Here is a 72,089-nt window from a genome sequence, read left to right as displayed (position 1 = left end):
AAATAGTGTGATACTATAAAATCTAAAAATTTAAGCTTATTTTATGAGTAAAACAACTCCGCCACAGCAAACCTGCACACTCAGCAAATTTCCATTTGATTGGATGTTTTATTAAAAAATGTATATAAATAAAATTAGGTTCAACAGGTACCTAGGTTTGCTGCTACAGGTAGGTTATTATAGTATGTTTTTTAAGTAAAATATCAATACCTTACTATAAAATTACTAATTTTCAATGTTTGATCAAAATATATCTATAAACAAACAAACTGCAACAGTTAACTAATTCATAAGAGTAGCATGGGAGTTTTAAATTTACAATAAACAAATTTTAATATACAAATTTTGGTTGTGTTTACTAAAAAGATGGCGATTATTCGTCACGATTAGAATATTAACCAAATGGGTTTTCAAAAGGAGATGGAGCCTGTTATTTAAGTAATATTAATTCGTACCAAGCACCGAAAATATTTTATGCAGTAAGGTAATCTACCATATTTTGTAAAGTACGCAATCGTCATATTAATGTTTTATCTTCATTTTTTACCCATTTAATAGTTAACATTTTAGCATTTTGATAGCACCACCACACTAACTAACTATACTTGACATCCCATTGTAAAGCTGGAAGGGCGTTTTTCGTGTCTAGTTCATGTTGGAGACTAATTAAGTATGGTATAGTATAGTTAGTTTTATTTATCAAAAATCGGTGAAACCCATCGCAATCGGCGGTTACTTTCAAGGTTTACGACAATTATTCATCCCACTTAGTTGATATCAGAGTGATAGTGGTAGTGTCATCAAAATATTAAAATTTTAATTTATTAAATGGGTAAAAATGAGTATAAAATATTAATATGACGATTGCGTAGTTTACAAAATATGGTTGATTTCCTCACTGCATACAATATTTCCGATACTTGGTACGAGTTAATATTACAGTACTTAAATTACTTGCTTCATCTCCTTTTGAAAACCCCTTCGGTTAGTATTCGAAAAGTGACGAATAATCGCCATATTTTTAGTAAACAAAACCAAAATTTGTATATTTAAATTTGTAAATTGTAAATCTTAAGCTACCATGCTATTATTATGAATTAGTTAACTGTTGCAGTTTGTTTGTTTATAGATTTATTATGATCAAACTTGGAAAATTAATTAGTTTATACTAAGTTATTGATATTTTACTAAAAAAACACACTATAATAACCTACCTGTAGCAAGCAGCAAACCTAGGTACCTGTTGAATCTAATTTTATTTAAATACAATTAATAAAACATTTAATCAAATGGAAATTTGCTGAGTGTGCAGGTTTGCTGTGGCGGAGTTGTTTTACTCATAAAATAAGCTTAAATTTTTAGATTTTATAGTATCACACTATTTACTTAATAGGATAAATTATCATAATCCTTGAAAGTAACGGTCAATTTCCATGTGTTTCACCTATTTTTTATAAATAGAAAAAACTAAATATACTTAATAACAAATAACTCAAAAACCGTTGGGTTTAGAGAAAGATGGTAAATACAAAAAATGTGTATTTTTAGATGACCTACATTTTGTATATTTAGCTTTTTCCTGTATCTCTAATAATAAAGTCACTATAGCAAAAAATACAGAAATATGCCGCCATTTTCCAATATGGCGGCCGTAGCACAGCTTCAATTTTAGGGGACTTTTAGTATGTTCAAAAGGAAGGTACACCCAACATCTGTACCAAATTCCCCGGTTGTGCTAATTTTTTTTAGGTTTATGGAATTTTTCTATTATTTTTACTGCACTATTATTATATGTAATGCTGATATATGGAAAAAAGTATTTCACTATCGATCGTTACAGTGTATACATCTTGCAGTTGGTTAAAAAAACATAAAAAAAGAAACTTATGCCTACTTGTACGGTATTTTTCTACAATACGTAGGCCTACTATTGGAAATTGTGAAAACACTATGTTGAGTCTTAATCACAGTAGCTTCTCAGTACATACTGAACCTTGTATAACAATACTAAAATGTACATAATCTGATCGGCAATAATTTATTAAGAAAGAAGGGCTTCCAACCTATGATCTTGTTTTGTCCCTAAACATTGAACCTCTGTAATTTTAATTTGGGTTACGTTAAAAAAACACCCTGTACCTGTACGTTTGCTATATAAATTGATTGCGGTAGAGAAGAATAAATTACTATTATACAGATAGTTGTTATATAATGTTTGAATGTCTGAGAAAAAAACTATATTGTAAGTGGGAAGAGCCCACTTCAGTTGTCTTTAGGAGACACATGATCCAAGTGTACTAAATTAGTACATTGGGCTTAGTAACGCGAGCATAATACCATGACACAGTATAGCAGATAATGATAATACCATCGTAATAGTATTATGCAATAGTGGTCATCGTATAATAATACACTTATGACAATAAAATTGTCCATTGTGTTGATGATTTATTGCAGATTCCATCTCAAATATTAACACTCGGTGAAGTAAATAAACTGTAGGATTTGGTGGTACGTACTTCTTTTAGAAGTATTTACTCGGTTTTCGGTGAATAAACATTCTAGTTGATACTAGCTCCAAGTACAAACTACGACTTGCAAGCGAGTAAAATGCTAGTTTATACTACCCCTAGTAGATCCTTCGCCAGTTAGGGAACGTAGTATCTACTTGGCTTTTTCGTTGAATAAAAACCGGCCCGCATAGTTGTTACTTAATTTTTATGTAGTACGCTCATGGACATGCTTCAGTTTGGGCGTTTGCGAAAATTACGATGTTTCAAGTAACCGGTATCCCTGGTTAGGATTGAGGGGCGACCCTCTTTCCGAAGGGTTGCTTCGGCAGCCGGTGAGCCTGATGACCTAAAGTCATCCGCCCATGGTGTGCCTAAGGTTGGTGCGTATGCTCCAGCCTACACCATTGGGCCCGGGTATGTTTAATTATAGGTACCGGGCTGAAGTCGAGGGGCTTTGGCTCTATCGGCACAAAAGAAACGAAACGAAGTCCATAACAGGAAAACATACCTTGAACGAAAAATATTAATATTGGTAACTGTAAGCAATTACTGAGATTTGAGAATGGTAGTATGGATTTTTTGACCAACAAGTTTTTTCTAGCAATTCCTTCTCAGTTCCTCCTATCAGATCTAAATTCCTTCTCTAAGCTTAGTCGGTTTATTTCCCGTAACATTCCTATTCGTTTTACATTTTTAATTTAACAAAATGGCGACGGTAGGTTTAACTAGACCAGTGGCTGGGGCAGTCCCCTACGGTCGACGGTAGGTAGTAACTTGACCAGTCGCTGGGGCAGTCCCCTGCGGTTGACGGTAGGTAGTAACTTGACCAGTGGCTGGGGCAGTCCCCTGCGGTCGACGGTAGGTAGTAACTTGACCAGGGGCTGGGGCAGTCCCCTGCGGTCGACGGTAGGTAGTAACTAGACCAGTGGCTGGGGCAGTCCCCTGCGGTCGATGGTAGGTAGTAACTAGACCAGGGGCTGGGGCAGTCCCCTGCGGTCGACGGTAGGTAGTAACTAGACAAGTGGCTGGGGCAGTCCCCTGCGGTCGACGGTAGATAGTAACTTGACCAGGGGCTGGGGCAGTCCCCTGCGGTTGACGGTAGGTAGTAACTTGACCAGTGGCTGGGGCAGTCCCCTGCGGTCGACGGTAGGTAGTAACTTGACCAGGGGCTGGGGCAGTCCCCTGCGGTCGACGGTAGGTAGTAACTAGACCAGGGGCTGGGGCAGTCCCCTGCGGTCGACGGTAGGTAGTAACTAGACCAGTGGCTGGGGCAGTCCCCTGCGGTCGACGGTAGGTAGTAACTAGACCAGGGGCTGGGGCAGTCCCCTGCGGTCGACGGTAGGTAGTAACTAGACCAGTGGCTGGGGCAGTCCCCTGCGGTCGACGGTAGGTAGTAACTAGACCAGGGGCTGGGGCAGTCCCCTGCGGTCGACGGTAGGTAGTAACTAGACAAGTGGCTGGGGCAGTCCCCTGCGGTCGACGGTAGATAGTAACTTGACCAGGGGCTGGGGCAGTCCCCTGCGGTCGACGATAGGTAGTAACTTGACCAGTGGCTGGGGCAATCCCCTGCGGTCGATGGTAGGTAGTAACTTGACCAGGGGCTGGTGCGGTCCCATGCGAAAACGTAATATAATGCCACTGGTGTAGACAAACACATAAATACAATTTGTTGGAACACCACACGTAGATTGAGGGTGTGAAACAAATCCAATCAAGATATATAAATTAATAAATCGTCAGGTTAACGTGTTGTGATGGCGTGTTGCGCATACAAACTGTACTGTGCATACAAGATACGGCATGGGGCTATACTTGTCATCAGTTACCAAGCGAAATTCATGTTACTTCAGTTTACTCTTTTACCATAAAGTGTCTATTCTTTTTATAATATTTGGTTCTTTTATAATATTTAAACTTGAAGTATATCTTAACGAAAAATCATAGTGAAAACTTTCCTACTTTTAGGCATACTTATAAACATAACTGCGATACTTTCTACTATAAAAACGAAAAGAAAGCAACGAAACTGTCGTCAAAACATTTTTTGTCCCTACCTCAACATTCTAAAACGCTAGACTCTAGCACGTTTAAACATTCATTCAGGCTAGGCCTAGCTAGAGGGTTGGGGCATTATCACATAGCTTAAAGCCGCTGGTGATTGACGGGATTTGAACCCGGGACCTGAATTGCCAAAACACCACGCTCAACCACTTGACCAGATCGTTTCCATAACATTATGTATACCAAACACCTATACTACCAATTAATCGATCTAATGGACATTTGTTTAAATAAATAGAATTACGATCATTCAATTTCGAACTACATGTCTAATCTGGTCTATTGGCGACGGTTACGATCGCATTGAAACTATCCAATATCTGCATCAGCTGAAACATTGTAATCTATCAACCAATTGAAATATCTCAAACTATTAGCGAATTTCCCTATAGGGAAGTAGCTATTACCGTAGGTGGCACGGTAAGACCTAGACCCGGGACCGATTTACTTTTTCATTTTGATATCCCCAGAGGCCAAAAACACCATTCGTTCAAATTTTTATATATGTATATATATACGTCCGTGAACGCGATAACTTGAGTAATTTTTGTCCGATTTTGATGAAATTTGGTTTAAAGGTGTAAAGCGGGATAAACTTGAATGAGTTCGCGAACCAGCATGATCGGACCGTGGGAACGGGGCTTTACGGGGGGTTTTATGGGGTAAAAATAGGTTTTTCTCACTTTTGACCCTCAAAACACAAAATTTCCCAATTTCTCTTTAGACCTTTTATAAAGAGCTTAAAAAAACAATTAATTTAGTATATAAAAGTATTTTTTTCGGTTAATAGTAACGGAGAAAATTAAAAAAAATTGTAAATTTAAAATTCCCATGTTATTCTTATGGAGAATATTGTCAAATGTTGTAGTTTGCTTGTTTATGGATATATTTTGTATTTTGATCAAATTTATTTATTTTGTACTAAGGTATCAATATTTTACAAAAAAACACACTTTATTAGTTTCCTTGTAGCAGCAAACCTAGGTACTCGTTAAACCTAATGTTATTAAAATATATTTTATTGAAAATCAATTAAGACAAATGTAAATTCGCTTAGTCGGCAGGTTTGCTGCGGCGGGGGTATTTATAATATACCCCCGCCGCATCAAACGTGCAGGCTAGGTGGATTTTCATTCAACTGACTGAATTAATAAAATATTCCCTAAAAATGTTTAGATTTATTTTCTATTTAAACAACATCAGTTTTAATGAGCACTTAGGTTTGCTGATCCAGGGAATGTAATAAGCAGAGTTTATTTTTTTTATGTTCAAAACTTAGTATGGAAGAAACTAATACGCCAAACTCGATCAAAATATATCCATAAACAAGCAAACTGCAATAGTTTAATTATTCTCCATAAGAATAACATGGGAATTTTACGTTTCGTGTTTTTTTTTTATTTTATCCGTAATCGTTAGTCATACAACAACGCTTAAATATATGAAATTATAATTTTTTTTAGCTCAAAAAAATTATTTTGAAAGAAAATGCTAAATTTTATATTTTGATGAGGGTCAGAAATGGGAAATCAAAAATTTTTCCTTAAACCCCCTAAAAACTCCTGTTTCCATAGCCCGGTCATGCTGGTTCGTGAACTCATTCGAATATACATAGGTTTACACGTTTGTACCAAATTGCATCAACATCGGATGATTTGTACTCGAGTTATCGAGTTACCGGACACAAGTTATACTGGGTTTTTCAAAAAGTCTGGCAACGCCTTAGTATTATTTTTTTTTTTTTATTAATTCACGCGTTTTTCAACAGCTAAATTGACCATTAGAGACATTTTCCTCCCTATGCACTCCAGCTGTTAAAACACTATCATAACCATTGGTTGAGCATTCAATTGTGTCTCTTGATCTCCGCTACGTAAAAGTTAACAAACTGTTAGAGGCTGATATTTCCAAACGAATCGTTCTTTATCAGTCGGTAAAATGAGGTATACTTCGACCTATGCTGTAAGCATAAATTATTTGAGACTTCCTCCACAGGATGTCACCCCAAAGTGAAAAAAATGTGGTATAAATTACTAAAACGTCAGAAACTATATTGAGGACGTAATTCTAGAGTTACATTGCTTTGCGTTAATAAATAAGAAAATATTAAGGCATTGTCAGACTTTTTCAACACCCGGAATATGAATTCGAACGGATTGTGTATTTTGGACTCTGGGGACGTCAAAACGAAAAAGTAAATCGCTCCTGGGTCTAGGTCCTGCCAGAGGACCTAGTATAGTTGTAGTATATAATGTAGTATAGCTTATTCCCTATAAGGGAAATTCACTAAATAAAAATAATCAATCAAAGAATATAAATGATTTGTGAATAGTGAAGCTCATGACCTTTTATAGGAATATTTACAAAACATCGATTCAAAAATCTTTTTACGTTTTACAATGTTTATCATACATTTAAAATATTTTAGACAACTGTAAAGTTTGGTTTATCAGCAAGCAGTGCCATCATCTGTACAAGCAAATCTGATTGCTCCATGGAAAGTTTCCATTGCTTTGTTGAATGTTGATTTATTAGTTTGTATGCAGTTGTATTGTTCATTCCGTAACAAACTTTAAACTTTACCTCACAACACTATGATTAATTAAGTTATATTGTATGAATTTTAGTTGGACTCGGGTATTATTTATAATTTAAAACCACATCAATGACTAATAACGACTCATTTAACATAATTGTAGTCGACTTTAAATTATGTGTTTTGTAACTCCCTGCCAACCTTTGAATGTACTGTTTCTGGGTTCATAACAAATTGAAATATCACATTAAATGGTGTTGTCAGTCAATAATTACTCATGCAAAGTTTCAAAGTTCTCAGTATCATAATTATTGAGAAGAAAAGCAATTGTTGAAAATACCAAATGGCAGCCCAATGAATTGACTATTAGAAAATTTTCATGTGATGTTTAAATGTTTTATGAAGCCAGAAATAATTCCCTAAAAGGCTGGTAGGGAGTTACGAAATGCTGTATAATTCCAATTGTTAAACACGTAAAAATTATAATTACTTTCTATGTCGTCCATCCAATTATAATGTTCTCTTATAGTTTATAAAACCATGTTTTGATTTCTTTAATATGGTTAAATGTCATTAAGTTTACGTTAAACTTTCAGAATTACCTACTTGATTTGAAGTCAAAGTAACTTCAAATTCTATGTGGTACAGGGTACAGTACTTGATTACTACTGTAGTAATAAACTGCTACTTTATTCCGACACAAGTGTCTGTACAACTGATTTATAGCCATGCATATTAAATTAAAATTTACTGGGTTTTGAAAACTCGCCATAAAACATTTGAATTTACGTCTTGAGACTGCTGTTTAATTGATTGATCTTGGTCATTCAAGTATTGAAAAAAGCGAGTCATTTTCATGAGATATGTACGGTTACTAAAAGGTGGACATAATATGTAAGTAAATGTAAGATTACGATTATGTACAGCATACCTTTTGCCACTGTGTGAGGTGGGAAATACTCAGAAGGAACACGAAACGGTTGTTGGCCCGGTTTCGCCGGACTCACTCGTCCAACTGATGTTGTCAAGCCCTGAATCGTGGAACCCTGTTTCTGCATTCTCCAGGGGAATGCTAAAAGTGAAGAGAACCGAACAGCTGTGATGCATCAGTGCATTTGAACCCGATGGATCATTGTGGCTTAAATGCCACCTCTGGCGTATGAAGGCCTCTTGAAGTATTGCAAATAGCGTTTCCGAGAGGGTTTCCATTGCCTGGACCGATAGGTTTTTAGTGGGCGAGAGTCCCACACACGAGGGTAAAAGTAACATCTTTAGACCCTGGGTGCATTAAGCATTTCCCTATCGTAAAAGAATACCCCTGCCTCAGCAAACCTGCAGTATAAGTGAATTTCCATTTGCCTGAATGGATTTACATTAAAATATCTCCTTAAAAATATCACATTTATTTCCTATTTATTAATTTCCTGTTAGCATTAGTTTTTACGAGTACTTAGGTTTGCTGCAACGGGGAGAGTAAAAAAGTGTTATTTTGTGATAATAGTTTAGTATAAACAGGCAAACTACATCAGTTTACTTATTATCCATAAGAATAACATGGGAATTTTAAAATTACAATTTTTGCAATTTTCTATGTAGCCAGTAGGCGCATAGTAACAATTCAATATACTAATTTTTTTTTTAAGCTTTACAAAATGGTTTCAAACGTAATTGCAATTTTTTTTGTTTTTAGGGTCAACAATTGGAAAACCAAATTTTACCCCATAAACCCCCCATTAGCCCCCGTTTCCATACTCCGATCATTCCGGTTCACGAACTCATCCGAATAAATGTAAGTTTACACGTTTATACCAAATTTCATCGAAATCGGATCATTAGTGCTTGATTTATCGTGCTAACGGACACATATATATCTATAGGGTGGTTGACAAAAATGTTTTGGTGTAAGTACAAAGTAAATGCTGTGTGAGGATGCATATAGAAGGTTCCAAGTCTAAAAATTAGCTTCCCAAAGAATTATTTTATGTTTTTCAAATATAACTATGTTTTTTAAACTTACAGCTATTTCTCAATTACCTGTAAATGGATTTGAGTAGGTAATGCAATTTTCGTGTTCTACATTAAATTTTGAATAAGAAAATAGAAAATGACGGGGCATCAGTTTTAAAAACTCCATTGTGAATAGATTCAAAGATAAAAATTACGATGTTTGATAAAAATTTAAGAAAACATTGGTCTATTGCATTTGTTCACACCCTGTATACAAGAAAGAGTCCGAATATGGTAAAAACTGCGCCATTTTAAAATATTTCCAACCATATGCTACACCATTGAGATTTATGTCTGCTTATGTACGCTTTAGTGGTTTGAAGACTACAAAACATGGTGTCTTTAACATTTAAAACATAGAAAGTCGGCATGTATTAAACAAAAGTTGTATTGTTGTTTCAGCTTGAACAGTAAAAACAGTAAAAAAGTTCCCTGTTTTCTGGCATTCAAACCACTAAAACAAACAAAAAATATCTAAACCTCAATAGTGTAGCATATGGTTGGAAAGATTATAACGTGGTGCAGTTTTTAACATATTCCGACACTTTCTTGTATACAAGGTGTAAACAAATCCAATGGACCAATGTCGAGTTTTCGACCACTGGACGACCTCTAGTATATATAAATAAATATGCATATGTATGTGTGTGTGAATTTGAACGGATGGTGTTTTTGGCAAAACCAAAAAGTAAATCGGTCCCGGGTCCAGGTCTTACCATGAGTACTACGGTAATAGCTTATTCCCAATATGGGAAATTCGCTAAAATTACTTTTACAAACATAAACAATTTAAATAACTTAAAAAACTGATGCAAACATACACAGGAATGAGAGAAAACTGTCAGTGATACAGGAGTAAAATTGAAGTCAACATCTGATTTTCCAAGTAATACGAAGTAATGTGGCAACCAACGACGAGAACTGAAAATAATGGACGCGATCGGAAAAGTAAGATTGCCTATTATACCTACCATCACTCCGCAGTACAGCATCAATTATTATTTTAACTGTAGTAATATAAATAATAATCATTTTAATTATTGGAATTTTTATGTAATACATATCAACGTATTTGCTTGACCAGGGGTTTAATTATACTATTCATACGCTTGTTGTATTATTAACTTCTTAGTAAGAGGATTATTCCAAAACATTGCATTGTTACTATTAAAATCACTCGACATGTTTTTAGGAAAAAGTTCTGTTTATTATCTTGTGACGGGCGGGTAAATGGCAAACTTATGATTATTTATGTCTGGCTACTACAATCAAAAATGTTATTATAATGACAACACTGAATTGCATAATCTACCCTCATTTTGAGTGTTTAAAAGGCACAGATTATTCCTACATCATACGGAACTTACTGTAGATTGCTACTGATATCAAATGATGCTGTAATTGTATTTACAATAACTATAAATAATTAGCAAACATTCTGAAAACTAAAAAATATTAAATTTGCATGATAAACTCTTTTAAACTATTGTTGCTTTTCTAAAAAGCTAACTAATTAGACATTGGATACTACTAATTTGAAATGATTCACTAGATTACCAGCTACCGCCTACTTACAACCGGGCGATTGGCGATTCACTGCAAACTACTACAATCTCATCGACGATTTATGACTCATATCAATTGATTGTTCATTGGTTATCACCATTGATGTATGTAGTATAACTACATCGATGGTTATCTCTAGCTTTACAGGTTGCCATATCACTCTGTTGCTGATTTGTTACGTCTGTCTTTTGTTTGTTTCTGTATCGTTTCTGTATCGTTGTATCGTTTTCTACAACTAGTAAGACCGGTTATTGACTATAAGGTGTCGGGTAAGATTATACATTTTAGTTATTTTTATTGAAGAATAATGAAATAAAACCTGTTTAAATTTCATTGTTTAAATATAGTTTGCAATTGTGCCGAGTACAGGTCACAATTTCCAGAAGAGAGTTACAACCTTACGAACAGTTAATTCAGCGAAGAAGAGACCGAAATACTAAACTACGGAATGAAGCAAGTAAGCTCAGCAACGTTCAATAATTAGAATATACATATATACAGGGTGGTAATAAAGTCCGAAGACAATTAATTATTTTGAAAAATAATGTAGATAGAGCTACAATACTTGGTACAAAGTTAGAGAGCATAAACTTTATTTTAACACATATTCAGTGATCTAATAACTCTTCAGGGGGACGGCCCACAAGGAGTCGGTCGAAAATCTTAAATGGAAGCATAGGTAAATATGCACATCAAATTAAAGGTATTTTTGTAGAATACAATGCCGCAAACCGCACTTCAAAAGGTTGATCCTGCGCAAAATGGCAGCCGTTAAATAATCTCTTAAATCTGCCATTTTGTAGCTTTTGAACGACTGCCATTTTTACTCATGCGTTCTTTTGAGCTTGAATTTACTGCATTGTAATTTACTAGTGAAGACCTTTATTTTGATGTGCATATCGACCTATGCTTACGTTAACAATTTTCTTCCGATTCCTAGGGGGTGTGCCCCCTGAGAAGTAAGCGTATAATAGCAATACAAATTAAATGAATTTTTGAACAACTGTCATTCTTGGCTCGGTTGTCCGTTTGAGTTCAAATTTGCGGCAGTATATTCTGCTAGTAAAGACCTTTAATTTGATGTACATGTCAACCTCTGCTTCTATTTAAGATTTCCTCCTGACGTCCCCATAGATAGATAAAAGTAGATTTTTAGGTGTTGTGTTGATGTACCAAATCTTATTGATTTATCTGTTGTCGTTTCGAAAATATTTAACTGTCTTCGGACTTTATTACCACCCTGTATAAAGTAAATAACAGTTACGAATTTGTTGAACGTGTTAAGAACGTAGATATAGAGTCAAACGGTAGGTTAGTATTTTATTTGATACTTCAAACCTGTATAACTGTTGGTTAAGAATAAATAATATTAAAATTGGTACACAATTCTACATGCAACTTAAACTGTAGATCTTATAAAATTTAGGCTTATACATAATGGATAAGAGATTGAATACGTAAATCAGATTGTAATACTGCTCACGCCTGTTTTGAAACAACGTGATTTTAGATTTAACAAGTTCTATGAACAAACAGGTAGTAGCGGCTCGCTCTAAGGAAGAGGGGCTCTTTTCGCCCGTCCGGCGCAAGTGCTGCATCACCTTGATGAGTTTGGCGGTCGAGTAACCAACAAAAGTGTAAGATTTGCAATCTTCGATAAAGCATTCAGGACATGTGATTACCCGAGATGGTCTCCGTCCACAAGAAAGTTTGTGAACTACACTACGTAAAGCGCCTGAGCCTAGTACTAAGGAAGAGTTACGAGGAGTATTGGTCTGATAAATTATTATCATGCATTTATACCTAACTTGTCTGCTAGAATAAGCTGTTTATTTTTATGACTTATTACATAAGAACCATCCATGGGTGTGGTCGGAGGTGTGTTCTAAGACCTTTCAGGAGAGTAAATCATGGGTCTTGGACTCAAGTTTGTTAGTTCACTATGTGAAAAAGCCCATAGTTTATACGTGTGAGTCCCAGAGGGGTGGCTGCAGTTCTATCTCATCTCATCGATGGTCGGGAAAGGCCAATTGCCTTCGCATCGAAAACGCTGTCAAACAGATATATGTAGTATGGAAACATTTTACGGACTACCAACTCCTAAATTGGATAATTTAATTCCAACTGTTATCGATAACATACCTCAAACACTAATTGCACAGATCGAATTTTAAGGTCCTCAATAGAATCTGTGTTGGTAGCAATAAGTAGTGGCTTCTTTACATTTAAATTCGTAGAGGTCCTTTACGAGCTTTTTAAACTGAAGTGCAATTCAAATGAGAGCCTTGGAGCAACACTACCCCACTTTGGCTTACCTTTGATGCATTTAAACTACCACCAACCGTACAGAACCCGACCCTTTTAATCCGTACTAAATTAACTTTTCTGGATATTTCACATATAACGCAATCTATAATTGAATTACCATTTTGCTATATTAATTTTTGTGGATGGTTTCCACATGTTTAATCAGGTTGTCAAATTTGTTGGCCTAAAATGGCGATAGGTAGTAATTATATAGTCTACAACAGATTTGTCATTTTCTACATTTCAGTAACCCTTCACAAGGCACACCTTACTTTAGGAAGCAGTTAACTAGTTAGTTCTAAACTTATTAACAGTTTTTCAAGCCTTTACTGCATACTGAGTAAATAGATGGGCACTTTTAATGCACGACCGGTGATTTAACAGACGCCTAACGCGTGGTCTTTCTACAATTAATTAATTCAGTGTTTGGGACGTTCAACGAACATGTATTATATTTCTTTGCAAATGCTATATGAGTTCACTGCACAGCAAACTACTGTTTGTAACTTTTTGTGCGAATGTTTAATTGCTTTAATTAAAGCCAACACCTCTTTTGTGTACAACGTGAGTTGCGTAAATTATAAAGTGATTTCATCATTATACAGGGTGGCGCAGATGGATCGGGTGGTTTTAAAATACTTGTCAAACTGTCAATTTTAAAGGTATTGGATTGAAATAAAGTGCAAAACGTGTAGTTACAATGGAAGTTTATTGACAAAAAATTAGTTAAGTTAGTTTTTAAAAATTACATCCATCAAATGCCTTCCTTCTCGAGCGACGCATTCTTGGAGTTGGTCCTTGAGGTTCCGCATCGCTTTCTCAAGCATATCACCAGGAATTGATGTGCTTTCGTTGTGAATTGCAGCCTTCAACTCCTGAAGCAAGGGTCTTCATGAACAAACCCCGGACCATTCAGGAGTTGAAGGCTGCAATTCACAACGAAATCACATCAATTCCTGGTGATATGCTTGAGCGAGCAATGCGGAACCTCAAGGACCGACTCCAAGAATGCGTCGCTCGAGAAGGAAGGCATTTGATGGATGTAATTTTTAAAAACTAACTTAACTAATTTTTTGTCAATAAACTTCCATTGTAACTACACGTTTTGCACTTTATTTCAATCCAAAACCTTTAAAATTGACAGTTTGACAAGTATTTTAAAACCACCCGATCCATCTGCGCCACCCTGTACTATTATGGTATCCAAACCATGCACGATACATTGACTGCTTGGTAAAAAAGTACAAGGCTTTAAAATTATAGACATAAATCATCACATAATCATTGGTCATATATCTTTATTAACCATTAAATACAATAAGTACAATAGGCTCGTCATACGTAAAAACATGCAAAATCAAAACAAATGCAAAAAAGAACAAGCTCAAGGCAAAAATGAGAGAATACATGCACAAACCGAATATGTAACAGAATATGTCTACCTCACAAGTTTGCTTATATTGGCTAGTATTTTGGTTGTGATATGGTACTCACACATATCACTATGTTACATGTATTAGTTGGTAGATTTGTTTATACATATTGGATTTAAGTTTGTTTGTGTTTAAATTTGTTTTTAGTAGTGTATTTTACTTGTGTAGTTTATGGAAATATTGGGAAAAGAGCTTGAATTCTATGCAATGTGATGATTTTATACAATAAGGTAGGACATTGTGATTTGGGTGTGGTTAAAGAAATGTATAAACAGCTAACAATAATTGGAGTTAATTTTACCTCCAGACTAAATACTTCCAAATAATTGTGATAATATATGTATATCACAGAGGTCTAATATTAATGGCGAAAAGAGTTACGCCCTTCTCCTATAAGGTATTTTGTCCCAAATTATGAATTATATCATTTATCAAGGAATATAGATTGAATAGGATGCCTTATAGAGTATTAACCATACCATCAGTGAATTTGGATATTGAAGTAGATATAGACAACCCATTGATGTGGCCAGCTGCACCCAATTTTTAGTCAAATATAAAATAAAATACCCAAATAAAAGGGACTTAGTTGAATTAGGTTCTAATAGATTTAGTATTATTTAAGTTGCATTTTTCTCTTTCATTTTTTCATACCTTTACAGTTTGAGATAAAAAAGATGCGTTGGTGTAAAAAATGTAGTTTGGCTTGAATGAGAGGAGGAAAACAAATACTCCACAGCAGTTCATTTTGTCAGTGTGTCAAAAGAATTAAGCTATTTTTATTCTAAACCTGGCTGGATTGGAACGAATATTTCGTGATAGTGTACCGTTATAGTGTATATCTGTATATAGTACCTTATACTATACCAACTCTTAAACTGCTTTAGTCTGCGATCTGCGTATCTAAAACGCAAGTGGAAGGGCCAAAGAAATAGTAAATAGCTCAACTTTGTTAAATGATATCCTAGAGCATGTCAATACTGTACAATGGGTTTTATTTATTTTACAAATGCGAATTCAAGTTTGTCACTGATAATTGTAAATAATTGTAATTCTTAATAAGAAAACCTAGTGATAAATTGACATATCAATATATTTGATACGATTGATTAACCCGCATACAATTTGCATCTATTCAATATTTTAAATGAATTTAGCCCTAATTTATATTAAATGTTTCATGGTTCTCATAACAAATCATTCAAATAAGTATAAAAGGTACAACTAAAATAAATTATTTTAGGCCTTATTTACAACAATTTTTAATTTTACTTACGTAGGCTCACTCTTGACTTAAAACTTCGTTTCTTGGATTATTTAAACCGAATTTGTAATTATTTTATTAAGGATAAATCTATTAAACAATAAAACGGAGGATAAATGTGTTGGGTTGAACACATATTTTGATTTGATAGCAATATTGGGAGAATATATTGCGATAGAACACCATTTAACGTTGACTGGTCACCACTGGCGAATTCGGATGGGTTGCGATATTTTCAATAATGTTTCCGATACCGGGATGACGTTCACTGTATGTATCAATACACTTGTATCGTGGCTGCAGCTGTTACATTACAATGCCACTGTTGCGTACCAATATACTGAATACATCTAGCAACGGTTATTCACTGTAGTGTATCTATACACTTACATCGTTGTTACATTACTACAGAACTGTATACTTGTTAGTACTAATATACAGTACATCAATACGAAGCATTGTATTGGTACTGTACTGTATTAGTACAGTGTTAATGTGTAGGTTCCAACATTACATAATGTTACATTACAATACAATACTGCAACACTTGTGTTGCGATTGCAGCTGATACATTATAATATAATATAACCAATTCAATGTACTCATGCATTAGCGTACTCTTAAAGATTCGGTATTGGAAATTTAGTTTTGAAATGTTTTTGATCTTAAGATTTAAAAAGCAGTTTACGCAACGATCACGTAAGGCTAGTTACGCGTGTTGCGTACACTACCTACTATACTAAAAATCACTACTTATAACTTCCAAGAGAGGTTATGTCTTTGTTTACAACCTCTCATTTCCACTGGTTGTGATGCAACGACTTATTGTTTTAATCACTCACTCATTTAAAAATAAAATTGGTCATAAGTCTTTATTAACCATTACATACAATAAGTACAATAGGTTAGTTACACTTAAAATAAAAACATGCAAAATCAAAATAAATCCAAAAAATTACAAGCTCAAGGCAAAAATAAAAGAATACATGCACAAACCGAATATGACTACCTCACAAGCTTACCACTAATGTGCTTTTGTCACAGTTATAAAATTCAGTGATGTGGTAAAACGGATTGTGTATAAGCCAATTCTTAACAAAGATTGAGAATTCTGATTTCGGCAAATTCGTGTGCATGGAGGCAGTTTGTTGAATAGTTTAATGCCTAAAACAGGAAAAGTGCACATGGATTTGTGAAGCCTTTTTCTAGGTACTCTACAAATATATAAAGTTATTCCTAGCATGATAATGATTTATATCACTATTTACAATAAGATAATCTTGTCTGGTTTTTATTGACGTGAGACACTGAAAAATATATTGATTCACAATGGTTAGAACTTTATTTTCAATAAAAAAAAGGTATGTAATGATCCAGGTACAACCAAATAACACCAGAAAAAAGTACAGAACTACTCGCACCCACCATACCAAGCTAGCTTTGTGTATGTTTAGTATGTTGGCTTGTTGATTGAAATTACTCTTACAGCTCTTTTTTGGTTCAAGAGAATTCTTTGTGTGCCAGTAGCATGGCCCCTCAACCTGGTTCCATAGGCCAGAACGGACTGGAAAAAAGCATGGTAGGCCTGCTTAACTGTTGGCATTGGTAGCTCAGACATTAGCTTTCTAATCAGAAACAACACTCTGCTAAGTCTCTTACACAGGACATCTATGTGATCCTCCCAGGGTATCTTAGGATCTAGTACAAAGCCTAAGAGTTACAGACACACTTTCAGGTACATTAGGCAAAAGTCTGAAAGTAATTTCTTGGGGTTTCGAATCATTAAGAGGTAATTTGTTTAAAATGAACCATTGCTGAGCCAAGGCCAAAGAGTCATGCACTGCTGACTGAGCCAGGAATCAGTTTATATTGGATTAAAACAAAGTTGTATCGTCTGCAAAGAGAATTATTTGACTATTAACATGGTGTGCCAATCCATGATGACAATAAAAAATAAGAGGGGTCCCAAGATAGAGCCTTGGGTAACTCCATGAAGCACATCACCTTTCTTTGAAAAAGTCCCATTCCAACTGACAACTTGTTCCCGATTTGACAAGTACGATTAAACATGATTTTCAAAATGTTTAAACTTCTCAAGCTGCTGATTTTCGGCTTGGATTATTTCCATGCGGAGAAGTTGTGATGATCCATCCTAATTATTCAAAGATTCCAACTTCAGTTTGCTTCCCAGATCTGAAGCTTCTGAAGTTGTACTAGAAAGGCATTGTGAGTGATGAAGCCAAAAGCATGCGGTGAGTCACAGAGAATTTCGTGTGTTGAATTTTTGGACTCAAAAGACTTACCAAGGACTTTACAGCTAAAACTGTCGATTTGACTTTCCTTAAGCCAAACTGCGAGGGAACTAGGAGATTGTTCCCTCAAAGAAGGTATACATTTAAGAGAACATTACAGATTCCATGACTTTGGCAAAAACACGTATAATAGTACAGGTCTGTAACTAGACAAACTCTCACGGGGACCTTTAAGCGAATTTCCCATATAGGGAATAAGCTATTACCGTAGTACTCATGGTAAGACCTGTGCCCGGGACCGATTTTACTATTTCGTTTTGAGGTCCCCAGAGGCCAAAAACACCATCCGTTTGAATTCAGATATATATATAATTTATTAGTAAATTAAATAAATAATTAAACATTTAGTACCTTTTAAGTTATTAATTTATTGAATAACTGACATGTTTCGGTCCTTAGGCCAAGATCACCGTTATGAACAAATAGTAAATAAATATAAATGTAAATAATAAATAAGTAAATTATCATATGATTTTGGAATTTTGTCTTGTAACATAGGATGGCTCAGGTGTGATTTATTATTTAAGATTCTTTCATATATTAGGTTTTCCTTTTAGGTTTGCATTGTATTGAGTATGTTTTCAGGATATTTTTTATGGTTTCTATATATGTAGAATTCTTCTTTAAATAATTTGTCTTTGTTTGGTTCAAATTCAATTACTGATAAATTATTTTCTATGTTTTGATATTTATGATCAGTTTTTAGTAAGTTTTCTGCGTAGTTCGATTTCATAATTGTGGAATTTTTAGATTTAAATGTCTGTATATGATCTTGAATCTACATTTGAAGCTTCTACTAGTTTGGCCAATATAATACTAGCTACAGTCTGTACAGTAAATTTTGTAAATGCCATTCTTGTTAAATTTTTATGATTCTTCAGTTATTTGTTGATGTTTGGACACTTTTGAATTTATAATCTTAAAGACGTTGTTTTTGTTCTATATGTTGAATTTGTTTTAGATAAGGTTTTCAATTTTTGAAGGGTTGTTTGATGATTTTGAGATTATTAATTTAGTAGTGGTTGTTTTTTTTAATATATCAAATGAGTGTTTTTCGTCAATTTGTGAGATTGTTAAGTCCAGATAATTGATTTTTTCTTGTTAGACATCTTTGGTAAACTTTATATTTTTAGATATAGAATTTATGTATGTTAGAAGTGTGTCCCTCTCAGATTCGGATCCTTCAAATAAGCAAATAACATCATCCACGTACTTGTAATTGTATATATGATCTTATTTATTTTTCATGGGGTTTGATTTGTTTATAATTTTGTTTGTTTCTAAATAGTTTATATATAAATCTGCTAATAAGCCAGAAAGAGGGCTACCAATTCAAGACCATCATTTTGTCTAATAATAAATATTTGTTATTGTATCCAAAATAATTTTGTTCCAGAGTAATTTTTGGAAGATCGATGATGTCTTCTATTTCATTTTGTTTTAGAGATTTGTTTCTTAGTAACTCTTCTTTTATGATATAATTCTTTCTTTGATTGGGATATTTGAATACATATTGTTTATAATTTTGTGGAATTTGTATGTTTTTATGTTGTTTACCAAATTCGAATGAGTTTTTGATTTCATGGTTGTGTTTTAATTTTATGTTATTTTTTATTTTATCATCGAGATAATTTACTTACATTGTATGTTGGTGTCTTTCTGAAGTCAACAATTGGTCTTATAGGGATGTTTGTTTTGTGGGTTTTTGGTCGACCTTGGAGTAAAGGAGATTTTGGATTGTTAATTTTTATGCGAGTTTTAGTTTGTTTTGGAATAATTTCACATTTTGTGAAAGCTTGGTTTAAGTTTTTTGAATAATCAGTAGTTGGATCTTTTGTCAAGGTGTTTAAGTCATTATTTTGAATGAACTCGATAATTTTCGAATCATAATTTTGTTTGTTGATAATAACTATTGAATTGAATTTGTCTGCCTTTGTAATGATTGCATTGTTTTTTACAATTTTTTTTGGATATTGATGGTATTGTATTTAGTTCTTGTTTAGATTTGTTGATCATATTCATTTTTGGAGCTTCTTTCTTTGTTTTATTAAGTTCGTGTATGAAGTTGTGTCTCATTGGTTCTTGCAATTTTACTTGTGTTGTTCTAATTGCTGCTTCAATATCTAATAGATTATTTTCGTAAACATTATCCTTGAAATCTAGGTTAATATTGTATATGAGAGATTTTCTAGAAGGTTCGTTTCATGATTTATAAAATTGATATTACTTAAGTTTCGATTGAAACTTAGATTCGTACATTTTTTTAGATTTGTTATATGTATATTACTTCTATTCTCCCAATTAGTGAACCTCATTGGTCTAAACTTGTTATAATTAAGTAACAAAACAATAATGTAAAGTAAGTAAAGAATACTGTATCTTTTTATAATTTTTTTTCTGTAATATTTTTAATTTTAAGAACTGAATTGAAAACGGTCAAAGGTAACATTAATTACAGTTCAATGATTGTAAGTAACATATTGTATTAAAACTTCCCTTTGAAACTCCATTACAAAAGTAAGTAGCATAAATAGAATACAAATGATTGTTTTGAAAACCTCTTCCCATTTTAATATTCACCCGATATTAAAAACAAAAATAACATAATAATATATAATAATGTAATAAATGTAAGTATATTATATGTTATATCTTTTAGTGTTTATTGTAATTTTATTTATGAAACTCAGTTGATCGATATTTAAACGAGGTATATGCATTAACCCAAGAGTTGTCATTTTTTGTTCCAGCCTATAAGTTTATTTCAGATTAACAATTAACTAAATTTCCATATGAAACGTGTTTAAACGGACACGATATATATTTTATCACGTTGTAAAACATATATTGACAATTTAAATGTAAATGAAAGAAGACATCATATTTAAATATAGTTTTCTTTCAGACAACTTTTAGAAAATAGTATATTTTTATACGTTGTTATAATTATTTCTTCATAGTAGATATTCATTTTTAACGCTTCAGCAAACCATCTTTGAAATGATCATCGCCATGATGAAAGGATCAAATCAATGTCTAAATTTGTTGACTCGGGGAGTCCTTATTCAGGAGCAATCTAACTTTGTTGCCGGATTTCAGCTGTACATCTCAAATATCCTCCGAGTCCCGGTTTGTGGTCATTACTTTAATTAAGGTTACAAATTCTGCTGGTAAAGCCAGTTAGTAAATAGCAAAATCTTTTTTGAAGATAAAATTTTGATATCGATTGGATTACATTTACGAATTCCATAACAATTAGGAAAATCTTTCTTTTCAACTCTATTTGCACATTCCAACAAGGACTCAAATAACACGACCTTCTCCCCTCTAAACAACTTTCTTTATCTGTTGTAACATCTGTAAACAAGAAGTTATTCGGTTATGAAAAATCCACTAACTTACATAAAGAGTAGTGATACTGTTTCTAACAAAACTGTTTTGTCACCGTTTCTTCTTTGAGCATGCAAACTTTGTAAGAGATATGAAGATGTGAAAAGTTGACAGATTTTGTGAGAACACTGCAGAGGTGTTGAAAAGTTTATACCGATGATAATCCCTGTCACTTAACTAAGGCTAAGTTCCAAGTCTGGAAAAGCTCCATTATCTTAAGTCGCAAAAATGATTACCTGAAAGTACAAAAGATACGTTAAATAACAAATGATAAAATCATTACCAAATAATTATAGATAGGCTATACAAAAATATACGCTACCAAACGTTTTATGATGATTAATCATTATTTTACAAGGATCGACATTAACTAAGAATAATTTTAGACATAAAACTGCATTGTTTAGCCTATGATAAAATTCCTACTTTATTAGTTAGTATTTAAAAATTGTCTTAACAAAAACTATTAATACATGTTTAAATGGTATTTGTCGTGTTTTGCTCGAATAGTTAGTTTTGAATCCAACTATCATAGATGACCGGATTCGGTTAAACCCTCGTGGATATTTATTTTCAACTAATTTTTCTTAATCCAAAATTTAACGCGAAATCCTATTTTTTATAAAACTTTTGACTTTGTGAGGTAGAAATTCCTCTGCACTGTGTAAGTGGGTTCGGTCGTTTCTGACACGGTTTACTTTGTGCACTTAAGAATAGAGGGCATATAAAATAGCTTACAAAAGTAGGTTAACGTAAAACGTTGGTGAATAAGAGAACGAGTACTGTTACACTCTTTCACTGACCTGAGGGATTTTGTATCCCCTTAAAGCACTACACAGACTGGCCCGTAAAACATTTTGTAGTAAAGTACACAACCTCGTAAATTTTTTTATTTTTCAATTTCGAACTTTCAAAATGATTTTAGCGCGTGCCTCGTGAAAATGTGTACCTAACTGAAGTTTAGATCGCCTGCCTATACTAATTCGGAAACATGTTTCTAGGTTACGATCTTAGAAAAAAACTTGTTTTAATGTAATTTAACAATACTTTCAACTTTTTGACTTGGAAACTATTTATTTAGCCGGCAAATTTCAATACCGTATTACAAAGAGTAACCGATTGCTTGCACGAAAAAATGCTTATTAGATGATTTGTAGATTAGTTGTAGGCATCCGGTAAAAAGTATTCAAAAAATTGTTGTGTTTATTACTGCAAGGAAACCCAAATGTGTGTATATACATATTAACCAACAGTTAGCCCTAAAAATGTAATCCCGAAAATTCTAATATTAAAATTAAAAATCAAAACCTGTTTGATTAGTTAAGGTTACAAATAAATTAAGAAAATCTACTTAATATTAAAATGTTTACTATTAAATTAAAACTTAAAGAAGAAAATTAATCATTCTCGCTTATTTGGGTAAAATTCTGGGGGTAAAATTCCGGGCCGTACATTTTGAGCTGTCCTCATGAAGGGGCTAAAAGAACGGGGGTAAAATTCCGGCCCGTACACTCTAGATTTGTATAATTTGATGTGTTCTGATTAAATTCACAACCATGAATATATACGTTCAATTCCAATTATTTAGTTCGTTCAAATCCATCGAACTGATGTTGTACAACTCAAAAGTTCGCGACCGGAATTTTACCCGGTTTGTGACGTCAATTTTCCCCAGGGAGCAAAATTCCAGTGGGATAAAAATCCGCTATCCCACCCATACTTGGTATAATTATTTAGGAAAGCCAAAATAGTCTTTAGAGTTATATTTTCTCGAACGTGAGCTTTCACGAAACAAAAATGACAAAGTTACTATCATTTTACTGGGTCTTAGGAATTAAGTGTATATCATAGCAAAAAAACAAAAACCAACCGTATAGATTAGGTCCAAAAATGCTATAAGATTATTTAAGTAATGAAATATCCTTCAAACTAAAATTGTTTATTTTATTTTATATAGTTTTATCTATATGCTTAAGTCTATAGCATATTCAAATAATATGCTTTTATGGAGCCTATTAATAAACAATAAAATGACAATAAAACTAATTGTAGGTGGAAATAAAAACAAATAAAAACAATTTATAGCTATAAATTATGTACAGTATACTGTTTAATGATATAATTTTAAATTGGATTGTCATTGCGTAATAACACCAGTAATAAATTATTAAATTAGGCCTAAGTCGTATAAATCATCTAATAAATATTTTACGTGATTCTAACCAACTACATGGCTGGAATCCCACCCCCAAAATCCTACAATAACATCAAAATTCAAGTCCAAAAAATCTGCCGATGATGCAACTTGTGACATCAATCCCCCCCCCCTGTGGGCACGCTTACTTTTAGCTATCAAATATAAAAACTGTTGTAATATGTGTGTGTAATTTGTTATGGGAAAATATTGTGCTTTTAATTTTATGTCATATATTTGAGTGTACAAAATATAAACCATAATCTTTAAATTAACAATTGATCATGAGTTTGCATTATTTTAAAATTTTCTTCGTCCTTTAAAAGGATCAAATTTTTTGGTCTTTTTTTAGAGGTTTGAAAGTATACAATTATAAGTAAAAACGTAGGCCTATGTTTTTATGGTAAAATACGGTAATGCAAGTTGTTTATAACTACGTAGAAATGATCTCTTTTCACCAATTGTGTCTATCAAACCCGAACTTACCGCATATCCTAATGAGTTACGCTGTACGCTGTAGCAAATATTTATACAGTATTAACTCGTTATATTTTGTCACTATTTCACTCTGATGTACATTTTTCGAACAATAGATGATATTTAAGTCCTCTAGACAGAGTTAGTAATCTCAAATACGATGACAAACATTACTAAAACTTTGCCAGTTTATAGAAATCCAAGGTATGTAAATCAAGTGAAATTAAATGAGGGTCTCCAGCTACTTGATTAAGCGGAGTAACACTTAATGCAACTAAATTACAGTTAAACTTAATCCCGGGCGCCACTACGCTGTTTGAATGCGAGACACGGACCGCTTCCGTCACCTTAAAACCCTGCATTCTCTCTCAGTCCCACGTCCAGGCAACGTAAAACTATCTACGCTTTATAATTTACTTTGAAATGTAGAGCTCTTCACCATATTATAAATGTTTTTGATACTAATTTTCCTCAACGTATTTCCTAGGTTGATAAAATACTGAATATATTGTATTATGCTCACGGAAGTAAGTACAAAACACATGTTAAGATATCTGTGACGAAGTGGCTTGTGTCTATTCTATAAAATAAAATAATATGAATAAAAAGATTTGCAGAACTCCTCCTCTCGTTACAAAGGCTATCTATCTCTCTCGTCGAAGAACTATCGTGTACTTTATGTCTAGCATCTCGTATTAATCCTAAAGTAACCATTCTCATGACTTCAACTTGATAAACCCTTCAGGCTTGATAAACCTTCAAAAACATATGTATTAGTATTTTTTTCCTTTCACCTTTGTACTTTGTACCTTTGTACCTTTGTACTGGTAGATTGACCTTAAGTTATTGGACGCTTCATGGGTTTTACCAGCTAATAATATATTTTTACAATACTAAAGACAATGAATACAGAACCTGATGAGATATGCTTTTGTACTGCCGATTTGCGATTTTACTAACGAGTATAAATGTAAATCTAGCCTGAACCTCTTGTGAACTTTATTTCAACCATTTGCCTTCTATTTGTGGATGGTATTAAGATATATAGTGTTATTGGTTCCGAACAGGACTATAGTGCTCTTCATGGTGATCTTGTGGAAATTCTAGATCACTGGAGACATGCAATTAGTTGATGTCAGGCACTTTCTCAATGTTTTCCTTTGTCTTGTTCAAACAATTGCATGTATTATTACTATAGCTGTGTTAAAAATGACTATTGTAGTCAATTCTCAATGTGTTTTTTGTCTTGTTAAACTATATTGCATGTATTATTATTATAGGTGTGAAAAATGTCTTTTGTGGTCAATTCTCAATTTTTTTGTGTTTTTAAATATTTTGTAATCTATCACTATGTAAAAAATGTCTATTGTAGTCATTATAATTCTGTAAGTATACGTTAAGTCAGGTGCATTTTCCATTAATAGCAAATGTATGGCATTCAGAATAAATCTATATTTAGTTAAAATTAGCATGAACTACCATAACACATACATACTATTTATTATTTATTTATATAATCTAATTATTGTCACAAAAAAATATGCAATGTAAGTTATTACGCACCACACCAATGTTAGCCATTTAATTTAATTTAACATATGTATTGTTTTGTTAATTACAGCAAGTAGTTATTATGAGTAAAATACTACATCCTAAATTGGAAGATTGTAACAAATTCGACGCTTCGGGCATCTATAAAATCCATTGTACCGAAGGTGGGGATGAAATAGCTCCTACTGAGCGTCTGCAGGATTTCCTGAGCGTTTCTAGAGCTTGAGCCTTCGATTAAATCTAATAAATTTATCAGCCAAAACCGTGACAACTGCAGGTTTGCTGCGGTGGGGGTATATGTATATTTACCATCTTTTGAGTAACAGTATAAGCGTAACTATATGTTTTAAGTGTTATAAGACGTTCCGTTTATTTACTTTCCGTACATTATTGTTCAAAAGTTAAATTTGCAATTGTACACTGAACTTATAATAGAATTTTCGAAAATTATTACTATCGACACTTTTATCCAACAGGAAATGAAATAAGACAATAATTTAGTCAAAATTTAATAATGCGATATTCATAAAATTGAACAAAATCTTTCATGTTGTACAATAATTCCATACAACAATAATCAACTTTTATACTATGTATACATAGAAGCACAGTAATTATTATCAAGACACTTACAATAGCTTTAAACTAATAGATCTATTATAACTATAGTCTTAAAAACGTCCACCCTTAATTCCACAGTCTTCATATTGATTGCAACTTTGGGTTGGCTCCACAGTTCACACACACCCTGTATATTGTAAATGTACTGTTGAATTCACATGAACATATGTGTAACCTTGTTTTCCCTCTTTACTCAGCTGAATACATTTATTTAACCGAAGATTCCATGCTACCTTTGTAAATAAATGTAAATAAATATTCACACCAGCAGTGTGCAACGTTTTTACAAACCTAATATATATCACACATTTTTACCGGGTTTTATCGTTCATATGTGATTACATTATTGTAACGTCAATTGTTATTAAGAAGGTTAGCCACGTGACTTTTAAATGGTACAAAGTAATAATTTATTATTATTCATGTAGTATTACTAATGACCGAACACTTTTTAATAATCTCTGAATTAAAATTAAGAGATTTTAGCCATTATGGCTATTTGCACACACACCGATTTTGGACGGTTGGCAAGCTTGAATTTAGTTACGTACGCCACTGCGTCGCCGGCACATCCCCGGCACCGGCGGTATGCAGTGGCAGTGGCCGGCAGCTCATCAGCATTTTACCGGCGCCGATCGATCAGCGGTCGGCGTGTGTGCAAGGTCCCTTCCTGCCTGTGGTTCACTATTGGAATTCGGACAGCCGGTAAAAGATCGGACGTCCAAAATCGGTGTGTGTGCAACGAGCCTGAGCTTTGAAGCAAAAGTCTTGACGAAGCGTAACTTGCTCTTGACACAAGTCAGTAGGAAGTGCCAAAGTGACGTTGTTGTAAGTAGTCGCTCAGATCTTTAGTCAAATCTCAACATGAGCAGGATAACATAAATTTCATGAACTGACAATATATCGATACCATACTATTACACTTAATTTAAAATGGTTCTGCGCGCATCACTTTGGTTTCTTAAATAGTGATTTTATGTTCTATAGTTTCTTCTACTTCACTAAGAAATTGTGTATGGCAATACTTTTCAAGAACTAAACACAAAAGTTGTTAACAGCGAGTTTTATAAGTAGAAACTAAGAAGGTATAAAGTAATAATCGAAATTCAGGTAAAACCTTTGCGTTACTGGTTTGATTGTTTACATGACTTGTAAAGCAATTGTTCGGTACATACTCTGTGTTAAGATAAAGTCACAACAAACAAGTCATCTCTATGCAAACGTATTGACATTGTTTAGCTTCATACCAACAACATAGTAATTTTGTTAATTGGTTTTATTTAATAAATATGATAAATGCAATATGATACAATTTATTAATTATGTGCATATAAATTTATCATACCTTTTATTTTAAGTTAAATATCCATTTATTGAATTGTATAACTGCATATTTATTTAGTAGTATAAGATTGTAATAATCATTACCTATCAATTTTTGTAATGGTCTTTGGGAGTTGGAATGGAAATACAATGGAAAATGTGCCTATTCTCTTCGGTTTTCCACACGATTCACAAAATTACTACAGAGAACAAGGTTTGGTTGTTTATGTATTTACGGATATCAGATGCACTTTAACACGTGTTATTCATCAAAGCAGGGGATGAGTGAGAATAGCACAAGAATAAATCTAACTGATATATTTTATGTAATGTCAACGGGGCGTGAACCCATGACATTGGACCATGATACGTCTTGGTTTCACTGACGCCCAACTGAGCCCCAGACTCTGAAAATGCTTTACCTCCCCCAACTCCTCTTAGAACCCTTAAAATATTCCAAACATTTATGTACAGAATCTGTTTACAGATTATTTTGAGTCATAAAAATATAACCGATAAGTAAATAATTCTTGAAAGAAAGCAATCTAAAAGCCTCTTGCTATTGATTTGCTATTGATATTTCTCTAATAATGAAAATGATGCAAAAGTAATATGTATTATAGTAACGTTTCTGAATGGATTTTACATTTTCTCTTATTTAACGTTAACCCCTTCTTCAATCCAAAAATATAACAACGAACATTGAAAACATTCAATTACACATTAATGATCACAACCATATCATTGTATGCATAAATAGGGCCGGACTTAATAAGTAGGTCTGGATTTTAAAGTGGCAAAGAAAATGTCTTTACAATTTTATGATCAAAATTGTTATTTTATTCTAGATTCTACATGAGCATTCTAGAGTTTTGTCTCAGTACAGTGGCCATCAGCCTATTTTGTGTTACACAGGATATATCGTGTCAATTAGGTGGCGAGTGGAATGCGCATGCGTACATGAACTCTTACTTCACCACCCTCGTTTTTTGTTTTTTTTTTCACAGTCATCTTAAAAATCGATTGCCATTGGATTAATTTTATACCACTAGCGTATAGGGGCGGGACTCTCAGAGTTGTTTGGAGCCTTTCCCTCATCCTTCTTACTTGCCATCCTTAGTTTATGTAGATATATATTCATCGATGTTTGTGTGTGTGTGTGTTGAGTGTTGCATTCGGTCTGCATATTATTATACAAGGGCAAAACCAGACCAAATCCAGCCTTGACTAAAATATAAGTCGTTTCAGTTATACACCTTTGTCATTCAAACGTGTTTTTAATTATCTTGTAGAATAGTAGTTTTCATAACATCACCATCTAACAATTATTAAATTAAAACTAAATACAGGATACGGTATAACAATCCAAATAGGTTTGGACATTCTATATTGTTTTTGTATGAGGCATTATGGTTTTTACAATTACAAACTTATTTTGTGCAATTTCTTTACATTTCGAAAGAAAATTTTTTTTTATGATTTTAGCAAATAATGTTCTTAATTAAAAATGACAAAGTGTCATAGGGTGTATGTAAAGCGAACGTGGAGCCTATTGTAGACCTTACCATCCCATACACCATCACTTCTTCAACTCCGTCTGAAACAAAGTATTAAAATCATATGGTGCTATTTACGTGTGGATAGTTTACTGTCGTTGCTATTGCTCAGATTGACGCACCCTAAGCACAGGATCTAAAGTGCAACCAGTTTGGTACAAATGTAAAATAAACGAATGATCCACAAGACAAGATTGAAAAATTAGTCATTCCTCCTTTTTCTTATCAATGTAGCAGGGTACCAGAAGATATAAACTGTGACTTGGGCTTCTCTAGCTCCATTGATTGCAAGAAATAAACAGATCAACAGATTTGATGCCCATAAGTGCTATCGTGTTGTTACATTTTATTACATCATAAACAATTACGAATATGTTAAGTTTGAGTTGTATGAAAGATACTTACTGAGTCACATGACGGTGTGCTGCTCGTCCTCCTCCGCCACAGTTGTCAGGTCAGGCTGCGGAAGAGGGAGAGGCATAGTTAGGTCCGTGGCCGGCATTGCCGGGGCCGGCGGGTCGACGAACGGCACCGGCAGTCCCAGTCCGAACAGCGGGTACTCTGTATCCGGGGGTGGGGGTCAAGACGTGGGTGGGTAGTCAATAGTCGTGTTGACCGTCGTCTCGCCGTCCAGGAAGTTGCTCGAGCTACCGAGCTTGGTAGACACCGAGTTCTCTTCGGTCATCCTCCCTGCTAGCGATGATCCGGTGTAGTGATGTTTTAGTTTGTGAACTATCTCGTCATGTACTACATTAAAACACATGGCCGTCAGTGCCATGCCGGCTAGGATGTAGAGTGAGCAAAACCAGATGATGAGGCTGCCGCCCGTCCTGCCAGAACCGATCTTGGTCGATAGAACGCTCGCGGATGGTATCGAATCACCGAAACCGATCGTGCTGAGAGTCATGAAACAAAAGAATATACTGTCCAAAAAACTCCAGGAGCTCTCAAGGCGGCACAGGATGACGGCACCTCCACAGATGTAGGTGATCATGATGAGGAAGCATAATGTGAGAGGTGCGAGACAGCTGGCGCCCGGCTTTGTCTCCAGAACGGAGGTATCTGCGCTAAGACATTCCGAGTCCAGCTTGATGCCGTCGCTCTCCACCCGGACCGGCGAGTGCATGTTGTTGCTGGTGGAGGTAGTGAATGTCGAGGACGGTGATCGCACATAGAAGGGCTCCTGGTGATGCCTGATGGTCTGCAGCTGTTGCTCGTACTCCTTCTGCTCTCGCTTCTTCCTCATCCTCCGCTCTTTCTCCTGCATGCGCTTCTCGTCGTAGCAGCAGTAGCCGCAGTTGGAGCATAGACAGCAACACAGTGACCGTGTGAAGATATGCCTTGCACAGTTAGACAGAAGGCTGCCCATGCTGGAGAGGTAAATGAGCATCAGGGGGATCCCCAGTGCGGCGTAGCCCATAGTCACTGCCTTTCCTAGGGTCGTCCGTGGCGTGATGTTGCCGTATCCTGCAGAAAAAGATATACTATGTTATGATAAGTGTAGGTACACAATAATATTGTTCTCGACTTTGTAAAGAAATAAAAAACATTTACAAACCCACTAAACATACTTAACATAAATGTATAATAGCAAGACGTGGACTAGTCTAGTGGTCGATAGCGAGACTTAGATCCCCGAGGTCATGGGTCAAATCCTTCCAATCACCGATGGACTTTATCTAAGTGATAATGCCGCGTCCCCTCTAGCGCGTTTCCTGAAGCAATGAGGAAAACAATTCCGAACCTAGTAAAATTTAACTAAACAATAGTTGAGAAATGGTATACATTCATGACTTAAAACAGTCTATTATTAGTTTATGTGCCTTATCTGATATAATTCAACCTAATAATTTAAAATGCTTTAAGAATTTCATAGAAGACGAAACTCTGAATAGCTATGCTACAAATTAACAAAACAATTTTTAATCGAAAAAATAATTTTAGTTAGTACAACAAAACGCTAAAATCAATTACTGATAGAGAAAACATAAACCATTCATACAACCTCAACTTAAAACATCAATAGACATTTTCTATTTTAACCACCCTGAAATCCATCACCATTTTTTAAGTAAGGTTACATAGTTTGAAGTGTATTTCCGTTGGCATTAGCTTTGATATTTCACCAATCTGTTGATCGGAGGTAGAAGTGAAGGCAAACATCCGCATACTTTGTGATGAATCAGATTGCTACAGGAGGTGAAGTTTGCAACTAGGAGGCAACTTTGATTTGCTTCCTCGCAACTGAAGATCATACGAGATTGGTTGATAACCGAAAAACTTCCACAAATGTTCATACAATGTTAGGATTGAAATGGACTATATCACAAGTGTTAAAAAACACTTTTAAAATAAAAACAATTAACTCAGTAGATACAAAATGTAAATACTGTATCATGTAGTATTTTCAACTCAATGAGACGGTAAAATATAAATTTTATCATGTTAAAGGGTATAGTAAGGCTCTCTGGATTTTGGAATCGGGAAAAATCTACACTCGACTTTTACAAACATGTTTTAAGGACCACTAACTATATTTAGGTACTTTTTATGTTTACTTGAGAAATTCTAAAATGATGTATTATAACATGTAGTTCTTTCTGGGGAGATATTTTTGGCAGGGAGAATTTGTACAACAAAAGAAAATCGATTTTATTTTTTTCTTAGTGGTATCATGGTAATCTTGATAATGTCCCATTGCACATGTGTTTTCCTTTTACACAACATTATATAAAAAAAAAGTTATCATTATATATAAGAGTAAGCATTACTTTATGTGAAAGTCATCATTATATGATATGTTTTTTGTTGCAAAACACATGTACGACTAGACATAGAGGGAAAACAAGTTGGCAGGGGAAGCGGCTCTAATCTCACATAGGCAAGAAGTGGTGGTTAGAGGTTTTGTGGTTGATGGCACAGCAAATTTGGTTTGGCTATTGTGTGATGGATAATAATTGGTTAGAGAAAGTGGAGGGTAATAGACACTTTTCTGTACTCTGTGGGCCATATTACGCTCGATTTATGTACTATGTTGAAATAGTTGTATTTATATATGGATCCATGAAGATTTTCATGACTTGACTAGGTCTACTGTGATGGGTCTACGTACCGATAGTGGTGAGTACCGTCAGCGAGTAAAGAAAAGCCTTGGCTAGGTTCCAGTCGACCTTCTGCTGCCTCGGATCGTGAGAGTAGCTCCTGGAAGCCATCTCCTCCGTCAGCTTCTGCACCAACTGTTCCTGGAACCTCGTGATCTCCTGAGCTGCCAGTCGCGTCCAGTTCTCGCGATATAGGATGTTCAAGCTCACCGTGATGTCCCATATATTTTCTACAGTTTTTGCTCTCGACTCTTCGCTAATCCTAGCCAGCCATGTCGCGTTCGATGCTGGTCTTCTGTTTTGACCGGTCACTGAGTGTATCTTCGACCTCGACGAGATGGAGTAGAACCCCGAGTCTCCTTCTACGATCAAGAAGATGACCGCTCCGATGAACGTGTAACCGATTAAGATCGCGCATATCATGAGGTTGCTCATGCAGCCTCTGGCGAGTTTGCGCTTTGTGTTTTTGAACCTGATTTTGTCAGCACTGTCGTCGTCGCTCTCAAAACAGAAACAGGTTTGGCTGTCGTCCTCGTGGAAACCCAGGGGTCTGCTCAGGGATGACTTGTTGTTGTTCTTCTGCATGGTGTGCTGGAGATGGCTGTGGAAGGACGGGTTGTAGCGGTAAGTTGTTCCTGTTTTGTCCATCCTCTCCTCAGCGTCGAGTCGTGTGTTGGCAGGGTATCAGCCGTCGTCCCTCAATGGAGTCCTCATGACCTGAAACATAACATCAAGTCTTTGAGTTCGTGAAATCCATTTACACAACAAGATGAAAAAACTATGATTGATAGCACTTAGCAATATTACAACAATGACCACAATAACCATCTGTTGCAGGCGGATCACCTGGTTGGCAATGAAGACGACTTAAGAACTTGTAAAATACGATACGTACAAAAAATATACAGGGTGAGTTTTAATTGCCCCCCCCCCCCAACTTGTTTCTACATTTTTTCAAATATCAATCCCAGACCACTTCCAAACAATGCTGGGTAGTAAGTACTTCATTTTGACAAGGTGGTCATTTCCGGCCGCCATCTTGGATCCACCATATTGGATGCAAAATTTTTTTTTTTCAAATGTAAAGGTGGGGTTGTGACCCATTATTTCGAACTACATTTTTACCCTGATTACAATGCCGCAAACCGTTTTTAAAAATCTTGATTCATTCTAAAGTTACGAGGGCTTTTTAAAACTTTATTTTTAGCCCATTTTAACATTGTTCATTTACAAACTAAGACCATAATCCCAAAATAGTGCTAGATAATGATAAGTATACACTACCAGTAATTGTCCACCTATTTTCACTTGGTTATGACTGATGTATTTTTTTCGGCCGCCATCTTGGATCCGCCATTTTGAAATGTGATAAATTATTTTAAATATGAAGGGGGTGTTGTGACCCATCATTTCGAACTACTTTTTTAAGCTGAACTTAATTCCATAATCCGTTTTTCATTTTCATTTTTTGATTTTGAAATATTGACATTTTTAACAAAAAAGTTTCAATATTTCATAAATAAAACTGGATAACAAAAAATGGATTGCGGCATTGAGTTTAGCTTAAAAAAAGTAGTTCAAAATGATGGGTCACAACACTACCTTCATATTTAAAATAATTTATCACATTTCAAAATGGCGGATCCAAGATGGCGGCCGAAAAAAATACATCAGTCATAACCAAGTGAAAATAGGTGGACAATTACTGGTAGTGTATACTTATCATTATCTAGCACTATTTTGGGATTATGGTCTTAGTTTGTAAATGAACAATGTTAAAATGGGCTAAAAATAAAGTTTTAAAAAGCCCTCGTAACTTTAGAATGAATCAAGATTTTTAAAAACGGTTTGCGGCATTGTAATCAGGGTAAAAATGTAGTTCGAAATAATGGGTCACAACCCCACCTTTACATTTGAAAAAAAATTTTGCATCCAATATGGCGGATCCTAGATGGCGGCCGGAAATGACCACCTTGTCAAAATGAAGTACTTAGTACCCAACAATGTTTGGAAGTGGTCTGGGATTGATATTTGATAATTTGATAAAATGTAGAAAAAAGTTGGGTGGGGTACAATTAAAACTCACCCTGTATAAGCAATACATTAGAAATACATATACAAGATATAGAACAACCATGCTTTAATATACTCTCAAATAAAGGTTTTTAGTAGATAATGTTTACTGTATACTGTCATACACCTGACCCAGTTACACAGAAACTGAAAAATATATTTAAATCAACTTACTCTGGTTAACCACAGGGTTAACTGATAATTTTAGTGTTTTGGGTTTCTTGCTTTTATTTATTTAGATTTTTGTGTTCACTAAAGGTGAATGGATATTTCTAACGAAGATAAACTTTGTAATTTCGAAAATTACACTTATGATAAAGTTTAAATAGAAATCAATCTTTTTTCTACACTTAACTACTTTGTTGCCCTAATGTGACATACGTGTACCACTTTTAACGTGGAGGTTACAGAATAAAATATTTCTCTTTATCCAGTTATAAGCTTGATTTTCACGCAGCGGTTGAAGACTTTATCAATCCTAATCCTACGGTTAGCTTACTGATCATCAAACCCGAATTTCCCGGATCTAATCTAGCCGGTAGCGCTATATTTTTGTTCTACTGTTTTTATGAAAATATTTTCTTTTACAAAATTTGTTTTCATATTATCTATTTTTAATTTATTTTGTGGTCCGAATTTATTTTGTACATTTAATTTGTTTTTTATTCATTTCCACATTTGTTGCATCACATTACGTTTATAATTCAAATAAGCTGTTGGAATAACTGATATCAGGCAATCTTAAATTACTTAGTTGCTAAAACACACATTTTCAACCAACATGTAAATAAAGGATGTTAACATTTATTTTTCCAAAAGAATTCTGAAGAGTTTTTTGGTGTACGCCCGCGTTTCATATTTTCTATGCAACACACATGCCTAATCGGATATTCATTGTTGCCAAAGTGTGCATAACAATTAATGTTAGGCCTAAATCTTTTGTAATAATTTTAATCAACTGATTACAATGTCTAGAAATAGGACCCTTAGCCATAAAATACTTACCACTGGAAAATATACACATATATGTGGTTAGTTTTAATAAATAAATTGTGTATTTATTTCTTAAAACTAACCAGTAAATCAAGCGCGTTGTGGTTTTGTGTTGTAAAATTATTGTGTATATAGTATTTTTTGGCAGACGATCTTGTTTTATCATCTCGTGAAATCACCACGCCACTTGCCTAGTTGGTAATTAATTAATTGTTGTCTAAGAGTACAGAACAATAAATGTTACACCTTATGGCAAATTTAGAAAGGTTACTCAGAAATCCAGAAATATGTTACAATACAATAAAAAGACATACCACTGTAAAACTGTATATAAGGTACATTATTTACTTTGTTTTATTCTATAATGGGTTTTTACATAATCAATGGTTGTTTTGGTCAAATGGTTATTTAGAGATACACTATAATGGTTTTTTAATGCATAGTGGTTGTTTAAAGGTAAAGTTGTCAACATGTTCGTAATTGGATGCCCACACGTGTAATTCGAGCCAGATTTAATTTGAAAAGTTGCCTTGTTGCTGTAACTAACCACAACAAACGTGTGCATTTGTTGTATTCTATTGCACCTCATACAAAAATAGTTTAAATTACATGTTCCATTCATCGTTGTGATATAAAGTTTGGTTATGTTTCAAAGTTGGTCTCAAGATGATAATTGGCTTTACAAACAGTAATAGATACACATATCTTCGTCTCGAACTACGGAGCATCAATAATCTGCCTTGTTGCTCTTCCTGGAAAATTGGATTGTGTTAACACATGAGAGGCAAAGCTTCAAAGGCTTACCACCAGATCAAAAAGAAGAATTTTAAGAAATCTATTCATACAATTTTTTTATAATTGATTTAAAAGTGGTTTGTCTCTAGTTAGTACAATGTACAGTTAATCTTTCTTTTCGCATTCTCAAAACTAGCTAGAGATTGAATTTATGAACCCATGCTCTAGATATTATGTAGGCCAAATAAAAAAATGTATGTTTCTAAGGCACACTACATTAATGATATCGTTCACATATTTTTATCGGTTATAAAATGTGTTTCAAAATACTCTTTTCGAGTTTAACGTTTTGATATACAGTACTGTAGTGTGTTAAAAAGAATAAAACAAACAACACATACACTGTAGTAATTTTAAAATTTCCAGTAGAAGATTGTACTATTATTACATCAAGATTGAGTTATTCTTAAAGTATGACTTACAATGAGTATCACATTATGAAATTAATACTTTCTTAGATTAAATGTATCAATAGTATCCTAAATTCCATACTCAACTGGTACATTTAGCTTAGTTTTAGCCAATGTTTGATCAATCCTAATTAATTTACATGTTAATTTAAACAGAAACATTTAAGGTCACATACGAAAATACCATCAGTTCATATTGTGATGTTTTTCCATTGACTTTCTATTGCACTTCATAACTTATGGAAAATATAAATCGTTATAAACACAACATGTTATGTTAATAATACGCAAATGGTTTTTTTTCTAAAATATCTGTACATGTAACGATTGAAAAGGATTATTCTTACTCGTAAGTCCAAAGAAAATAGGCCTTTAACGGCTACATTCGGTAAGTATTGACAGTTCTACAGGGTGAATAAAAAGTCAAGACCCCCCCCCCCTCTAATATTTTTCCAAGTAAATATACAGAGATATCCTTTTGGTGGTCGTGCAAGCTTAGCAGGAAGTTTCATTTGATGATTTTGAAATTTTTGAGTGTCCCCCCAAAAGGGGGGATTTGGGGGGTAACTCAAATATTTTAAATGTAAACCCCCTTCAAGTGACACCTCATTTTGATGTATTTATAAAAACTTAAAGAATGGTGAAAACTAGAGGTCGCTATCTGTTCTCTATCCAAAATGGTAGCCCGTCAAATGTTGTAAAAAATCAATGGTAAAATTGGTTCGTAATGGTAATATTGGCTACCATTTTGGATAGAGAAGAGATAGCGAACTCTGGTTTTCACCATTCTTTAAGTTTTTGTAACCTCTTCAAAATGAGGTGTCACTTGATGGGGGTTTACATCGAAAACATTTTAGTTGCCCCAAAATCCCCCCTTTTGGGGGGACACTCCAAAATTTTAAATGTAAACCCCCAATTTTGATACTTTGTTTTGAAGTGTTTACAAAAACTTAAAGAATGGTGAAAACTAGAGGTCGCTATCTCTTTTCTATCCAAAATGGTAGCCAATATTACTATTACGAACCAATTTTACCATTGATTTTCTACAACATTTGACGGTCTACCATTTTGGATAGAAAAGATATAGCGACCTCTAGTTTTCACCATTCTTTAAGTTTTTATAAATACATCAAAATGAGGTGTCACTTGAAGGGGGTTTACATTTAAAATATTTGAGTTACCCCCTAAATCCCCCCTTTTGGGGGGACACTTACAAATTTCAAAATCATAAAATGAAACTTCCTGCTAAGATTGCACAACCACCAAAAGGATATCTCTGTATATTTAATGGGAAAAATATTAAAGGGGGGGGTCTTGACTTTTTATTCACCCTGTATATGTATAGTATTAAATTAACTAACAATGTTACTTTCAGGGGCACTGTAATGTCCCCAAAACATTATTTAACTCGATAGATACGGTATATGTGAGTATATGAATCCCTCTACATCAGTGGATTTCCAAAATATTCTCATACTAATACATGTTATAAGTAATGTGTAAATCTTTCGGGTGGATTCTCTTTCAGGGAATACAGAATTTATTATACAGTGGTTATACATATATATATATATTTAAATAGTCGAAAAATGTTCTAAACTGAGATAGTTAAACGAAACTAAAGATAAAACAGAAAGCTGTATAGTGTAGAGGACATGAATCTTCATGACACGTTTTTATTAACCCTCTTTCATGAAAACCCCCGTTTCAATGTTTCTGAAACATTCTCCCGGTTTACGAGTTCAATCCAGTCATTGTGCCGTTCAACAATTATTGTTCATGGCATGAATGTACAATCAATTGATGAACCTTCTCTGGTTCAGAGACAATGCATGTCTCTCTCTCTCTCGCTCTCCTCTGCACCCCTTCCTCTCTTACCCCTCATCGACATGTACATACGGACATCCTAGCTGGGAAACGTTATTGGGATATATTCAAGGCTTATATTCAACAAAGCCATTGATTGTGCCTGCCATGTACCACTTATTTATCAAATCATAACCAAATACAGCGAATTGTGTTGCTTATTAACGGACAGATGGTTACAGACGTAATTGTAATCAAATATCGTTGCTTTTAGTTTTATATAAATTATACTGTTCTACAACCATGCATAGTTTTAATCTCCATTCTGGACCAAAACAGATATTAGGGCATGAGCAGATCACTGCAAACTGTAACTGTACTTAACTGTTACGTTTTGGAGGAAACCCTCTAGTTCATATAATAATTGTGGCAAAGAGAAACATAGTGTGGTAGAAAAGTCCCGGAACGGTTAAATATTTTAAAAAATAATGCAGATAGAGCTACAATACTTGGTACAAAGTTACAGGGCATAAAACTCTATTTTAACACATATTCAATGATCAAATAATTCTTCAGGGGGACGGCCCACAAGGAGTTGGAAGAAAATCTTAAATGGAAGCATAGGTCAATATGCTGCGCAAAATGGCAGGTGTTCAAAGATTTCTTGAATTTGCCATTTTGAATCTTTGAACGACTGCCATTTTTTACTCAGGCATTCTTTTGAGCTTGAATTTATGGCATCGTAATCTAAAAGTGAAGACCTTTAATTTGATGTGCATATCGACCTATTCTTACGTTAACAATTTTCTTCCGATTCCTAGGGCTGTGTCCCCTGAGGAGAAAGCGTATAATAGCAATGTAAATTAAATGAATCTTTGAACAACTGTCATTTTGCGCAGGATCAACCTTTTGAAGTGCGGTTTGCGGCATTGTATTCTACTAAAAAGACCTTTAATTTGATGTGCATATTGACCTATGCTTCCATTTAAGATTTTCTTCTGACTCCTTGTGGGACGTCCCCCTGAAGAGTTATTGAATCACTGAATATGTGTTTAAATAGAGTTTTATGCCCTGTAACTTTGTACCAAGTATTTTAGCTCTATCTGCATTATTTTTTTAAAATATTTAACCGTTCCGGGACTTTTCTACCACACTGTATATCATATTTCAGTTCTGCATTCAAATTAATATTTTTCATTGTATACTGTTATGTTACGCATTAAAGTCAATATTATTAGATTTCGACTAAAACCTGAGTTTAAAGAAACTTAGTATCGATGAAATTTGAATAAACCTACATGGATTTTCTTATTAATATTTACTTGATTTCTTTTTATTCACCTGATTTATGATAGTATTAATATAAATATTGATCGGTACATCCTGAACATTACAGTGTTTGAGTAGCACATTAAAAAACATAAACTTCATAAAATGTTAATAAATAAATCATGTTCATAAATTGATTTTACTAAACTTACGGTCAAAACGTGATTAGTGGGGATATAATTACATGTTACCCATGCCTATAAAAACACTCATGCTCAATCTATTGTACAGTATATGGGTAGTTATATATTTTTATAGATTTGTTGTATATTTTTTTGTCCGGTAATCGATCTAAAGGGTGATTTTTAGTGGTGCAATTTTTAAAACGAAATAAAACAATGAAAAATTAATTGTATTGGCATAAAAATACATTTATTTTAACAAAAGTGTTATGACATTAGTGTTACGAGTAAAATGATTTCTGTCACATGGGCTCCATTGTGTTCCCGTAGAAAGCCCAATCTAGCGGTCCAATTTTCAAACATAATTTCCAACATCTAGGGGTTTATTCCGTCAATAATTCGACGAATGTTGACTTCCAAGTCATTTAAAGAGTGGGGCTTGTCAGCGTGGACTTGAGACTTTGTCGGCGTGATATGTAACAATCGTGGAGGCCAGTTAACATTACCTCTGCTGCATGCCCACACATAGTAGTCTGTCGGCGTGATATGTAACAATCGTGGAGGCCAGTTAACATTACCTCTGCTGCATGCCCACACATAGTAGTCTGTCGGCGTGATATGTAACAATCGTGGAGGCCAGTTAACATTACCTCTGCTGCATGCCCACACATAGTAGTCTGTCGGCGTGATATGTAACAATCGTGGAGGCCAGTTAACATTACCTCTGCTGCATGCCCACACATAGTAGTCTGTCGGCGTGATATGTAACAATCGTGGAGGCCAGTTAACATTACCTCTGCTGCATGCCCACACATAGTAGTCTGTCGGCGTGATATGTAACAATCGTGGAGGCCAGTTAACATTACCTCTGCTGCATGCCCACACATAGTAGTCTGTCGGCGTGATATGTAACAATCGTGGAGGCCAGTTAACATTACCTCTGCTGCATGCCCACACATAGTAGTCTGTCGGCGTGATATGTAACAATCGTGGAGGCCAGTTAACATTACCTCTGCTGCATGCCCACACATAGTAGTCTGTCGGCGTGATATGTAACAATCGTGGAGGCCAGTTAACATTACCTCTGCTGCATGCCCACACATAGTAGTCTGTCGGCGTGATATGTAACAATCGTGGAGGCCAGTTAACATTACCTCTGCTGCATGCCCACACATAGTAGTCTGTCGGCGTGATATGTAACAATCGTGGAGGCCAGTTAACATTACCTCTGCTGCATGCCCACACATAGTAGTCTGTCGGCGTGATATGTAACAATCGTGGAGGCCAGTTAACATTACCTCTGCTGCATGCCCACACATAGTAGTCTGTCGGCGTGATATGTAACAATCGTGGAGGCCAGTTAACATTACCTCTGCTGCATGCCCACACATAGTAGTCTGTCGGCGTGATATGTAACAATCGTGGAGGCCAGTTAACATTACCTCTGCTGCATGCCCACACATAGTAGTCTGTCGGCGTGATATGTAACAATCGTGGAGGCCAGTTAACATTACCTCTGCTGCATGCCCACACATAGTAGTCTGTCGGCGTGATATGTAACAATCGTGGAGGCCAGTTAACATTACCTCTGCTGCATGCCCACACATAGTAGTCTGTCGGCGTGATATGTAACAATCGTGGAGGCCAGTTAACATTACCTCTGCTGCATGCCCACACATAGTAGTCTGTCGGCGTGATATGTAACAATCGTGGAGGCCAGTTAACATTACCTCTGCTGCATGCCCACACATAGTAGTCTGTCGGCGTGATATGTAACAATCGTGGAGGCCAGTTAACATTACCTCTGCTGCATGCTGTGTGTCACGTCCATTGTCTTGTTGGAACCATATATTTTATAAATCCTGTTTGATTTCATTTATGTAAGGAACACGTGTAGAGCTACTGGAGCTAGCAAACGGGAAGACATTCGGTCACAAAATTGAATTTGAATAATAATTAAGCATTTTGAAAAGATGTAACCAAACAAATAAAACTAAAGTATGGGAAGAGTTATTTATCTATAAACATAAAATGAAGGGCAACGGCAATGAAATTATGTTTAAAAAGTGGGGAATACTCATATAAGATCACTTATCAACTGTTTTGTGAACTAGATAGAAAAAATATAAATAAGAACCTAATTTTTGTTTCCCATGTTAATCTTATGGAGTAATACGAAACTTTAAAGGGCACCAGGGCCTCATTCTCTAATTATTTCCCTAAAAAGAAAGGTTCCTGCACAACTTCAAGTTACGCGCTTTCCAATGACACCAAAAACATGTCAATCGGTTCTGTAGTTTCGGAGGAGTAATTGTCACAAAAAACCTGATTGCGTATTAAATAAGTATATAGAATATAGATATATAGATAATTACAATGAGAATCACATTATGAAATGTCCAGGTAAATATCTCCATAACGTTATGTATGTTTAATTTATGTATTTTAATTTTAATTATGTTTGTTTTTAACATCATCTTCGGGCCTTACTGTGCGGCGACTCTAAAGATGCTTATTGTTAACCTAATGTGTAGATAGTGCGGCACCGATTTACCAGAGCTCGAATACCTGATGAACGATTATGTGGTCCGGAAATCAGACGAAGTGCACGGTAAGTTGCCCGAACTGAACTATGGTTTTCAAAATAAATCTCCAAAATTCGCAAACGATCCTCTTTTTTAAGTCTGTTCGAAATGGTTAGCCTAATATGGACAACTATTGAAATTACATAAGATAATAAACATAAATCAACGATTTTATTTAAATTCGATTGTTGTGCTGCAATGTTACCAACTCAAAAACCACACAACTAAAAGAATCACCATGTAATCCACCGTGTACCCATGTAGAATCACCATGTAATCCACCGTGTACCCATGTAGAATCACCATGTAATCCACCGTGTACCCATGTAGAATCACCATGTAATCCACCGTGTACCCATGTAGAATCACCATGTAATCCACCGTGTACCCATGTAGAATCACCATGTAATCCACCGTGTACCCATGTAGAATCACCATGTAATCCACCGTGTACCCATGTATTGCAGTGTAATGAGTTAAGTATAGTAATTCCAAACTTTTATTGTATAATGGTTCGATCAAATCTCGTCGTATTAATACATTAGCTATATAGCTGTTACTGGTTCCTTTAAATACAAGGCTTACCACAAACCATTAAAGTTTGGAAGTAGAAAAGTTGAACTTGAAGTTTCCCAACAAGATTTAAGAGCGGTGAGTGATAAAGCGTAAGTGAAGCCTCATTAACAATTATAAGCCTTTGAAACTTCTCTTGATTCATTCGTCAAGAGGTTTTACTTTTAATACGTCCTGAAAAGCTGCGCAAGAAGAATTATTCCGCGAATTCACCTGAAAGAGGTTGAAGCAGCATGAAAATAATCTAGAGGGATGATCAATATTATATGTTGGCCTGTGTTAAGAATTCTTTTGATGGTTAAATAATAAAGTATTGGAAAGTATATGCTTCTCTGTATATATAGTTGTTTTATGGAATAATTCACTGTCGATTAAATTAGGAGGTTCCTTCATACTATGAATTGACTGCTATAAGATAAGTCACTGAGGTTGGCCCGTATCATAGTTTGTTCCGGTTTGTAATCCTTGAAAGATTTATTTTTTGTTTTTATTTAGGTTTTTAACCTACCAATGAAACTCATGTTCCGTGTCAATTATTTTCCACCCAGCTGTTAAACTGTAAACTAACATTGACAGGTGGAATAGGACCTGTGGCGCCTATAGATAATAGTTATTCATAATGACTAAAGTTAGTTGAGGAATGTAATCAAAAATGTTTTACACGTGTTTTTAATCTTCCAAAATAACTTAAGAGTCTTCATCATTGGTAGCCATATTGGATTTTAGTCCCATAAAAGCAATGTTAAATTTGACAGAACATAGCATCATTTGAAGCTGCATGCCGGTGTTATTTGTAACGATACAGTTTTAAAAAGTTACAATTAGGTTAATAACATAGGGTACTAGGGAATGAGGTAATGATATTTCAAATATTTGTTTTTGTATTTTCGTATTAAAGTATTTAATTAAAGGCTTAACTAATAATCATTAACTTATAAAGTGGAGGAAACATTACAAAACTAAAATCCTCATTCCCTAGAGGACCACTAAACCTTAATTTTAAATCCTCAATCATTATTTTATCACAACAGATTTTTTTATAAATTCTGTTACAAAGTTAACATTGTTCTTATAGGACTAAAATCCAATATGGCTACCACTGATAAAGGGTCTTAGACATTTTTGTCTCATTACAGGTCAATACAATAACACGATCTCACGTGCACAAATATGCAACCGAGGTTATTGGTTTTACGTGCCCAATGATGCGATCTGTAGGGCAAAGTTATAAACATGTTTATGGATGCCACCAAGAATTCAACCCCGCTTTTGTGACTGCATTCATTCATTTGTCACCCTCTTTAATAATAGTGAATTATAATATTTGCGTGCTGCAATTTGTAATACGAATATTTTCTTTCTTTCATCAACAGAAGGGGGTGGAAAAAATAAGCGTTTAAGCACATAGATGACCGTGTTGAGTGGGACTCAATCCGACCTAGACCTCTATCCGATGTCAGGTATCTACCGATGATCTTATGTGAAACGTTGGTCAGGTAAAAGTTAGTTAGCTTGGTTAGTTTGGTATAAATAAGGATGAACACGCTAAAAGTAAATTACATCTACCAAGGCCTTAGACTTATCGGCTAGGAATCAACAATGAGATGAGTTTGATGTGCTAATCTGTAATCTTGCATCATGATAATATTATGAAGGCCAAAGTTTGCCCCGACTTTATTATGCGACCACAAAGCCCTATTGTCCTTCTAACCGGATAATAGGAGTAAAAACTGAACTTAGCTTTAAAAAAGCTGTAAATATTTTTTACTGGATTCAGCTATCTTTCGTTAAAATTTTATGTGGTTGAAGGAATATGTATTTTAAATTAAATTAAAACACACGTACACGTATGACGATGCTGCTTCAAATGACCAATCAGAAAATTTCGCTGTGTCCAAACCTGTAGTTATATTCATAGTAGTGTTTTATTTATTTAAAATTTGCCACAGTTTAAATTAATTTCAACGTGTACTACTTCTTACAAGAAATCTTTTTTAGCTTTTTAGAACACAAATTTGTTAATCCATTAATTTGTTTCCGTCAATTGTATTCATATTGTCTTTAGTCATGCATAGGTTTTATTCTCTGTTTTTCAACATCTAAGTTCCTGTTATTTTGTAATATTTTATTCCCTGTTTTCAATATCTGAATAGTTCCTGTTATCTTCCAAGTTCCTGTTATCTTGTTAAAATTATACTTTTGTTATTGCCACTTAAGAGTTATCTGTTGTTGTTTTGGTTTGTTTTTGTAATGATCACTGTTCGTTTACTTTGTTATTTACACTGCCGCACCTTTGTTGTTTTTTTTTCAAATAGTTTATTCTTGTTACCTATCACTTGTTGTATTTTTTTCTTCTTCTCTTGTTGATTTTATATTTTATTGCTCAAGTTCCCGAGCTTTGCTCGGCTTTGCAAATTGTTATTTCATCACTGTGTTTTGCTCGAATATGCTCCCTTAGAATTACTTTTGCTATTGTTTGCTTGCTAATGTATTGAATTGTATTAATTTATTGTTTGTAAAATGGTGTTTGCAGTTGAGAATAAATAAATAGGTAAACACGTGACCATTTCTTTATGTGCTATACATTCCTAATCAAACTAAGTTCAAGGCATATTTAAAAATCAAATTTTATAGATTCTACTTTTGATACGAATTCCTCCAGAGTCAAATAACTAGTTATAAGTCAAGCGACTGGAGAGCAGGTATTGAAATAAATTGAAGTCTTTTAAAACCAAAAAGTTACCCAGTCCCTTGCTTGTAGAGAAAACTCAGTATCAAATAGATATTTGGAGTTTATTAGTTGTAACTTAAAAGTAAGTAAGGTGGTCCAATTCAACTCTAGCAATTGGATATTATTTTTAAAGTATACATATTTTCTGAAATTTTAAAACATCAGGTATACTTGGTTATTTGGAACTATTGGATCAGGTTGTTGATTTTTAACAAGTAACACAGATAGCGGGTAAATATAAGTTAATATAAAGTTAAGTTAAGTAAATATAAGTTGTTAGTTAATCATTGGATAATCTTTATTTTGTTAATATACTTTTCAAATAAGTACATATACTTATACTATACTTGTACTGTACTTATAAATTTTACTCTACATTAAACCTTAAAAACGAATAGAAAAATTATAACGATCATATTGAACAATACAGGTCTAAGTATCTATTAAATGAATTCGAATGTACAGAGTGTCCACAAATGATTAGTACAATATCATACATTAGCCATACTGTTACTTTTCAACACACGATGTTCTACCTTTGTTTGTTGTATCGGCTACATGCCAAAGTTTTACTCATATTTCTTTCCAAGTTTATAGGAATTGTGGCCTAAAATATAAAATTTTGATAAGCTGATTTTTAATGGACGAGGTTACATACTAGCTTCCTAGTTTTTTTTTTCAACATCACTCTTTGTGATTACTCCTTATTGGGTGAATCAGGGACATCTTCTACACTCTACTTGACATAAACATCTCAGTTATAAACCATGAGAGAAAATTATGGATGCCTTTTTCCAGGATTTCCAATAATGTCATTTCCATATAAATTCATGTTTAAAACAAGGGTTTTTGTATTTTGTTTTAATTTTAGAGAAATGATTTTTTTATTTTAATCCTTAATCCATCAACTGAGATGTTTTTTTCAGGTAGACTATGTAAACTCTAATCATAAGAGGCGATGTCAGGAAAAGAAGGAAGTTAGTTTATTTGCCAATCTTGTATATTTTATCTGCTAGTCAGCAATTTAAATTTCAGGTCTACTCAGATGAGCGAAACTTCCAAAACTTGTGTGTTAACTGAATTGTGGTGTGTGGCAGAAACAACTAACACAGGTAGGGCATCGTACGTTAAAAATAGCAATATGGATTAGGTATGAAATTGTACTAATCTTTTGTGAACATCCTGTATATTGAAAAATCAAAAAAAAATATTATACTTTATTTTGAAAAGATATTTGATGAGAAGCTGAAAAAATGCCAAGTAGGAAGGAGTTGATGACAATGACCCATATAAATTCAACTAGATTCCTAGATCAAGTTAATTGAACTAAAATACAGAAATACTTTTTACCCTATCAAGCATGTTTATTTTTAGCAATTTGTATATAGTTTAACAATTAGCAATAATTAACCATTTAAAATAAAAACCTAATTTATTAACTGAGTTATTTTTTTGTTTTCACTAAAACAACCAATAAATACATTCTAATTTTTAAAAAAATCTTAATTCAGGATACGATTTTAAATAACAAATTATGTGTTCTAAGATATCATTCTTTAATTAAGGACTACTATTGATAATAATATCCTAAATTTAATCAGCAAAAATATTTAAATGATAACGTTCCAAATAGATTTGGCTTTTGATCTAAAAATTTTACAAATGTTAAAATACAAAGAGAAGAAAGCACAATTCACGTGAGCCCGTATAGTCTTTGTCTACAAACTGTTTGTTAAAGCGTTCCATTAACACAGTTAGGCAGCACTTCCCATTTAAAAGACCCACTATCAACGAAGGACAGCAATATCCTTAAATAATATGTTTCAAATTTATATGTTTCAAGTATCTCAGTTAAAAAAATTGTAAATACAAAAACAGTTTTACCCCAGAACTTGGCTGTTTTCTGGATGGAGCAATCTATATCTTACAATTTAAATTCATTTGTTCTGAGGGATATTAACACATCAATAAGTAAACAAACTATCCACATTGCAACGGCGGTTTTTTATTGAACTAAATAACAACCACGCATAAACAAAAACCTTTAACACGATTGGTGTACAACTTTATTAGCTACGCATCTTCTGCTGCTACGTTTATTATGTTGCTGTATTTACAATGTAAAAAGAAACATATCAAACATTGAATTTTCAGCCATATATAGCCGATAAAAATATAATTTCCATATAGTCACCCTACAAAGTGGACTTCCTAGCACTGATTATAGTACAGAAAGCTGCTAATTGCTGCAGTTACTTACTTTGCCGCACACGTTTTACTTTGTCACACAGTTTGGAAGAAAATCATATTTTCAAACAGTCTTTACAAAACTTGTAGTAGGTAAATGAAAAAGATACACAAGTTGGTTACTTTGTTGTGAAATTGGATCATAAATATTATCCAATCTTACATGTTATTTCACGACTTTTACATAGCCATTAATATACATTTTACTTTCAATATATTAAATGTACTCACGATCAGCATTTTTGATCAGTAAATTATCACTACCAACGTTTGTAGTTGGATATTTTCTGTTGAACATGACAATGGTATCTTCAACGTTATCTTAAAGAATATTGCAGTCATTTTCAATAATAAAAAATGTAATGACGTTTTTGAATCTATAAGTTCTGAATGTTTAGGATACCTGACTCCGAAACACTGTAAAATCTTTACTTTTTTCAACTTGCCATCAGACCACGTAAAATCACCATCACCATCACACTCAAACAAAGATGATTTCAACATTGTGAATCGTGATATTTCAGTTGAGTAGTAACCACGGTTTGATGTGTGGAGATGGTAATGGTAATAACGTGTGATGGTGGAGGTAATGGTAATGGTGATACCTCGGATATTAGTGCTGTACCGACTGTAATTGGTGACCGGAAGTTAACATTTGCCGGAAGTGATATCTGATGCGTTACTCTGTGGACAACCAAGCCAACTGGCCATGTTGGAGTTTTAAACACTAAATCAACATACGAGGGTTATTAAATTTATGTATGCAGATTTTGTGCTTCTAAATGAACAACTATTATCAATCTGAGTTAAGTACTGAATACTGGGTAAAAGGTTATAATTACTAGAAACAAAATAGTACATCCACTTAGGAGTAACCATTAGGCCTCGAGTGGAAATAAAGTTTGTATAACCATAACACTAAGCCAAAATTGAAATGAAGTAAGCCTTATTCAGTCAATACCTTTACTTAATAGATGTTTGACTTTTTAATACAATTTCGTACAGCTTAACTGGACTATTAAAACCCAATATCCAATATTTTATTTGGAGCTTCTAAACAATGTATACAAAAAGTAAAATGTCAATCCTTACACAAACTGCAACGTATGAAACATTCTATTACGTAGTTATACTTATCTTGACCTATGGTGCACCTAGATCATCAACACGATTTATGCTAAACATGATTGACAATTAAAACTCAGTCTGTTGAGTAACATTTCAATGTCCAGCATACTATCGATGGAGCAATGCCGGTTTATTTAAAATGCAAAGAGAGAGAACACACATCTAAGTGACAAAGTAAAAAGTATCTAACTCGGTTAAAATTTAATTCGTTTCCGGTTAAGAAAGCATTGCCATTCCAGAAGAGCTGATTTGCCAAAGAGAGGTTGTCTTTCATTAGGCTATGTCAACCTGAACCTTTCATTGACTAAGGTTCTAACTTTTTAACCTTTGATTTTAAAGCTTTTTAGGGATAAATTTGATTTAAATTCATATTGAGATTTGATTTTTGATCATTATTAAATTACCTGACGATACCTGAATAAGCGAAATATGTTGTGAGTTTTACTTACCACAACATTTGAACTGTCGACGAGTCGACGTAAAGATATGTATCTTATATTTGTCTAGTTAAACAGTTCAGGGGCTACATCATGAATTATAATTTCTGGTCAGATGGTATACAAAAACGTACAAATATAAATGGTATACAGAAATTATAATATCCTAATTGGAATCGTCAAGTTGTAGGATTTTACATTAAAACATAAAAATGTACACATTTTGACACGTACAAACAAAAACATTTACATGTAGGCCTACAACACTTATTGCAACCCGATCACGGCACTGACAGAGGCAGAACTGGCAGGAAAACTAAGAAGTCTCGGCTCCTCTGTTGTCAGGGTTACAAAGGTTGACTTGCTTTTACCCAGAGCTATGGGAATTGAAATTTAACTTTTCATTTAAAATATTTTCGTTTGTTTCTTCGTTATTGTAGCTATTGTATATTTCAAACTGTTCCAGAGAATCTAGCTTATTCACTTTGTTGCAAATGTGTAAAATTTGTAAGCTGTTTTCTATTTTACCTACAGAATGATTAGTATCCATTAAGTGTTGGAAAAACGTTGATTTTTGTTTATTAGTTTTGGGGTCGAGGTAGTGTTCCTTGAAGCGCTGAGTAAAAGTTCTGCCAATATAAAAATTAGGGCATTCTATACAATTTATTTTATATACCCCGGATTCTTTTCTAATTCATTCTTATCACTTGTATTACGGGATAGTGCCTGTTTGGTTTTATTTGTTGTTCTAAAGTTCAGATGGAGTCCGTGTTTTTTCAGCAGTTTGTGGAGTCCATCCTGGACTATTTGGGTGTATTCAATGCAAATGAATTTCTTTTCGGATTTTTCAGTAACAATTAGGTCTTTGTTTTGTGTGTTATTATTGAATTTTGAAACCAGTTTGTCGATCATACTGTGCTTATAACCATCGGAGAAAGCAATCTGTTGGATAATATTTAGTTCTCTATTCTAATCTGTGGTTGAAAGAGGAAAATAACGCATTCTGTTTACTAGGCTATTGTATGCAGCAAGTTTGTGTGAGATGGGGTGATAAGACGTTGCATGAATCGTTTGTTTTGAGGTGGTGGGTTTCCTGTAAACGCTGTAGTATATCTTAGTGTTCTTTTTTCAATTGCCATATCTAAGAAATTTATTTTGTTGCCATCTTCTGTCTCTATTATATGATATACTATACAAAAATAGTATACTCTTTTTTCGACCCACAGTAAGGTACAAAAATACAAAGGTAGAAACGTTGTTATTGATCGCACCCACCATAAGGAAAGCATTATGTCCCTATCATGCTGGAAGGAATTCTGCAAGTTTTTGTATGATTTTTCAAAAAATGGATGAAACGTATATAGCCTACAATATACATTAACGTAAAACCATTCATAGTTTCCCGATTCTTGAAAATGGTAGGCCCGAGTTGATAGTTTAATAGTAACTATTGCATATTTTGTATCTTTTACTGCCTAAACAGTCAATTGTGTAGGTGGTAAAAGCTGCGATGAGTATTTAACCATTAATAAATATTTTAATATACGTTATATATATATGTATATAGTAATAAATACGGTATATGTAAAACGAACGTTTTATATGTAGTTATTAGTTAATCATTTTCTTTTGTTGTAAATAATTACTTATCAATACACATGTATTGTTCATAGTTATAAAACGAACGTATAAATAACTGCGAGTAAAATAATAAACATGTAAAATATGAAAAAAAGTAATACAGTACCGAAAATTTGGTAAAATATTTAAATGGTTATATTAATCAAAGTAAAAAAGATCAAATAAACAGTATTATTGTTATTTTTAATTCAATACCGGTAAAATGGTCACCTATTTCGGTCTAATGAGGATTGGAGTGTCCAATCGAAATCGATCACCACTTACCATATTTCATGTGTATTTACTATATTATTAAAACAGTGTGAATAGTGTGAATTATTAGACGTATTTTTATTTACTTTCTGTATAAAAAGTTTCAGAAAAAATCATTTTGATAAACAATAATATTAGTATATAATATTTCTTTAGAAAATAAAATGATTGTTGAATAAATTTATTTGTTTAGTATAGACAGATCGTATTTTAATTCGATAAATAATTTGAATCCCCCTAAAAATATTCCATAGAAGGTTATTATTAAATAATTTATTAGACTGCTGCTTTACTGCAGCAATATTCAATAGACTGGTTATGAATCATGTAAAACCTTGTTAGATACATACAGTACAGTACAGGGGAGGAAATTAAGAGCTTTATGGGAAGCATCAGAGTTTTATAACTTGGACCCTATTACATTGAATATGTGTGGAGCGGAAAATATGTCCCGGGAGCAAATATTCCCCTCAAAACTTTTAACTGGATTCCTAAGTCCATTTTGATAGTGTCTGAGTAGCGCCCCAAGGGTCTGCACAACGACTGCCTCTCATCTGTCAAACTGTATAAAAACTTTCGTAAGTAAATTCCAAGTGGAGCCTACCTCAGCTGTTTTTGAATCACCTGGCCAATGTTTTATTGTGACTTGCACAAAATGCGTGAACATAAATAAACTTATAATTTGAAATAGCAATGTTAAGATTAAAGTCAGACAAGAAAAATAGCAAACAGTTAATTATATATAAGTATTTTAGAACATTAGTTAAGTTAAAAATGATAGGCCTATACCAAACAATTCCTCATCAACAACGTAAAGAAGTCCGTATGAATAATATTGATTTTAAATCAAGATTAACCCTGAAAAAAGATAATATTTTTATTTTAAAATAGTCCAAGGCCTAGTAAGAATAATAGGAATAAGTAACAATTAAAATGAGTGTTGGTAACAGTGGTCAGAAATTAATCAGATTGCAATTATTGGATAACGACTTATAAATTTCACTGTACTGACACAAACGATTTGGGAATAGATTTCCCAATGTAAAGGACTTGGTTTTGTTGGTTAGATAATGCATATCGAAATTAAAACAAATAAAGTAAGTTGTATGCATTACGTAGAATTTCACCCGTCTACTTATGGTGTTTTTAGCGAACTTCCCATGTAGGGAATAAGCTATTACCGCAGGTCTTATGGTAAGACCTGGACCCGGGACCGATTTGCTTTTTCGTTTTGAGATCCCCAGAGGCCAAAAACACAATCCGTTCAGATTGAGATATATTTTTATAAATATATATATATTTATACATGTGTCCGTTAACTGGAGAAAAAATGATCAGATTTTGATGAAATTTGGTAACCGTGTAAAACTACATTTATTCAAACTAGTTCGTGAACCAGCATGATCGGACTATGGGAACAGGGGTTTATGGGGTAAAAATGGGTTTTTTTATGTAGTGCGGCCTTGGTTTTTCTCATTTTAAACCATTTTGTAGAGCTCAACAAAACAAATAATTTAGTATATTGAAGCATTGTTGTATGCCCAACGGTCATGGAAAAAAATCCCAAAAAAAGTGTAAATTTAAAATTACCATGTTATTCTTATGGAGAATAAATAAACTGTTGTAGCTTGCTTGTCCATGGACATATTTTGTTTACTTCATACTAAGCTATCAATATTTCAATAAAAACACACCCTATTGTCTCCATGTAGCAGCAAAACCCACGTACTCATTAAAATTAATGATTTTTAAATAGTAAATACATCTGACAATTTTAAGGGAATAATTTAGTGGAATTCCAGCCAGGTAGATGGAAATTACCTTAGTCTGCAGATTTGCTGCGGCGGGGTATATATGTGTAGTATTTATTATTTTTTTAACTACATAAATTAATATGTTTTGGTTGCATAAAGTCTGACGGTAAATAAATCAAATGACGGATTTCTAAGTATTTAAATTTAAAAATATAAATAAAAATATATTTTGAATTTGAGAATGAGTTTTTTCCCACTTTTACTACTTTTGATGCGATTCCTTCTTAAACAAATTACTAAACAAATTAAGTATTGCTAATAAAATGATAGAATTTATTTTTAAAAGAAATCAAAAAAAGTAAGGCCAAAAATAATATTTATAAGTTTAACGTTTCCATATTATTTCAAGGCGTATTACACGAACCTCCAAAAAGGATTTTTATTGTGAATAAATAGTTAATTTTTTTTAATCAATGCAAAAAGAGAATATAATACTTTTTTATCAACTTAGAATGTAATAAAATGTTTTTTTTTATTAATCTGTTTCACTTAGCTTTGAAAACAATATGAGTCAAACCTTATATTCAAAAGAAATTAAGTAGCCACATCAACACTTTCCACACGTAATAATACTATATTTATTTTACTGTAGCATTAACTATCAAATCAACTACAACTACAAATCATACTACATTGAGACCAGTGTTTCCGGAACAACCATTCGTTTTTCTTTTTTAACTAATCTTAACAACAACTAACAAATATTTGAATTATTCCCCAAACCAGCCTCCATTTTTTAAGATATTCAGGACATAAGATAATTTTATTTAGGTCTTCTCACATAATTTTACAAAATTTACTTTAACATGGTTCACCATTAAAGTTACAAAATAGAAACGATTAATTCATATTTTTTAATTCAACGCCTATATGTCACAAAAACATTAATATGCAAAAAGATTTTTTTTTTATCTTTATTGTTTTTTTCCATACAACAAACACAAAAATACATTTACACATGAAAAAAAGAAAAAAACAATAATCACCTTAGGTTAAAAACCTATGTTGGTGGATTTATACATTTTCTTATGTTCTAAAAATCGAAGAGGCGGTTTTGTCCGGTCACCTATGTCACTTGGTTATAATATATACAGTGAGTGTGAGTTCTACACAGTGATCTTCTTCAGCACAGAGTAAAAGTCAATACACTTACAAACACAAATGATACAACAGAGTAAGTATTTATATTACTTATTATCTATATTAGTCACTTCTATATTACTGTATATATACTAAATTCCATAAAAGTACATTTCAGCATTTTCCAAACTTAATAAATAAGGCCACAGCTGCCTAGAAAAATCTGCTACTGAGATGGTTTTGAGATTGGATGGTAGAGCATTAAACATTTTAGGTGCAAGGTATAAATAAAATTTCTTGAAAGCTGTTAAATTTGGTTTTGGAACTATTGCATTATACCTATTTCTTAATGTTATTCTCCTTTCAGACATAGTTTCAACATCATCTCCACTTCTTTTATAAAATATTCGTAAAACTTTATACATATATAGATTTGTCAAAGGCAAAATTTCTAACTTTTTAAATAGTGGTAATGCATGTTCTGTTCTACATTTGTTACTAACTATCCTTATAAAGTTTTTTTGTAAGACAATTAATGGCTTAATTGACGAAAAGTAAGCTCCCCCATAGTGAGTGTGAGCTAAACTATACTATACTAGCTAAACTATACTTCAATTCAGAATTTACCATCGCATAATAAATATTTCTGAGTAGGCGTTGATTACACATACTTTTTAACATATAAAATATCCTAACGTATTGTATTGATTTATTCTTAACATAATCTATATGTTATTCGTTAAATTATTCGTTTAACATTAAGCATCGACAGTTATTGAACAAATATGTACTTATCTCATTCGAGCAACCCTAAGCAATGTTCCATGTTTAAAGTTCTAATGCTATTTAGGTTTATAAATATATAAGACTTGCCGTCTTGAAGCAATCCAGTTTTTGTACTCAGTGTACAGCTGTTTCGGCTTCATAAAGCCATCTTCAGCACTTTCTTCTAGACGTCAATATGCGAAATTCTGGTTGTTGTCAACTTTTTACAATACATTTTACACAACACAAAAGATGAAAACATAAACTTTGCCTGTCGTCTGTTGTCTGGCAGTTGAGCACATGTCAAAAGTGAGATAGGCCTATCGGCATATCAAAGCTTATGGTATGTTTTCATCTTTTGTGTTGTATAAAATGTATTTGAAAAAGTTGACAACAACCAGAATGTTCGCATATTTATTATGAATTGACCACTAGAAGAAAGTGCTGAAGATGGCTTTTTGAAGCCGAAACAGCTGTACACTGAGTACAAAAACTGGATTGCTTCAAGACGGAAAGTCTTATATACTATAATATTTAAAAAGCAAATCCTGGTCAGCCAACCAAAAACTATTTAGGTTTCACTGGGTGTAGATATAAGTGTGATTCTTTTGTTAATATTAAACAGTACCTTATAGTGAAAGCTCAATTTTAAAATCAGATGTTTGCTCAGTCTGCAGGTTCGTTGGGACAGGGTTTATTTCATTTTTTTAGTTTATGATGGTTTGGTTTTGTGTGTTTTCTGTGTAGACTATAGAGATATTATTAACGAACAATTCTTCTAATAATAATGACCCACTTCAACTGTAAAATATATTTTTGCCAACATAAAATATCTGATTTTGTAAAAGTAAAACATTAACAATTTAATCGTCCATCCATGTCCTTTGAATATAAAGTGTAAATCGCATTCCAAAAAGAAATTACTTTAGGGATGTCTCTAAAAGGTAGAAATTAGACGTTGGGATATACTCCTAGTATTTAAACCATGAAAAAAACATGATAATGAATATGGTATATACATTTGATGAAACTATATTCTTAACCTCATAGAATATATTAATGTTCCTTCATAAAAGGATAGCTTCATTGAATAGATTCGATCAAGCCTTTACTAATAGCACAAAATATAGTGGCATTAGGTTGAAATCGCAATCGATTATTCTTAATACCTATAAAGCTCTGCTCATCCCGAGTTTTCCATTAAGATGGTTCATGATTCACTCCAACTTAAATTCACTTCATTACTTTTTCCGCTTGGAAGTGGACTATGGTAACGAAAACAGTTATTTGTGCAACTAGTGAGAAAAGTGAGCAATTGACTCACTCGAGAGAAATCCTTACTCACGAGCCGTAGGCGAGTGAGGAATGGTTTCTCGAGTGAGGCAATTGTACTTTGAACTCGAGTTGCACATTATACTTTTCCTACAGTTACCATAAAACAAATAAATTGGTGAAGAAACATAACCTATTTTTACACAGAAGTGAACTTTTAATATAACATTTAATGTGAAGTGACAAATACAACAGTACAACTACAGCTGACCAGCTGATTTACAGCCAGTGCTGACAACGTATTTCGCGCGCATACGACGTTGCCTGCATGTTACGCGCTCACTATTTCGTGCCTTCACGTTGCAAATCTGGAGTGAGACAAAGTAATTAGAGTGAGACAATGTTAACATTGTCTCACTGATAAGCGAATTGGCCACTTTGCTTTCTCAAATCAGTGAGAGAACATGTACATTGTTAGGTAACTGTAGGAAAAAATACATTGTTTTGCTTTCTCGGAGCATAAGTAATGAGAGCACACGATCTCATGGGAAGTCTTTTGACGTAGGGGAAACAAGAGCTCCTAGGAACAAGGCTTTCCTTTAACTTTGGTGGTGTATATCTTTGAAGGATATTTTTCAAGGAACACCTTGTGATATTAAAGTGAAAGACCATCTCAGAAATCATCCTCGGACGTAACCGTAATTCAAAATGTCTGCAAGGTTATTCATTCTTAATTTACTTAGAATGTATTTTATTCGGGCCCGCTTGGAAATGGCAAGGCACTATATTCAGTATACTGTTAAAATTTATTAAATATATTATGTTGTCACTTTTGATCAGATTTGTTGGGGGTTGAATTAATATATAATGTATGAGTGACACAAGTTCACAAAGTTATTGAAAAAGATACGCACACTGAAGTATAATATAACAAGTTCTCGATGTATTCTTTACAAATTATACGAATAGTATTTCTACTAGGAAGATGGATCCACTAAATAATGTTTAGCTTAATCATAAACTTCAAACACACACTTATGGGCAATGCAACAGCTGTTAAAATTCTTGATAAAAGGGAACTTTGCTTGTTTTGGTTCATTGAGTAGTTTTGTCTCATACGTTTTATTCCTTTGGAGACTGAACTGGTTTAGTGTTGGAGCAAGAGTCTTCATTCTCAGAGGTCCCGGTTTAAAATCCTGCCAATCACCATAAAAGTCTAAAAATGCGATAATTTCATTGCTCTCTATGTCTAGTTTGACGTATTGTCCAACAAGGCTCATGGGTAGAGACTAGCGCCCTTGGATATGTGTTTGGAACGTAAAATATATATTATTCTATATGAAAAATATACGAAACAAAGATGTCGACTTATTTTCTATCAACAGTAAACATTATTCAAACAGCAATACTCGCACACCTTAACTTAAGTTAACATTTATGGTTGACTTGGCATGGCCAATATGGCTTAACGTTTGAAGAGCCTTGTGTAAGGAACGGACGCTTTATTAGTCATTAAATATTATTGAGGTACCGTTGTAACATATTCTCTACTTGCCATAACCATAAAATGGTTTGGTTAGATAAGAGCCCTGTTTAACTACTCATCGTTATTCGGACTTGCATCCATATAGATGTAGGCTACTTGAACACCGCTGATCCCTTCCAGATAACACCTAAGGTATGTAACCCAGCCCTAATTCCACCCCATATCATGAATGTTGTAAATATTCAATGATTCTACTAACTATTAGTCAAGCTTAACTTTTATTTAACCTTGTTATTTATAGGTACGGAAACAAAGACTGTTTTAATAAAATCTTTCAACCTTTACTCGAACAATTAAGTTTCATGATGGAATAGTCTGCAGATCGTTGATTTAAACAAGCATAAGGTTTTATTTATTATGTATCCTGTCCAAGCCCTGACCCTGTGTGTATTAGCCTGACTGTGTGTAAGAACCTGAGAATCTACTCGTTGAAGTAAGATAAATATTGTTCTGTAACTACAAAGGATAGGTATAGTACAGTTAGTGCACATTGATATGTCAAGACTGATGGTTATCAAACAGGAAAACCTAAAATTCCTAACAGAATTATATAAAAATAGTCCCATAATTTATACAAAAATATTTTTTTCTATTCAAGAAATAAGCTAAATGATATATTTGAAAATAAAGTTCAAGTTCAATTTATTGGAAAGGTAGCACGATTTATATTAAACTGAGATACCAAATTCCGAAGATAATACTCCAGTAAGATTAATTTTGGGACTGACGGAAGAAGCAAGACTGGATGATAGCCCTTTTCGGTTCTGTCCGCCTTTTTAAAAAGAGGTTTTACTTGGCTACATTGCAGTTTTCGGGGATAACCCAGTTTTTAAAGAAAAAATATATATTATGTGTGTCAACGGCAGTAAATCTCAGATTTGCAAAATTTCAGTGTGTGCATTCTGATATTATTCGATTACGCTGGATTTTTTATAATCCATTTTGGAGAGGATATCATCAAGTTTTTGAGGAATTGTCTGAGAAAAATCTGTCATTTTGCAGGTACTATTATTTTTACTAGGAAAACCTGAGATTTGGAAGCCTAGGTGGTTTCCATTTTCAAGATTTGATATGTTTGCAAAATAGTTGTTAAATGTTTCTGCCACTAGGCAGGAATCTTCTATGGTTAAGTCAATAATTATTTTCAAGGTTATGTTGGCCCTATTATCTTTTTTCGTGTTCTTGAGCTGTTAGTTACGTTCCAAGAGGGCTTCGATTTATTTTTTTCTGTGGTTATGCTCTCCTGATACCAAATTTAACTTCTCTATTTGGATATTTCTCCTATAATTGTCTTTGAGTTCTAATGTACTTCTGCTTGTCGTGGGCTGACTTTGTAAACTTCCAGATATAGTAGACAATTGCTGGAAAATATCCTCCTTTGATTTTTGAATGTCCGCTGTCATCCTTTTCATATTCCTTGTTCATAAGACCTTTTTATATTTCCTTTTTTAATTTTAACTAATGGACAGCTAATGTCAAGGTGATACGTTAACGTTTCCATAAAACTGTATACTTCTCGTTGACATAATTTGCCAAGTACACAGAGTTCCAGTTTTCATATTTTAGTCTAAATATTAATTCTCTGGCATTTTTTGTGGTTACGCGTCTCCTTTCTTTTAGCGCGTTTTGATTTGAATGATGTCTATTATAATTTTCCAAATTTAAAATTATTTTTAAGGAATAAATGATAAGGTTGGTGGTCGGAAATATGCGGTAGAACTTCTGATGCATGTGTTGGTAATCCTAGAAGGCTCTGTTATATTTGGTCTCAGGTTAAAACTTTCTATTTCATTAATGAATCAATGATGATCAAGTATTGATCAAGATCAATGATCAAGTATTGATAACTCATTGATAAGTATTGCCTTTCCTTAATAAATCTAAGTTTAAGTCTGATCATTTAATTTTATGCTTGTCTTTTGTACAGAAACGTATTAAATACTCATTTAGTTTGTTGAAATATTTATCTAGGTTATTCTGGTATGGAGATCTATAAATTGATGTAACAGTAAAACGTTCATGGTAAAATTTATTTCTGAGCATTAAAAAACAGTTTCTTTGATGAGGTTTTTGCCAATTGTTGTCGATTTAATATTTTCGATAATGTCACAGTGTATGTATGTATTAAATCATAAATTAAATTTCCGTATCACTCATGTTATTCCATGCAAAAAAGTCTAATAGGCCTAGTGTAAAAAGTTTGATTGACTATGAAACAATTTTTTTGATTTTTATTATTGTTATTATATAACTACGTATGCATATTTGTATATGTACCGTATTTCACATGACATTACTGCATATTTCATGTTTTAGATCTAAGTTCTGACGATTGTTAATACACTGTATTTTTGTGTTTCAATGACAATAAATATTCTTGTTTCTTGATATGTGAATGAATGAATGAATTAATATAAAGTTTATTCCAAAAAACATTGACTACAAACTGTACTTATAAAATAATATATAAAAGACAGAGACTTTTGTCACTAAAAATACAAGAGTTTTAATAGCTTACAAATTTAACTACAAAAAAAGGAACTATCAGACATAGGCAGTGCTACATGTGCGTCTGCTAAGTTGCTGTAAAAAAAAAGAAAATATTGATTTTGAGGAATGGCAATTAAAAAGGCGTTAAGGTTAGATGGAATTAAGGTCATTATTATTATAGTGATGTTTTTGAATATAGCTACTCCATCTAGGCCCCTATCTGTTCTCCCATATCCAGCTAGAATTTCACAATGTTTAGTGCGCTAAGGCTATCCTGATCTAATCCTTACTTACTTCCGCAGCTCTACAGGCCTTGGTGGCCTTTGGCTTCTGCTACAATTCGCCTCCAATCGCCTCGATCTTGCGCCATCTCTTTCCAATTCCTCACTCTCAACATCCTCAGGTCATCCTCCACCTCATCAAGCCATCTTCTTCTCGGCCTACCCCTTCTCCTAGTCCCTTCCATGTTCTGGCTCAATAGTTCTTTGGGCTGTCTTCCTTGAGGCATTCTCTCCACATGGCCTAACCAACCGATCCTTCTTGCTTTGATGAAGTGCACAATATCCTCCCCTTGCAAAATGTCGTTTATTTCAGCATTCTTCAATATCCTCCATCTATCCCCTTCCTTCACCGCTCCATGTATTCTTCTTATTATTTTCCTTTCGAACACTCTCAGTGCGTTTGTGTTCACTGCAGATAGGGACCAGGTTTCTGCACCGTACGTAACAACCGGCCTAATGAGAGTCTTGTACAGCTTCATCTTTGTGCTGCGGGTCACCAGCTTGGATTTGAGGATCCCAAGGTTAGCATAATATGCCCTATTACCAGCCATGATTCGGTTTGTGATTTCTTGCGCAACAGTGTTTTTGATGTTCAGCTCTGCCCCAAGGTAAACAAACCTATCCACACCCTTAAAACAATAATTGCCTACATCCAAGTTTTGGATTCTCCTTCTGGCCTCTGCTTCAGACATTTTCATTTAGTGTGTCTTTTCCTAATTTATTTCCAGACCCATACGACTAGCCTCCTCTTCAATAGTCTGAAACATTTCTTTTAGGTCTTCAAGGCGTCCTGATCTAATCCATGCTCGTTGATTAAAAATAAATCGGGGTTTTCTAATTAATTGAGGAAGAATGTTGCATGTAATGGAAGTAGATTTTCTGGGAAAACTCGGTTACCGTTTGATACTTATTTGTAATCTTCAATATTATAAATAAATGTTATTTGTATTACTGGGTGCAAAGACTGCAATCGTTAACAATAGCTTAGTAGTGTAAAGTGACACTAAATAAAAGATCGATTTTTTATGGATGGATTTTGATTAGTTTTAGAGATTATTTAAAGCACAGATTAACTATACTAACCCCAAGTACTCCATTCTTTTTTTAATAACTAAAAATACATTTTGTCTTAAATATTGTCAACCTGACTGTGTTAATATTATTAACTGCAATTTGTTAATGTATTATCATCTCTTAACTAAAAAAATAAACGGGTTTAAAGAAATGGGGAAAAGAGGCCACAATTTAAGACAGTACTTAGATTTTATAAATAATTAACTGTTGTCCAAACAAAGTACGGTTTAGGTTCAGGTGCATCAGCACATATCAAAAATCGTTCGGTGATTGGCAGAAATTGATCAAAGAGCGTTCAATCAACAGACTTAACTGTGAACAGCAACAGAATTCATGAACATCGTTAATGGCAAATGTCATCCGTCATAGTATAATTGACTATATCCTTTTTTCTGTTTTATATCTGGATTGTGTAATAGCTATTTATGTATTAAGAGCGCAAAGTACGTCATTGCCGCTCGAGAACTGTAGATCGTCGCACGAAGCTTTAGCTGAGTGTGGCCATACGTTTTGAGATAGCTTAGAATGAGTTATAAGTAAATTATTACACACTACTAATAACTAACTAATGAAACAGTAATCCCGAGTTCAAAGACCTGCTTGGGATGTTCTACTCTTACTTATACATATAATATTGCTCGAATATAGAATCACCGGCAATATCAAAACACCATTAAGCATCTCTAAACAATGTTGTATACTTAGATGTGTTATTTACTTAGATTTGCTGCGAGAATCAAATCACATTGTTTTGATATAATTTTCAGGAGCGACGAAATAAAAAATCTCAGAAATATTTGAATAAATGTCAAAAACAAGCAAAATACTACAAATAATTAATCCTCATGAAGGATAACAAGGGAAACATTCCTCTGCTTTTAGCACTAGAAATATATCATTAACCAGTGTGTACGTATTAGTTAATTACAATGTTATCGTTAATCTTCTAGCTCATTATCTGGAGCAACAAGATTTTTGTATTTTTAAATGTTTGGTAACTAATTAAAATTTTTTTTTTTTATATGACCCCCTTAACCCTTTAAATGTTGGTCGAGAGATTTCCCAGATCTAGATCTAGCTTAAACTTAATAATACTGCCATAAAGAAAGTATTCGGTAATATTTAGATGACTGTACAATTTTATCTAAGGTTCTATTTACCAAACATAAAAACCTAACCTTAACCTAACCTAACCTAACTTAAACTTAATAATACTGCCATAAAGAAAGTATTCGGTAATATTTAGATGACTGTACAATTTTATCTAAGGTTCTATTTACCTAATATAAAAGCAGACGTACCATGACCATTTTTAGCTGTTGCTGACGGCTTTCAAAACAAAAGAATATACCTTCGTATTTGTTTTAAATTAAATTCAATCTATTTTTGTTGTGAATTAGCCAACTGTTTTCAAAGCAACCTGTTTCCAATTCATACACGCCCAAGATCAACAAAAGATTATCCCTTCACCTGTTTTGATACCTTCCCCACTCAAACGCATTTGGTAACAAACGTTCGCTCGACATTTTTAAATGGTAATATATGGAACTCTGTTCATCGTAAAAACAATTTGACGATACAAATAAAGAATGGTGCAACAATTGTATTCAGCGAGACGTTCTGTCTCTTAAAATATTGTAAAAAAAGCTACAATTAGTTTAATAATTAACAATAAGTCAATTAATATCTTCATATCTTACCAATACTATAGTAAATTGCTGGAAGCCAAAATGTTCAATATACGACCCTAAACAAGTTTCTGAAATAAGTGATAGCTAAATCTGCGCAACTTCTAATTAAAACAATTAAGTTTAGGGTTTGGGTTTATCAGACCATATTTGTCAACTATAAAGGCACATACAATAAATTTTTATCACGACTTATTAGAACGTTGATCAATACAAATATGTTTCAACCCATGCACCAGGTACTATGAATCGAAATTCAGTAGCACCATAAATAGCCTGTCTTACTAAAAAAATATTTCCCAGGAACAGTAAATTGTAATTATTTAAAAATATAGGCTGTACAAGACGCCTTTTGGGATTGGCCATGGATTTTAAAATGATATGTTTAAACATTTAGAGGAATTCAAAGGTAGAGCTCAGAAAAATATAACGAAGGAAACTCTGTTTAATTTATATTGATTCATGTACGTAAAATGGTCAACATTTGTTTGTGGATTCTAAAAAATATAAATTGACATGAAAAAAATTCAATTCCGCACCAAATGAGTACAACTGAATTAGAAAGCTTTTTCTCCACCATAAATAAAGATTCCATTAACATTATTAAATAAAGTTTCAAATTTGGCACTTTTATTTACTGTTATACACACTGCAAGCCCTTCGATGAGATTATGAGACAAGTTGAAGTTTCATAATCAAAGTCTTTGTGGACAAAAGCGCCTGATTGCTACTACAGTATGTGATTATGTGACCTAAGATAAACCAGACACATGGCGTTATAGTAGGAGCATCATTCCAAGATACACTAATATCTTGTTAAACTCGTAGAGGATTTATTTACATTGGTGAAACCGAAAATAAATCAAGACTTCTTTTTGGGTCAGTTTGTTTATTGGACTAAACGGAACCATCGCCGAACACGAATCATTCACTCATATACTCAATATTCAAACAGGTAGTAAACAAATACCTATAGAAATGTTAAAAGCACTTATGTATTTGTTGTTGTATGGATGGACTTGACGTTTCTAGATGTCTAACTTAAAACAAACAACCATAATCCAACAAGTATTTTGTTGTTAAATATATGTTGGTACTGGCAAAACATTATTCTAACCTTAGTCAAACGTGTAACGTTGATATATTTGTTTAATATACGATTTCTAATTGAACCGTGTTCATATTTAATGTTCAAGTAATTTTATAAACACTTGCAATATAACACGCCATGGCTGCGTTTCTAGAATTTTGTCTAAAACATTTTAGACTTTAACACTTAATCAAAACACTCTCTGCAGCAGCAACCATAATAGGTTCAATTTACCTTTATGTTTCACAGAATTGAAAATAACGCAATAAATAGCGAGTATGACTTTTTGGAGAAAATTTCAGAATTTAAAACAGTTTAATATAACTATGTCCTCTTTTTGTTGAAAACCACACTTCCTTGGGTTAGCTGATCTCCTATCGCTGTGAGAACTATATGTGTTATTCAGCTATTGCAATACAATAAAATTAGCAACCCTTACTTCTATAATAGGCATACTAGTAACACTTTGTAGTGTACGACTACTGCAAAACAAATTATTACACGGATAAGTGAGGCGAGTTTCGTTTTAAACTAACGTTAAACTGTCTGTTAATAACTTATTTTAACTTTAAAACTTTATTTTGCAATGTAAATAATTAAATAAATAAATAGTTTATTTTTTCATGGTAAATGATATCAAAATAAGTAAATCATTCCTTATCGTGTTAATAATTTTACACCTTTTTTATATTTTTCATTTGAAATAATAACGGAAATCGGCTCTTTTTGTATAGTTAGGCTGATAGCTTCAAAGCAAATAATTTCAAACCTATTTTAAATCAATGACAATTGGAAGTTACTTTCACAAGCAAAAACTCACGAAGTCACGCAAAAAATAATTTTTTACGGGATGAGCCCGGTGGAATTACAACCAAATAATATGACGTATGGCAGTACTGTAATAGCACATAGGTAAATAGCAAACCTAGAGCATAAGGGGATTTTAATCTCTTTATAGAGTTAAATCGAACAAGTGCATGATAGAAATTAATTTTTCACTAAGATTCACGTCCGCTGTACATTGCCAGAGTCGGTAGAAGTAAGGTTGCTGCTACGAGGAACGTTTCTCGTGGGTACCCACAAACTGATGTTTTGATTAAATGCTTAAAGACTACTACAATAAATAAATAGTATCGGAAATTTTAAATATTTAAAAGAATATTAATTTACCTTTAAGATATTTGTATGTATGTAGGTTTTGAGGGAATAAGAGGTGGACATACATGTGATAGTATAAATATTTACGCCGATGGACTAAGGTTGCAAAATAGAGTTGTACTATTAAAAGCTAATAATCAAGGTAATCGTAGTGTTTGTTTACTGTTTGTTCCTTGAAATTGTATAACGTATTGCCACTCGAAGCAACCCTTTGTAAAGTGCAACTAAATTCTTAATTAATTTTAAAATATTGCTCTTTTTTATAAGGATTTTTAGTTCTTGTTTTTGTAATATTTTAAGTCTTTATTAGTTGTTTTTTTTTTATTTAAATATCTAGCAAGTATTACAAAGCACTAAAAATATGTTTTCTAGAAATTTGTATTAATAGTTTTAACTCAATAGTCATATTATATTAATTAAGAAGGAACTTCACTACTGTCTTTGAGCGTGATGTGTCTCAACACAATATTTTTCATGATAATACCAAACCACATATTTTCTCTTATTTGTTTGCAGTCCATTGTATTCTAGTTTGTTATAGTAAATGATATTTATTAACTTGTATGTTTTTAAAATTGTAATTGTAACATTGTATTGTAAAAATATGTCGGAAAGAAGAAATCTTGAATAACTTGAAATTTGTTCTTTGGTCTGTGTGATGCAACAGACTGTGTCATTGTATTTATAATGTGTAAAGGTTTTAAACTCATTACTATTTCGTAATAGTTAGTAAATATATACACAAAAAATAATTGTCTATGCGTTCTATATGATGACAAGTAGACAACAAATCATAAACTTTTTACAATAACTCTATGAATTGATTTTGCTTGTTTATTATGACAGCCGAGGATGAACATACAAACTACTGTTGTTTAAGTTTTGTCATAGGTGGTTTGAATATTTTAACAACATTTCAGAGAGCTCTGGACGTTTATATTTCGAGTAATTTTCTTGGATTGGATAAAAGATTAAGTGGTTATAGAATTTAAATGTAACGCAATGAAAAATGTACAATCACTCAATGTTGATTCTGGTTTAATTTTAGGAACATATTAATTAAGACTTTTTGTATAACAATATTTTATCAACCAGAAAATGTGGCCAGCGAGAGCCCTCTCCTTGTATTCTGGCTTGGCCACTATGGGTTTATTACAAATATCCCACAAATATTAACTATCGCCATATAGGTATTTACAAGTTTCTCGTATATAAATATTAAAACCACCAAGATATTGTAGTGTGTTTGTAAAAACAGATAACAGTGAGGGCTCGGTAATATTATGAGGAAAAACTTAATGGTACAGAAATATTCGTTGAACCATTATGGCTGAAAGTGAGTATTTCAGGTGTCACCACATTTCACTGTCTACTCGTAATCAATATACTTTAAGCACATAAACAATTTTAATTTATGTTAAATTCTTCAACCAGCATGTTGGAGGCAATGCATTTGTAAGCCAAAGCCCAAACTGTTATTCGTGTTTTTTTTTTTTTTTTTTTTTTGTTTTTTTTTTTTTTTATTATTATTGTAAAAGAAAATGACTAGTAAACATAGAATAGACACCAATAGAATCACCATCAAAAATATATTTAAAAAATACTGAGCTAGTCCTCAATTATAAATAATTCCATAAAGTAGTATATTTCCCCAAAATATAAATAAATATTAAGCTAGTCCTAGAGTACCGTAGGCTATAAGTCCCTAAATATAAACACCAGCTAATGATTTTGTACAGCTAATTTCATAAAATTAATTTAATAGTGGTGGTAAAAGTTTTTACACATTCTATATGAAATTATTTAATGAAAATGCACTCACATCATATTGCGACACAATAATGCTACCGTATTAATTTACACAAGACCCCAATGAAGCATTTTAATTTCCACATCCCCTCCCAGCCTCTAACGGGTTAAGGTAATCCCGGTAACGAAGTGTTCCACAAATTCCATCCCCTAAATTATTCTCACCCTCTTCGTATCCACCACAGAGACTTTATTTTGACCCAAATCCTGGAGCGTCCATAACTTTGTTTACTGCGCAACAACCTTCCTCGAGATGCTGTGTTGTTTTTAAGTATTGTGTCCGTTATAGTGATATACATGTTATTAAATTAAAATGGCCATAAGAAATTATAGGTTACGTCAAATCGTATGTAGATTTTTCGGATGTTTAAATTTAACACTGTTCAATACGGTATAATATAACGTGTACTAACTGCACACATGTAAGTAAGTAAAATCATACACACCTGATGGTGGCAGACGGTAGACCTAGGATGGATGTCGAATGTCGACGAACGTGGAAGGTACGACACACAGAGTCGACTGGGCTGTCGAGACAGCGACAACCCGCACGCCGGCGTGGGTCCCGGGGATCGATCCTACATCCACCCCCCTCCCCTCACCCCCACAAATCCACTCCTGCCCGCAAACGTTCCTTCAACGTTCAATAACACACTAGGCGCTTATAAGTTGTATAGAAGGTGATAGGATTGCACGCACTTTGGTTCTCATCGGTCCTATTGATTCTCGAACTCCTTGGCAACAACCATGACGATATACAAAACTTTCCTCTTTGTCCCAAGGAAATCCCTCATAAAAGGATAATAAGGAGGAAATGAGGTAAACACTGTCGACGCGGTGGGAAAGCTTCTGGGAAAATATAAGAGGCTCAGGCTCTAAGAGAGCTTCAATTTATTCTGGGATCGAGTGAATATTTATCTCAGTAGAGCCGGGCTAAGACCGAAGCTTCGCGGGGTTTGATACTAGTCTTAGATGAACTTGCTTTGTTAGCATTCAAACAGATATTTGTCTAATTGAATAAACCTCAGTATTTTTGGATCCTTTAGATATCAATAATAGTAGATTGTTTATTATTTATTACTCGTCTTAGATGTACTTTCGTGATTGCAGTTTTTAGTATCTCGAAACTTGTACATATACAAGAGGTTACCAAATTATCCATATGATTTTTCAATTTATCGCAAATACGAGCTAGTTTTTACGACAGTAAAAAACCTAAACTAATTTAAATGTCACATTGTCATTTTATGTCTATCTCGGTAATATTTTTATCCGGCTTAATATACGAGTAATTAACGTAAAAATATCTCTACCAGCTTCTTAATGTCCATAAGATCTTATCTGATATAAAACGGTTATTATCGATTATAGTTACAATTTTTTTCATAGGGTGAAACCAAAATTCTAAAAATGTTGCATATATGATTCAAACTTAGAAAATATATATGCATGGTTTGCTATTTTGATGTAAGTACAATTTTTAAAACTTGTGAATATTAAAAAGAATAAATATTATTACCAAAAGACATTATTTAAACTTAGGGCTTTAAGAATACAATCGCTTATTTTAGTGTTTAAAATCCGTACGCTCATTATCTTCCGTTTACAAAATAATACCCAAGCCACAGTAAACCTGCAGAATATGCGAATTTAAATTTGTCCAGTTAGATTTTAAGTAAAATATTTCCATAGTCATTTTTATTCCCCACTTAAATAACATTAGAATTACGAATACTTAGGTTTTCTGCTACGGCGAAGGGAAGAGTTTTTTATGTTAATAGTACTGGATGAAAACGTATTATCAAAATTGATCAAAACCCATCCATAGACAAGCAAACTACAACAGTTTACTTTTTTTATTATCAGTGCAAAGGCATTGTTATAAACAGAAATGAGCTATAGAAATGTCCATCTTATGGACCAAACTTTCGTGGAAATTGATCTGGTCCTATTGCTTTGTGTTAGGAAAAAGCAAAGACCAAAAGTGATGTGATTGAACAGATCAATAAATACTATCCTCATTGAATCTAAATGGAGTAATTATATTAAGGAACTATTTAAAAAAAATACTTTATTGAAATTTTCTCCGTAACCATTAGGCGATATATAACGCTTCAATATACTAAATTATTTCTTTTTTTAAGATCTACAAAATGGTTTGGATAGAATTTGCTAAATTTAAGGTTTTAGGGGTCAAAAATAAGAAAAATCAATTTTTACCCCATAAACCCCCGTTCCGTTGAATGGTCCGGTCATGCTGGTTCGCGAACTCGTTCGAATAAATGTAGGTTTACACGTTTTTTACCTAATTTCATCAAAATCGGATCATTTTTGCTCGAGCTATCGTGCTAACGATGTGTGTGTGTGTATGAATTTGAACGGTTGGTGTTTTGGCCTCTAGGGACCTCAAAACGAAAAAGTATTCGGTCCCGGGTCCAGGTCTTACCATGAGTACTACGGTAATAGATTATTCCATAGATGGGAAATTTGCTAAAAGTGCATCGATGGCGACAGTATGTTGACAGAGTTTTCTCGTTTTTGTTTTGCATATTATTTCAGTCCTTGTTAGTGTAAGTGTACAGCGTAGTCTCTGTTATAAGATTAATGAATGAAATATACAATAAATACCTTACTGTAATCAACTACTTACATTTTACTTCGAGTTAGTGTAATATAAATCCAAATTCTTTAATATGAGCCTTTGTTACATGGAGTAATGAGTTGGAATAACGTATGGGAGAGAGTGAGAGAGAGAGAGATTATCTTGCCACCAAACAAAATCCTTGCCAATCTGTTGCCACTCTGTGTGTATCTCAGTTGATCTTAATCATACTGACTTGTGAAATGCAGAGAACAATCTCGGTTGCATGAGATTTACAAATATTGAATTGTACGGGTAGTTTATTTTTTTATTTTTTTTATTATGAGTTGTAAATAACTGAATAACTGGATTTCAATACATCATCAAGGACTTTGACTGTATGACATACAGGTAACAATAAAAAGATTGTAGTGTTTTTCTTTAATTTATTTACAGTAGTTAATTTACACTATAATGGCATTTTCAATTAAGGAACAACAAACGCTAGGAAAGAAAGGTCTAGGTAAAAGTAGGTTCTTAATGTCAGGTAGGTACTGTTGTACTACTACTACGTGACGTGGTTGGGATTTTTCAGTGGGCGATGTTCTGTTATAGGGCATGAGAAGGCTTTGTGTCGAATCAGTTTGGATTCGTGAAAGATGAGACTACTGCCAATGCTATGTTTTCAATAGTCGATTTAATAGGAGATTCCCTGATTGTTTGAAACTTGCTATGGTTACCCCCCTGCATAAAAAATTATGCAAACTAGACTGCTCAAATTACAGGTCGATTTAAATCATTTCTACATTCTCCAAAGTTATAAAAAATTGTATTAAATAGGATTTGGAGTTTCTTGCAGTGCAACAAGTTAATGTTTCAACATCAATTATTTGAGTTTACTCAAGGGAAGAGTGCTGTTGGTGCTATGTTTTGTGTCGTACAAAACATTGATGATGCCGTCAACTCGGGCAACCGCTCTAGTGGCTTGTTCTTTGATCTAACTAGCATTGGATTTGGAAGACCATTGTCTTCTACTAAATAAAATGTTCAATATGGGGATTAGAGGTTTTGCACTTCAGTGGTTTCAATCATATCTAGTCGAAAGGGTGCAATTCGTTAAGGTAAATTCCTTAAATACGTCAAATAACATATGTAATAGATTTTCCACGAAAGGAACTGACTGTCAATAAGGGCGTGCCACAAGGCTCAATTTTGAGCCCTTTCCTTTTTTGTCTTATTTATCAACGATCTTTGGCGGGGCTTGACTGTTCCAAACTTGTGCTTCTTGCTGATGACATGTCATTAATGTTTTCTAGACCATCCACAAACCACCTTGAACTTGATACGTTTTTAGAGGAGAATGCACTTGTTAATTGGCTTGAGCAAAATAGACTACAAGTATGTATCTCGAAAACTACCCTTATTGAGTTTTCTATCACCTGTAATTCAAATAACAGCTTGCTCAGCATTTATAGGGTGATGAACCTGTGTTCTCAGAACGCTCCGTTAAGTTCCTTGGTCTAATCATTGACTGCAATTTATCGTCTCGTCAACATATAGATCATGTATGTAATAAACTGAGCCAGGGTATTTCTGTGCTCCAGAAACTGGCTCGCTTTCATCGACTTATATTTATAACTGCTTATTATGGTATTATTTATCCATTTGTATCCTATGGGGTTTCAATTTGGGGCTCTGAGAGCACCAAATCCAAGTCAGTGTTTGGGCTTCAGAAGTAAGACATACGATTAATTTTTCATGTTTCATCCAGAACCTCATGTACCAACCTTTGTTCTAACACACTGTTAACCTTCCCATCGATTTATATTTTTGAAACATTATCATGTTTGCACAAAAACTATCATCTTTTAAATCAGTTTTTCCCATCTCACACTTATGGAACAAGAAGTAAACCCAGATGCATTATGAATATCCCGCCACACTCCGCCGCAATTTTCACCATCATTTAAAATATTCAGCAATAGTTCTTTTCAACAATCTCACTTCAAGTTTATGTCTGTTATTGTAACTATGTCTAGATGCTGAATAAAGAATTTGAATTTGAGTTAGACTACATCATATTTTTACAGCATCAGGAAAAAAAGTT

General features: G+C 33.6%; 1 protein-coding gene across 1 annotated transcript; it reads right to left on the bottom strand.

Moving 5' to 3' along the window:
• Positions 1 to 26,119: 26,119 nt before the first annotated feature.
• Positions 26,120 to 68,050, bottom strand: LOC128982189 (TWiK family of potassium channels protein 7-like). The gene is made up of 4 exons (XM_054401253.1): positions 67,848 to 68,050; positions 32,224 to 32,929; positions 29,517 to 30,578; positions 26,120 to 29,152 (listed from the first exon to the last, which is right to left on the bottom strand). Exons 2-3 carry the CDS (start codon positions 32,858 to 32,860, stop codon positions 29,692 to 29,694), a joined length of 1,524 nt encoding a protein of 507 aa, XP_054257228.1. The 5' UTR covers positions 32,861 to 32,929; positions 67,848 to 68,050; the 3' UTR covers positions 26,120 to 29,152; positions 29,517 to 29,691.
• Between the last annotated feature and the right edge of the window lie 4,039 nt (positions 68,051 to 72,089).

The sequence above is a fragment of the Macrosteles quadrilineatus genome, unplaced genomic scaffold (genome assembly GCF_028750875.1).
Source record: "Macrosteles quadrilineatus isolate MER2022 unplaced genomic scaffold, UCM_ALF_1.0 Scaffold_158__1_contigs__length_248989, whole genome shotgun sequence".
NCBI lineage: Eukaryota > Metazoa > Arthropoda > Insecta > Hemiptera > Cicadellidae > Macrosteles > Macrosteles quadrilineatus.
The sequence above is the reverse complement of the archived record's forward strand: the minus strand, read 5'-3'. Positions and strand labels throughout refer to the sequence as shown.

What these genes read in the sequence shown, in the direction of transcription:
- LOC128982189 (XM_054401253.1), bottom strand. Translation starts at nt 32,860, where the DNA reads ATGGACAAAACAGGAACAACTTACCGCTACAACCCGTCCTTCCACAGC. An exon ending in GACGGTACTCACCACTATCG is followed by an intron (nt 30,579 to 32,223) that starts GTACGTAGACCC and finishes CTTTTTCTGCAG; the next exon opens with GATACGGCAACATCACGCCA.